The sequence below is a fragment of the Leishmania major genome, chromosome 34 (assembly GCF_000002725.2).
Source record: "Leishmania major strain Friedlin complete genome, chromosome 34".
NCBI lineage: Eukaryota > Euglenozoa > Kinetoplastea > Trypanosomatida > Trypanosomatidae > Leishmania > Leishmania major.
The window spans coordinates 398,507-466,685 of NC_007286.2; the positions used below are offsets into that span (position 1 = coordinate 398,507).

General features: G+C 57.4%; 14 protein-coding genes across 14 annotated transcripts in view; all 14 read left to right on the forward strand.

The window, feature by feature from the left end:
• The window catches only part of LMJF_34_0920 (conserved hypothetical protein), a gene marked incomplete at both ends in the record, with an annotated part of 2,079 nt that extends 168 nt beyond the window's left edge, over positions 1-1,911 (forward strand). The window contains one exon of the mRNA XM_001686133.1: positions 1-1,911. This exon is cut by the window's left edge and continues 168 nt beyond it. Coding sequence (XP_001686185.1) covers positions 1-1,911 — 1,911 coding nt within the window.
• A 1,045-nt stretch (positions 1,912-2,956) lies between these two features.
• Positions 2,957-3,280, forward strand: LMJF_34_0930 (conserved hypothetical protein; the record flags this gene model as incomplete). Its single annotated transcript, XM_001686134.1, has 1 exon — positions 2,957-3,280. One exon carries the CDS (start codon positions 2,957-2,959, stop codon positions 3,278-3,280), a length of 324 nt encoding a protein of 107 aa, XP_001686186.1.
• Positions 3,281-4,874: 1,594 nt separating this feature from the next.
• Positions 4,875-7,880, forward strand: LMJF_34_0940 (putative serine/threonine-protein kinase; the record flags this gene model as incomplete). Its single annotated transcript, XM_001686135.1, has 1 exon — positions 4,875-7,880. The coding sequence occupies one exon, from the start codon at positions 4,875-4,877 to the stop codon at positions 7,878-7,880; it is 3,006 nt and encodes a 1,001-aa protein (XP_001686187.1).
• A 2,401-nt stretch (positions 7,881-10,281) lies between these two features.
• On the forward strand, positions 10,282-12,987 carry LMJF_34_0950 (conserved hypothetical protein; the record flags this gene model as incomplete). Its single annotated transcript, XM_001686136.1, has 1 exon — positions 10,282-12,987. The coding sequence occupies one exon, from the start codon at positions 10,282-10,284 to the stop codon at positions 12,985-12,987; it is 2,706 nt and encodes a 901-aa protein (XP_001686188.1).
• Positions 12,988-16,917: 3,930 nt separating this feature from the next.
• LMJF_34_0960 (putative amastin-like surface protein) lies at positions 16,918-17,514 on the forward strand (the record flags this gene model as incomplete). Its single annotated transcript, XM_001686137.1, has 1 exon — positions 16,918-17,514. The coding sequence occupies one exon, from the start codon at positions 16,918-16,920 to the stop codon at positions 17,512-17,514; it is 597 nt and encodes a 198-aa protein (XP_001686189.1).
• A 4,137-nt stretch (positions 17,515-21,651) lies between these two features.
• LMJF_34_0970 (amastin-like protein) lies at positions 21,652-22,263 on the forward strand (the record flags this gene model as incomplete). The annotated part of the gene is made up of 1 exon (XM_001686138.1): positions 21,652-22,263. One exon carries the CDS (start codon positions 21,652-21,654, stop codon positions 22,261-22,263), a length of 612 nt encoding a protein of 203 aa, XP_001686190.1.
• A 6,509-nt stretch (positions 22,264-28,772) lies between these two features.
• LMJF_34_0980 (amastin-like protein) lies at positions 28,773-29,354 on the forward strand (the record flags this gene model as incomplete). Its single annotated transcript, XM_001686139.1, has 1 exon — positions 28,773-29,354. One exon carries the CDS (start codon positions 28,773-28,775, stop codon positions 29,352-29,354), a length of 582 nt encoding a protein of 193 aa, XP_001686191.1.
• Positions 29,355-38,785: 9,431 nt separating this feature from the next.
• On the forward strand, positions 38,786-42,811 carry MDR1 (p-glycoprotein; the record flags this gene model as incomplete). The annotated part of the gene is made up of 1 exon (XM_001686140.1): positions 38,786-42,811. One exon carries the CDS (start codon positions 38,786-38,788, stop codon positions 42,809-42,811), a length of 4,026 nt encoding a protein of 1,341 aa, XP_001686192.1.
• Positions 42,812-46,552: 3,741 nt separating this feature from the next.
• Positions 46,553-50,674, forward strand: LMJF_34_1000 (putative myosin IB heavy chain; the record flags this gene model as incomplete). Its single annotated transcript, XM_001686141.1, has 1 exon — positions 46,553-50,674. The coding sequence occupies one exon, from the start codon at positions 46,553-46,555 to the stop codon at positions 50,672-50,674; it is 4,122 nt and encodes a 1,373-aa protein (XP_001686193.1).
• An 815-nt stretch (positions 50,675-51,489) lies between these two features.
• On the forward strand, positions 51,490-53,256 carry LMJF_34_1010 (conserved hypothetical protein; the record flags this gene model as incomplete). Its single annotated transcript, XM_001686142.1, has 1 exon — positions 51,490-53,256. One exon carries the CDS (start codon positions 51,490-51,492, stop codon positions 53,254-53,256), a length of 1,767 nt encoding a protein of 588 aa, XP_001686194.1.
• Positions 53,257-54,149: 893 nt separating this feature from the next.
• Positions 54,150-55,520, forward strand: LMJF_34_1020 (conserved hypothetical protein; the record flags this gene model as incomplete). The annotated part of the gene is made up of 1 exon (XM_001686143.1): positions 54,150-55,520. The coding sequence occupies one exon, from the start codon at positions 54,150-54,152 to the stop codon at positions 55,518-55,520; it is 1,371 nt and encodes a 456-aa protein (XP_001686195.1).
• A 2,235-nt stretch (positions 55,521-57,755) lies between these two features.
• LMJF_34_1030 (conserved hypothetical protein) lies at positions 57,756-58,511 on the forward strand (the record flags this gene model as incomplete). The annotated part of the gene is made up of 1 exon (XM_001686144.1): positions 57,756-58,511. One exon carries the CDS (start codon positions 57,756-57,758, stop codon positions 58,509-58,511), a length of 756 nt encoding a protein of 251 aa, XP_001686196.1.
• A 1,484-nt stretch (positions 58,512-59,995) lies between these two features.
• LMJF_34_1040 (putative uracil phosphoribosyltransferase) lies at positions 59,996-60,724 on the forward strand (the record flags this gene model as incomplete). Its single annotated transcript, XM_001686145.1, has 1 exon — positions 59,996-60,724. The coding sequence occupies one exon, from the start codon at positions 59,996-59,998 to the stop codon at positions 60,722-60,724; it is 729 nt and encodes a 242-aa protein (XP_001686197.1).
• Positions 60,725-63,089: 2,365 nt separating this feature from the next.
• Positions 63,090-65,192, forward strand: LMJF_34_1050 (conserved hypothetical protein; the record flags this gene model as incomplete). Its single annotated transcript, XM_001686146.1, has 1 exon — positions 63,090-65,192. One exon carries the CDS (start codon positions 63,090-63,092, stop codon positions 65,190-65,192), a length of 2,103 nt encoding a protein of 700 aa, XP_001686198.1.
• Positions 65,193-68,179: the final 2,987 nt, after the last annotated feature.

Genomic DNA, 68,179 nt, shown 5'->3' on the forward strand with positions numbered 1-68,179 from the left:
GCGCAAGTGTACGCGGAACGAGTGCGGCAGCTGGAGGATGTTCTGCAGCGCCTTCAGCAGTACACGACGGTGCTCGTGCGAGATCGCGAGGTCAAGGAGGAGCGCTATCGCCTGGATGCCGCCGCGCACCGCGAAGAAGCAGACGAGTTGTGGAAGCGCCTGCTCCGTCTCGAGGCCCAACAACAGGAACCGTCGCTGCAGATCGATCAACGAGCGTCGGAGGCGTTCAAGGCAAGTTGCAAGGTAGCTGTGGAAGCTCGAGTAGCTCCGCTTCAGCAGGAGCTGCAGGGCCTCCGGCACCGGCTGAAGGCGTTGACGCTCTCACGCCCATACTCTTCCCACTACAACCGTCACGTGCGCTCGAGCAGCGTCGCCTCCAACTCTTCCGCCTTAACCATGAGGGATCACTATTACGCTGGCAGCGATGGCGTGGCCGCCTCACAGCACCACCACCACTCGGCCGCCTCGTCCTCTAGCACCTCCTCTTTGTTATCGCTCGCATCTTCGACAGCATCTTCGCTTGACCGGCACGAGCAGTACCCCCGAAGGGGTAGAATCGAGACGACAAGTGCGCCTGCATTCACCCCGCGTGCACTTGCGTCGGCGACTGCTGCCGCTTCTCCCAGCACGCAGAGGATGATGCGCGAGGTGCAGCGGCTGCGGCGACAGTGGCAGCATTTTCTGCAGTCTGTGCCGGCCGCATTGGCCCAGGGCAAGGGCTCTTGCCGTGCCGGCCTTCGCCGCCGCGACATCAGCGGCTCCCCCAGTCGCCGGCTGTCGCGCCTGACATCAAAAGGCGGCCGCCGTGACTTGACGGGCGGGCTCAGTGACGTGACGAGGGCGAACGGGGAGGGCATGGAGAGCATTCGTGGCAGTTCGCCGCAGCCGTTTTATGTCCCGGCGCATCATCCACCCTCTTCTTCACCGACGGATGCTGTGCTTCCTAAGTATTCGTCTGGCCCGACGCGTGCGCGGAGCGGCGCGAGAGCCACCGAGTCCTCTACTGCGCTGCCAGCCTCCGGTCGCCGGGTTCGGTGGTACTGGTTGGGGGATGCACATAGCCACTTCTCCACGGCCGTCCGCCGCGCAGAAAACGACTTTGCCGCCGCGAAACCGCTCAGCGAGCGACCGCAGCCGGCGCTGAGCGGGGTGAGTCCAGCGCTTCCGTGGACGGAGTGTCACGCCTTTGACGGCCGTACTGACTGCTGGTACAGTCTGGGGACGTGGCCGACCCACCGGCGCCACCTACGAGAGGTGGAGCGGGCAGTGGAGGAGGGTGCGAGCAGGAACAGCGGTGACGTTTCGCTGGGCTGGCTGAAATGGACGTTGTCTCTCGTCAGCTGGCCCGACACGTCAACGATGCTCGTGCATAGGGCCGGCATCTACATGGTGCGCGTGTGTCTCGTGCGTCACTGCGCATCGGCGAGCCTGTGCAGCGGGGCAGGACGCGCAGAGTCTGCCGGCCACGACTGCGGCAGCGGTGGTGCGCTGGCGCTCTGTATGAACGGTGTCGCGGTGGCCGGGTTGCGGGAGGTGGTCACGCACGCGCTTCTCTACACTCACCCCGCCACTTCTCCTGCCGATTCTGCCGCACCGTGGTGGGTCACGCGAGGCAGATCGCGCAGCACCTGTGCTTATGCAGGCAACTATTGCTCTGCCGTTGACGGTGCTGCGCACTCGCCCGCATGCGCATCCCCTGGCGGGTCACCCTCGCGGCGTCGCTTCCACAGGGACATCGCCGACGCGACTCAGCGCCAGCGGCCCTGCTGCGAACCAGCGCAGCTGCACACGAACACCCTCACTGCCTGTCTCTTCCTGCCGGCGGGTGCAACGCTGCAGGTGCGCTGCCGCGGGCTGCACAACACCAAAACGATTCACGAAGCCTTCTGTGAGCTCGAGTACGTGGTGTGAGGTGGCGATCGGCGCACAGACATATGCACAGAGTCAGCCATTTTCTTTTTCCGTCGTTGCCCTCTTCTCCCCAACTACATCTCGGTACCCCGGAGGCACGTGTCTGGGCGTGCCCGCGGGATGTGTGTGTGTGTGTGTGTGTATGCGTCTGTACTCGTGCGCGTCGCAGACAAGGATAGTAGTTTGGGACAGCGAGAGGGCAGATGATGGAGAAGCTCGACGCACTCGGGATGCACATGGGTGGGTGCACCACCGCGGTTGTCATAGACGTAAACAGCGATATACCCTGCAGAACCACATGAGACACGCAGAACTGTAGAAATCGACTCACAAGAGGAGTGCCATCCGTCTGCCTGGTGACAAATGCCTACGACGCAGCGCCCGCTCGCAAGAGCATCACTGTGCGGCTGCATTATGCGTTCTGCGCGCCTTGTTCGCGGTTTCTTTCGAGCCTTATGGTGCGGTGCGAGTCCTTTACCGCATTGGTTTCTGTGTGATTTGCATGACCCTTGGCGAAGCCATACAGGAACGCGATGCAGCGATGTTTCATTGCCCTCCCCCCCTCATTGTCTACCTTTCCACACCCCTGTGCTGGTGCGTCTCTTCGTACCTGTACTCGTCCCTCTCTCGTCTCTCTCTCTGAGTGTGTGTGTCTCTGGCGCATTGTGCATCAGTCTTGTCGGCTTGGCTGCTGTGTTTGTTGAGATTGTTGTCGATGCGCGTGTGCTCGTGTGCGGAGGTAGTCGCTTGTCCCTCGCCTGTTCTTTGCTTTTTATAAGGAGCATCCGTTTTTCACTTCCCTATCCACGCCACACACCGATCTCTCTCTCGTCTCTCACGACGGCCAAAGTGCGAGACGGATCGCCGGCATCCGACTCTCTGCCACGTCGCATTCGACTAGCCAAGCGACTTTGAGAGGAAGGCGAACAGCACGCAGGGGCCCAGACACGCATACACATAGGCGGAGACATCATCACGGCGAGTACAGAGCTTCATTGCCTCAAGCAAGCGTACGCGAGCCACAGCAAAGCAGAGAAAAGAAGAGATGGGCCAATCCAACGGCGCAGCGCTCGCCAAGGACACCATCGCGTCTGAGCAGTTCCTCAAGTACCAAGAGGCGCGCCACCGCATCGTGCACCGCGCCTTTGTGAAGTGTGTCGTGCCATCCTCGAAGGGCAAGGATGACGGGTACGACCTCACACCAGAAGAGCGCGTGTGTGTGGAGGAGTTCGCTATTCTCTACGCCGGATTCGCCAAGAAGGAGTTTCTGCACTTTAGTAGCCTGTATGAGCAGTACCAGCGCGACCAGTATGAGAAGATGCGGCTGGAGGTGATGCAGCAGCAGGCGCGCAAAGACATCCAGCATTGATGTGTGCGGCCTTGAGTGGCGCGGATGCAAGGTAGGGCCGGTGAGGGTAGAAGCGTTCACACTTCTTTCTTCATGCCTCTCAAATTCTTGGGCTTGCCGATGCGTGAGCTCGCGTGCGGGTGCACCATCTGCTCTTTAGTGCCGTTTTCCGGCAGCGCTTTGTTGGGTATGGGGAGGCTGCCTCCCCCCGCTGATGACCCACGCAGACGGACACGGGCGCAAAGTGCAGTGGATGTTTCGCTGCCGTCTCTCCGCGCCTTTCGCGCTTCATCAGCTGCGTCACAGTTTCTTCCCGTTGCTCCGTGGCGTTTTTCTTTTTTGTTGTGTGTGGCGTGGCCGTGTTTCACATCATCATCATCATGAGGCTCCTCTCGCCGGAGTTCACGTACTGTGTGCCGAGTTCATGTACGTATCGGACATATGAGGCGTTGAAAGGGCCCACATAAGAACCCCAAAAAGAGGGAAAACGAGAAATAAGCTGAAGCGAGGGGCAAGGCCGATGTGCCACGTAATACACGCGGACGCGGTGTGTGTCTGTGTGTGTGTGTGTGTACGCGTGTGTTTATGTGCACCGCATGCGGTTTTAGCCACACACACACACACACACACACACACACACACTGCAGGATGGAGAGGCGCTTGGTGGCAAACAGTTGCCAAGACGCGTTTCTCTTCCTCTCTGCTTGGAAGGTTGGCGTGCGCTCTCGCTCCTTGGCGCACGCGTTTGCATGCGTGCGTCCCCCCACTATCTGAGCGCAAGCTTCCGCGTCTTGCCCTCATTGAAAGACGAAAAAAAAGGGAGCCTACACGCTGCACAAGTGGTGGGTCATCTCTCCTGCCAACGAAGCAGACATCGACGTAGGGGGAGGGGACTGTGTGTACGCAACCTTACGTGTGCCGTCCTCTCACATCGAACTCGGCACCCTGCCTTTGCTTCGTCTCGTGTCTCTCTCTCTCTTCTTCATCTTTTTTCTTCTCTCCCCTCCCTGGTGTGCGGCGAACGCACCTTACCGCGATGACGACGACACCATCATGACCCCGGCTCGGGGTGCTGCAGCGCAGACTACATCATCTCGTCACCTGTTAGCGCACATTCACAGCGGAAACTTACAAAGCACTGTGCCGGCGCGGCTGTTAGACGACTGTAGTGTCCCCCAGTCAGATGCATTAGCCCCTCTCCCTCTTTTTTCCCCTTTTCCTGCTCGTCGCTCTGCAGCCTATTTGTGGCTGGACCGCCTCTCTCCGGGACCGCAGTCAGCCACACACAAGCACATACACACACACACACACACACACGCACATACACAGAGAAGTACGCCTCTTATTTCGCTTTCTGTTGGCGTGAATATGTGTGGCGTAAGCGATCTCTGACGTGCCTCTCTCTGCGTGTGTATATATATATATATATAGTATCCCACGATCTTTCCTGCTTCAGCTGCTTTTCGCACTCTCTGCCTCTCTTTGCGCGTCTACATCGATACTGCTTGGGAGGAGGGGGGAGGTGAGGCGTCCACCACAGGGTCCGCGAGACACGCAAGGGTAGGACAGGCGAGTGGCGAATACAGAAAACCTTCACTAGAGAAGATTCCCATACATGCGAGCAAAGATAGACGACGAGAACTCGTCCGTGGCCGTCACGCTTCTGCCTTCAGCACAGGTGGAGCTTCTGGCCAGCTCTCAGCCTCCCACACGCACCGGCGCCGTGGGCACCATGGTGAACACTGATGTCGCCGATGCGTCAGGCAATGATCCAGGCAGCTCTGGTGGCGGGAGCGCGCCGTCTTCGATGGCTACGACGACCACAACCAACACAGTCTTCTACAACCCTTCCGCGCAGCTGCCGGCCCCGCCACCACTGCATCGGAACTCGTCGTCGCCGGCACCAATGCAGCATCCGCAGCACGAGGAGCCGCAGCGACTTCGAGCCGTGCCCTACTTTCCTGCGTCCTGCGAGTCCGACAGCAACGAGGAGCCTCTCTTCCAGCATCCTCCGCCTGCAACGCCCAGAGCACCCCTTCGACAGGTCCCGCTGTCGGGCCGTCTGTGGGGCGCTGCGAGTGCGACGCCGTCGTCCGCCGGCTTCGTTAGCGGCGGAACCGCTCCATACGCTTCCCTTCTCCACACCTCAGTCACCCCGACCGTGCCGGACACAGAGACGTCGAGCACAACGACGGGGCATGGCTTAGTTGTCGGCTGTGAAACCTCGAATCGCTGCCTTCCGGCTTCCATCAAGGCGCACCCCCCTGCGTCCGCCACTAGCCCTGCAAGCATACACGGAGGCTACTCGGACAGTGGCAGTGACTCTATGGCAATGACGACGGTTGGAAATCATAGCAGTGGCGGCCGCGGGCTGCGACGGCTTCCGTTGATGACGGGGCCCAACGGCGCGGCAGTGCCATTGGCGTCACCGATGCTCAGTGGGCCGCAGGGTCGGTGGGTAAGGTCGTCGGGCGAGGAGAGAAGTAGCGGCTTTGCAACCCCGGCTGTGCCTGCGGCGTCCGCCAACTTGGGGGACACGGTACTCGTCGCCGAGCCGCCGACACCAACGAAGCAGCGTCGCACGATCCACACAGGAATGGGCAGCACGGGAAGTCTCCCGCGCGGAGGCATCGGCGCCGCTCCTCGGCTGTCCACCTCCGCCGCCGCCAGCACCGGAACCTGCGCCTCGGCTGCTGCCGCAACGTCTGCCGCCGCCGTTGTCGGAGGTGTGTCACCAAAGCCGTCTCTGCGCATTGCCGCGCCACTTCGAGGACTCGGCCACAGCCCAGCGGCTAGCAGCGCATCAGTGTCTGCCTCGCGTGCCACCACGTCGAGCATGAGCACCGTTCCTCCGCCGCAGTCCTTCAAGTGCTACCGCCGCGAGGGCAGCCGGAAGCGGTCCGCCGACGTTCTGTCGCAGTTCAGCGCACTTGACCTTGACGAAACACCAGCAACGCCTTTCGCGCAGACGGGCACCGGTCGCTTTACCAGCATCATCCACAACGGCAACGGGCACAACGCGTTCCCATCCCAGCCGTCACCGTCGACGGCTGTCTACCGAGGCGCCGGCGGCGGCAGCAATGCGATCGGCATCGTCTCCCCTCTTGTCATAGACTACGCCACACCTGTGGCTCTGTCTCAGCAGATTGGTGGCTCGAATACCTTCTCGCAGGTGCTGCTGCATCCATCTCAGGACGTTCTGGACATGTCGCAGGCCGAAACGGAGTGCTCGAACTTTTTGGCGCGGCGCATCTTAAACGAGTACAACGAAGTACGACTTCTCGGCAGCGGCTCCTTCGGCACGGTCTCCTTGTTTAAGGAGATCAGCTCAGGCGAGTATGTCGCAGTGAAGATGTCGCCGCCGCTGCGGACGCCGGAGATGGAGCGGCGCTACCGCCGCGAGCGGTCCGTGATGGGCATGGTGCGGGGGCTGCCGCACGTTGTGCAGCTCTCTGCCGCCTGGGAGGAAGGTCGGGTGCCGCGCATGTATCTGCAGCTGGAGTACTGCCCTGGCGGCTCCGTCGCGTCTGTCGCGAGCGCGAGGCAGAGCCGGAACGAGCCCTGGGCGGAGGCGGAGGTGAAGGTATTCCTAGCTCACATGAGCATCGCACTCGATGCGCTGCACCGCGCCAACATTGCGCACGTCGACTTCAAGCCGGACAACGTCCTCGTCGATAAGGACGGAGCGTACAAGCTGTCTGATTTCGGCTGCAGCGTGCTACTGGATGAGAGAGGCCGACCGAGACCGGAGACGCGGAACGGCTACGGATCTCCGGTGCGAGGCCAACGAGCTGGCGGGGTCGGAGGTATCCCGTGCGGGAACCCGAACGGCGGACCTGTCGTTCACACCGGTGCTGGCGCTGGCGGGCTAGGCACCTCCCTGGACTTCAACAGCTGGAATGAAGGGAACGAGCTGAGCACGATGAGCATTGACGAGGGCGACTGCCGGTACCTGTGCGCCGACATGCTGAATGAAAAACAGCACTTCAAGGCTGGTGACATGTTCTCGCTGGGGATGTCGCTTTTCGAACTTATGTCAGGCCAACCACTCCCCCGCAATGGCGATCAGTTCCTAGCGCTCCGCCGCCGCGTGCCGGTGGAGGTGCTGCGCCGCCGCGGATACTCGGCCGACCTGGTGGAGCTTGTCGTGGCGCTCCTGCGTAGCGATCCCCCACAGCGACCCACTGCGCGACAGGTTCTGCAGTACCTCCGGCCCTCTTCCGAAGAGCTCCAGCTGCTATCGAGCGCCTCGGCGATGCAGCGGTGGACAGAGAGCGCTGAAAGCTTTTGCCAACTGCAGGAGGAGGAGCGGCAACAGCCACCGCTCGGCAAGGATGGTGTCTTGGCTGCCACCGTGGACGCGCTGCGATGTGTGAGTGCACTCATGGAGGCATCGATGTGGCTCTTCACGACAACTCAGCAAGATGTGCACCGACTCGCTGGCCCAGCAAACGCTGGCAAGGGGGAGGAGGAGGACGAGGATGAGCGGCGCCGTCAGCAAACTCAGCAGCCACAGCCGCAGCCTTTGCTCCAGCTCCCTCGCGGGCAACAATTAGAAGACCTACCGCTGTCTCTGATCCAGCGCGATGAGGCGTGCACGCCGACAGCATTGAATTACTAGTGTCCACGGGTATCGCTGCTGCTGCGCGACACTGCGAACAACCCGTTCATGTAGCTCTTTGTCCCTGGAGCTCCTGTGGACTCCACACTCATGTACACCCCGTCTCGGTGCTTGTGTGCACCCCTCCTCCTCCCTCCCCCTCCCAGGGGGTGGGGTGGAGTGCTGACTCTGTGGCCAGCATGTTGGCGGACGGTGCCCTTCACAAGCATCTTTAGCTTCTGTTTTTGTGCGGATTCGCTCTTTGCTATTATTAGTTTTCGTTCTTGCGACCTCCCCCCTCCCTGCACCATTTGCTGCTCAGTGATTCTGGTTTCTTCCAGCCATGTCGACGGTCGAGTGTGAACGTGTGTGTGTGTGTGGGGGGGGGTGAGTGCGTCTACGCATGTGCTGTGCTTTTCTGTACGGCGTCGGCGCCTCTCATGCGCCCTTTCTCATACCCTCCCTGCGTCTTCCTTCCCGCGGCGGAGGAGGAAGGAAGGCCATACGGAGCAACAGAGCGAGAAAGGGAAGGGAGGGGGAGGGGGACGACGAGGACGCGAGCGGCTCTACGCACTCCCCGGCACCTACGTATTCGCTTCACAAAGCTTGCCACCTTTTCCTTTGGCCTTTTCGGCTCTTTTTTTTTGCTTTGCTCGGCTTCATAGATCGTTTGGGCACACGGAGGATGTTTCTTCCTGCGCCCCTCCATCGACTTTCCCCACCCCCTCTCTGTCTTACTCTCTTGGGCGCGGTGCTTTTCGTTTCCTAGAACCCTCGTGACACGAAAGGGGGAGGGGGAGTGCACCTCTCAGGGCGTGGTGGTGTCACAGGGCCCAGCACATCCCCTCCCACTCTCTCTCTCTCTGAGTGTGTGCGTGGTGAAGCCGAGCAGCTCCCCTCCGCCTCCTGTGCTTGCCAAATGCCGAGCCGCTTCTGGTGGTGACAGGGTCCCGTGCCCACGACGTGGGGAGGTCCGAGCGACGCATTGCTACTGATGTCGGCAGTGAGGTCGTGGACGGCGCTGCGTCGGAGCGACCCGCGACGCTGAACACGTCGGCGCCATCGACGTGATGGGCGAAGTGCCAGCGTGACTGGAAGGCGTCGCATCCGGCCGTCGCACTGCCCGCTGGTGTGTGTGGTGGGGGGGCCTGGGGCACCGCGCGAGGGGGTGCACGAGGTGGTGGCCTGCGTGATGGGTGTGGCTGCGAGGCGACCTGCGAGGCCGGGGCGGCGCTGAGGTGACTGAGTGTGCGCGTTGCTGTAAGGCATGTGTCTATGGCTGGATTGCACCACGCGAGGTGGGCCTGTGGCAGGGCCGGGGAGGGCTGGAGCGTGGGGCTCGACTCCTGTTGTATGACCGGGAGGATGGACTCGCGGTGATGAAAACATCTTCTGGTGTGCTTGTGTGCCTGTTGTACTGTCTGCGTGTCTCACTACTAGTTTCGTTGAAGGATGACGTCCGTCGATGCTGTTGTCTTTGTGTGCCTTTCATGCCACTCCATCCTATTTTCTTTTTTTGTTCGTTGGGGCCGTCGTTCCCCGCTTCCTCAAAGTGGGCTTTGCCGGTGGCCAGCAAACAACGCTCCATGGCCATCTAACATCGACTCTGCACCAAAAAGATGCGCGCTGTACAACATGCCTGTATGTATGTATGTGTGCCTTCCTGTCTGAGCGCTCTCAAAGCACCCATAGATCGAATCTCGCGCTTGCGTCGCTCCGTCTTTTTTTTTTCCCTCACCCATGCACTGCTCTCGTTCTCTTGCCATCGACAGGCACGTTCATGAGGGGAGCGTGTAGTGGGGAAAGCAGCTAGAGGGGAAAGGCAGCTGATGTCCGGCGAGACAGAGCGAGCCGTCTACACCTCATCGAATATCATTCTCCGGGATGTGCCGCTAGACTTTCTTCATGGCGAAGCCCCGCGACGCGTGTCATGTGGAACATGATGAACGCTTTCCTCTCTTGTGCCTTGCTATGCCTCGCAATGGGCACCGCCATCTTTCCGCTGCCGCTGCTGCTTCTCTCACTTTCTCTGTTGCTCTCTCTCTTGATAGGCTCACCGCTGTGATGTATCGCAGCATGCATATGTGCGTGTGCAAGCTGATCTGTGTGCGTTGAGCCCGAGGTGTTGCAACCACGACTCCTTGGACCTTCTCGGAAAGGAGCGCAGGAGAGGGGTCGGCGGTGAGTTGCCACCACTGCGGCTCTCACATATACGGATGCACAAGCGCCTCTTCGTAACTGCGTGCACGTTTTCTGCTCCCTTCTGGGAGTCCCGCTCAAACTGAGAGCAGAGAGAGAGAGAGTGAGCTCTTGGGTGGCTAGCTGCCTTCAAATTGCGTGCGTGACAGGGGACAGGAGAGCCAACGCACTCGCTTTCTCTCTGTCTGTTCCCGCCCCCTTGTAGAGACTTTCTTCACCAGCAATGCTCGACTCGCCACCGGCGTTGTATGCCAGCCAGGCGCCAGTTTCTGCTGGTCTCCAGGCGGAGGCGGCGGAGACTATGGGGTCAACACCCGCTCGCCATGCGATGCCATTCTACCCGGTGCTCATCGAGGTTGCCGGGAGCATGGACGACGCAATTGTGCGCGATGTGACGCAGCGCCTGCGTCGCTACCGAAACCGCTATCAGCCGCTGCTGCGGTGCATGTTCACATTAGTCGCCACCACCGTTCCAGAGGCGCGGCTGTTTGGCGACGACAGTGCCGCTGCCTTAGAGGCTCAGCCCCACCCAACCACCGCAGCTGCGGGCCAGCTGTTCACTGCGCCCAAGAACGCGGTGACCGTCAACAAGACCTACCCGCTCGTGTCGCGCTTCTATCCACGTCAGCCCGTATGCGCGCAACAGAAGAGTTGCAGTGACAACACTGCTGGTGTGGAGCCAGCCATGCTGCCCGGTGCGTCCACCGGTGCCCTCCAGCCATGCTGGGTGGATGACCCAGCGACGGCGGTGCTCTCTGGTGTCACCACCGCTGCCGGCTATCATGATCGTGCCGTTCGGAGGCTGGAGGACTTCATGGCGTATCATTTCCTGCCGTTCGCCATGACGCACAACTGCTCCCCAGTGGAGGCGATCTCTGCATCAGCCAAGGCGTTCGTGTTACGACACTACGTGAACGAGGCAAGCCGCACGTCCTCGTTCCTGCTTGCGGATCCCTTCTACACCTCTGCGAGTGTCCCGGCAGACGCGGTTGCAGGAGCGGCCATCATCGACCCGCGGGCAGAGCAGCTAGAGGCTTATGCCGCGGACCTGAGTCGTTTTGGTGTCACCCTCAGCTGTATCATTTTCACGCACTGCTACGTCGACGGCGCCTCCGGGCTGGCCGAGCTCATCGACAGCTTCCCGGCTGCCCGCGTCGTCTCCGGAATCCCTCTCGAGCCCGCCGGCACCACAGAGGACGTGCAGCTGAGCCCTCGCCTACGACTCCGAACCGTGCGGGTGCCCGCCTTCTCACCAGAGTGTTTGCTCGCAGAGATTTACTTTTGTGGAGTGCTCAAGGGTCTGTGCACGGGCGTTCTGTGGAGCACCGATGCTGCCCCTCGCTGTGACCTGCTGCAGTGGTCTGCTTTTCCCCGCGAGACGGGACACGTACCTACGCCGCCTTCCTTCTCCATCAACGGCGGCAGTGGTGACCGCGACGCGGCCCTGGCGCACACTCACGAGATGCTCAAGAAGTACTTGTTCGATGCCTACTTTTCACCGCTCTGCGCAAGTGTTCGCGGGCCGAGTTGGCCAAGCGGGAGAGCTGCCAAATCGGCCCGCACCGATGAGGCTCTGGCGAACCAGGAGGAACAGATGGAGGAGGCGACTCCTGAAAGCGAAGCTTTGGTGCAGGTTGTGCTGCTCCCCACACACGGCGGGTACAACAACGTGACGAGTCAGCTGGACCTCTACTGGGCGGCGCATCTCGGCGACCTGACTCGTATGAAGCACTCCCGCTCCGTTATCGACGCGCTCGAGACGACAGCAGAGGCGTTCGCCAGGTACAACAGACGCTTACTACCGCTGCCGCACCCGCCGTCCTTCGATACCAGCCGTGTGGTACATCTTCGCCAACTACTTGCGCTACTACGGCCTGAGCAGCGGGCAACATGCTTGGCGCAGCTTTCTGCCGACATGCAGCACGCACTGCGGTACTCCTTCGACCCTTCAGCCGCGCACAGTGCATTCGGCGACCCGTCGAATGCGTCTCGCCGGCAGTTTGCTTCTTTTTCTTCGTACGTGAACCTCGTCGACGTGCGCGATGCCAACGACTATCACGCACTGCACCTCTGCGGTGCCGTCAACGTACCAATGAGCTTCCCGAGTGTGGCCTATGGTGCCCGGAGAGCGGAGTTGTGGCTTCAATGCGTAATCGTTCCGTTTCAGCCTATTGTGGCCCTCTGTGCAACCGAGGAACAGCGAGTCGAGGTGTCGCGACGCCTCTCAGCGCTGTCCCCAGAGAGTCGCGTGCATGTCTTCACGCTGGCCGACTTGTCAGACGCGTTGGAATTCCCGGCGGAGCACTCGACGCGAGGCGGGCAGGCAGCTACAACGGAGCTGCCGTGGCGCGAGGTGTCGTGCGACGTGCCTACAAGTGTGTCTGTCGACGTGCCCCTTCCTCGCAACCTGCTTTGGATCCAACGCGACGACGCGCTCGCTAACTTGACATCGTACGAAGACCTCAAGGCAGCTGAACCCACCGATACGCGCGTCGTGCTCGATGTGCGCACGCCGTACGAGTTTAAAAACGGCTCACACCAGCACAGTGTGCACGTGGGGCTGGCTCAGCTGTGCGCCATGATGGTCGAAGACGCCGTCGAGGCATCGCGGTCGCTGTCGCAGTGGCACTGCAGTTGCTCACGAAGGCTGGCGGACGCCTATGTGAAGAGCATACACACAGCGGCGCTCATGGCGCGCCTCCCTGTCGTGCGGCAGGAAGCGTCTCTCTCCGACGTCGTCATCTACTGTGCTGGTGGGTATCGCTCACTAATTGCGTTGTCGCTTCTGCAGCGCGCCATCGAAGCTTCTGCCACCCCTGCGTGGCGCACGTTGCATATCTCCAACGTCTCGGGTGGCGCCTTTCAAATCATGACGCAACGGCCGGACCTGTGGCAGGTCAAGGACCGCTCCGTTGTGTGTATTAGCTGACCCAGGTAAGAGGGGGAAGGGGGACATGACGAAAACGAAAACAACAAAAAACAGAAAAGTGACAACAGCACCAACGCACGCTCCCCTTCCTCCCCAATCCTTTCGGTGTCCCTCGGAAGTCGAACCTGCTTGAGACGCCGCCCTCAGCTTCTTCACCCTCTCCGCATACGCGTTTTATGTTTGTGTATGCATGTGCGTCGTCTCTCTTGCTCTCTCTCTCTCTCCGGTAGCGCATGCCACTCGTCCAAAATAGACGCGCATTGAGGAATGCAAGTAAAATAGGGAGCAAGAAGAGAGGGACCGCAAAGAAGTGCGGCTTGACTGTCGACCCGGGGAGGAGGCGCGAAGTGCGCCACCCCTGGATTTCCCGATGGAGGCATGGACGTGCGTTCCTTCGTGTGTATGACTTATTCCATTTTTGTATGACGCTGTTTGGAACAAACCACCCCCAAACAACAACGGAAACAGAGCGCCCACCTCGCACGTTCGTTCCCTCCCCTTTCTTTCCCGAACGACAGAACGAAATAGAACGCTGTGTGTTGTGGGCTCCCCATCCCCTTCCCCCACTTCTCGACCCTTTCCTTTCTCTGCCTTCTCGTTCTCTCGAAAGCCTGCGTGCCTCGTGCGCTCACGTTAGCGACTGCCGGGCCTCATTATTGCAAGGAAGAAAAAGGGGAGCGGGGCAGGAGGGGAGAGAGGAAGGGAGGGAGGGGGAGAAGCTCATGCGAAAGACGTGTGCGTATGGGTGCCACCTTTCCGCGGTATCCAAGGGCTGATTTTTTGTACTGGATTCATACACAGGGACGCTGGGCGCAGCTTTATGAGCGTGTCACGTACGCAGGCGCTGAGCCTGCACATCGAGACCGCAAACATAACAAGGCATGCGACCCCCTTTTCTTTTTCTGCAATGTTTCGTCATCTCTCTCTTCTCGGGTGGTGTTTTGCCTCCAAGCTAGTGTGCTTGTCTGCATGCTTGCATGCTTGCATGCTTGCATGCGCATGCAGATGCGCCTGTGCATTGTGGCAGGACACTTGTCCAACCGCGCATCACACACCTCTCGCATAAGTCGCTCATTTTCTTCGATAACCTTTAAATGGTAAGAAAAGGGGTATGCAGTGCTGGTATTGTATCATTCAGCAGAGGCTTGTGCTTGATGAGAGGATTTGGATCTGCTTCTCTGTTGTTGTCCAATACCTCTCTGGCTCTTTGGGTGTATTTCGTTCATGCCGCCGCCATGGGCGGCGCTCGCACGTATGTGGATGGCATGGAGGAGGAGGAGGAGGAGGAGGAGGGCGGTTGCATTGCACCTTTCTCCACCCCCCTCCTCCTCCCCCCTTTTTCAGCGCGCGAGCCATCTAAGGTAAGAAAAAGGACATGCACACACAGAGCAGGCTCGTGTGTTCTCTTTGTTCCGCAAGTGATGGCGGAGAGGCGCGTAGAGTTGAGCATCAGCTGGCCACATACACAGGCGGGTGGGGGACGAGGGCGTGAAGGTCAGCGGGCAGACCGAGAGCACGGAAGAGGGCAGCGAAATAACCGCTTTTTCGCTCCTTTGGTGTTTACGCGAGAACCCCACCACGCATCCTTGCGGACACTCAGATCAAGCGTGTGCGCTCTCTCTTTCGCTGTTGCGCTTGTTCTCCTTCTTGAGGCCAACCGAGACACCTTTGCCGAACAACGGCACCCCTTAGGAAGAACGCAGGCCTTCTGTCCCTCTACTTGTACTCCGTTTTCGCATGCATCTAAAAATGTACTCTTTCTCGTCGTCGATGGACAGGCTCTCAGGACGTTCACCTCCTTTACCTTGCGTTTTTCACTCCAAACCTCAAACCATTCCTCCCTCCAGCTCTATCCCTCTCGGGCACTTTGTCTCTACTTTAATTGCCACTCCATTTCCCCCAGATTGTGTTCACCCTTACTGCCCTCCTCACCTATCGCGCACCTTGCACACTGTGCATGCACGCACTCCATCTGCTTCTCTCCGCAAACTGGAAATTTCTCCTCCCCTCCTCGCTCGCAACCGCACATCTTTCAATCCTCAACGCGTGTCAACATTCAAGCCGACACATGCGCACACAAAGGCATTCCTTCTGCTATACTGGCGAACCGCAGCGCTGAGAGGCGTTGCCGGCAGCCGTCTGCGCGCTGTGGGCGGCACGGGTGGTGCTGCTGCGTCGGCATCGCCTGGGGTGACTTGACATTGCGGTTGCTGGCCCGCGTGGAGCGCTGGTGGCGGCGACGCGCGTTTTGCGTTGTTGCGCCCCGGGCAGCGCGGTGACTGTGCCTGCAGGACGGCCCGCCCGCCGTCGTCGACGGAGGAGCGGCGGGAGACGGCCCGGGGGGGCCTGGTGGCTTGTGTGCGCCGCACGCGCCCGGCGAGCGTTCTCGGGGACGGCCCCGACGCGCTCGGGCGCCTCGTCGCCAGGGTGTCGGGGACGGTGCGCCGCTTGGGGATGCCCCGGGCCGGTAAAAGAGGGGCGGCGCCGGTGTGCTCCGTCATGGCGCCGCCGCAGCGGTGCCGTCGGGCGTGTGGATGATGGGCAGCGGTTTGCGGGGTGTGCGCAAGGGCGCTGTGGCGCTGGAGGGCATTGTGTGGTGCGGCCCCGCAAAGGATGTGCGGCTGTTCGGCAGCACACATTTCCATGCGGCATCTCGGTGCTGGTGGCGGTGGACGCGCGGTGAGGTGAGGGTGCGGGCAGCGATGGAGCGGCGCCCTCACGTGCTCCGACCCGCGCCGCCGCCCTCCTCGGCGAGCCGCGCACACACGCGGCCGCTGCGGCCGATACCTGCTGCTCTTCATTTCGATTCCGTTTTGTGGCGCAGAGCTGCTGCGGTGCAGTCTCTGTGTGCTTGCGTTGTATGCGTATCTGCCGTGTCTATCCCTGCCGCCTGCACTGGACGTGGTGAGCCGTGAGGGCGCGGCGCAGGTGGTGTCGACGGTGGTGTGCCGCGCGTGAGGGCCGCTGTGCCCTCTCCCGCTACCGTCATCGATGCGCCTTCTGCTCTATGGACTTTTTGGTGGGGGGATGTGCGAGCGGCGGCGGCTGTGCAGAGTGGGCGGTGCTGCTGCCCTCCTGCACACACGTACACAGCGGCCCCTCGGCCCCCCTCCACTGCACACGCCGCTCGAAAGGCCTCACACAGGTGCACCTACGACAACGCGGAAGGGGGAGAGCGGTGCCGAGAATCAGCGGTCGGCAGGCCCTGCAGCTGCGGCTCTCTGCACACTCGCTTCCTCGCACGTCGACCTCGCTGTGTGCGGCGCGGTTGCTTGGCTGCCGCGGCCACACGAAGGAGGCGGCGCAAGGCCGAGGGCAGAGGTGTGCGGTGGCTGTGCGCGGGCTGTGTGCGGCGCGAGATGCCTGCGCAGTACAGCAGAGGCGACGCAGGACGGGAAGGGCGTGGGAGAGAGGGGGGCAAGGCTTGCCAGGAGGGTGGCAGGCAGTGCCCTCCGTCCTCTCCGCTTGGACGCCTTCATCGGTGCTTCCGTCTCGCCCTCGCTGCCGTTGCGGCGCGTCTCGCGTCCGCCGGCCGCTTCACCGTATGTGTGTGCCTTGCGTGCATGCCGGCAGGTGGCCCATGTGCTCCCCCTGTGCGCGCCTCGCAGCGCCACGTGCCCGTGTCCTCGCCACTCTCCCCCGCATTTCTCTCTCTGTCCCTCCCTCTCTCCTCCCCCGCTTTCACTCCTGCCCACACCCCACATCTCTCCCCCTCTCACAACACACACACGTGCACACATGAACGGCACCGTGTGCGTGCACGTACAACAACAACGACAACAGACATCTCCTTGCCAAGCCTTGACTCACTTCCGCTCTCGCCTCACTCCTCGTCAGCTCTGTCGCGCAGTCTCGACCGCCCTGCCGCTCTTTCTCCCGTGCACCTCCGCGTTGCCCTTGCCCGCTGTCGGCGTTGTGGATTTGCCGAAAATGGCGTTGAGGATCAGCATAATAGTATATGTAGTCCTCCAGTTCATCGCGTTCTTTTTCGTGCTGGTGGGTACGCCGCTCGACATGTTTCGCGCCGCGGTTGAGGAGTTTAACTTCTCCCATGTCTGCGTGACGTTGTGGGGTGCGAAGTTGGGTTGTTATAACAGCTCGTACCTCGTCACGTCGGACGAGTTGTGGGTGAATTGCACGGCGCGCCGCGACCGCTTCCGCGCTGCTCAGGCGTTGGCTGTCATCTCCATCTTCGTGTACGGCGCGGCGTTCGTCTTGGGCGTCCTTCTGCTGTGCTGCTGCTCGATCCTCCGCTGGGTGTGCCTGGCTGTCAACATCGTGGGCGTCTTCACGTTGGTCGTCGTCTGGGTGGCCATGGTGGTGACCTACTACGCAAGTGAGAATACATATTGCCCGAATCTCAATCTTTTCTTCAACTATGGAGCCGGGTTCGCTCTCTTCTTGGTGGCCTGGTGCCTGGACATCATCAACATCTTCTTATTGGTGATCCGGGGGGAAGATGAGAAGGCTTGTGCAAACGAGAATCCGGAGTTCTATACAAGGGGCGGGCAGGAGGAAATGAAGTGAAGGAGGTGGCGGGCAAGCTACTTCGGCTCCGCCGGCTTCTCGGCACAGCCGCCATCGTGGAGGGGCCGGCGGAGCTGATGCCTGCGCGAGAGAGGGGAGGGGAGTAAAGACGCGGACTCTCGTCGCTGCCGTCTCTCGCGTGTGTGCGTCCTCCCACGCGCGTATGCTCGGGGGGCTTTTCGGCTTCCTCGCGTGCTCTTCCCCCTTCTCACGTGCGGGGCAACCTGCGCTGTGTGGTGGGCAGCGCACGCGTGGCCCCGACAGGCCCTCCATGCCCCGCCCCCCCCTGAGCCCCTCGCCCTCGCTGCCGTCTCGGAGCTGCTTTTCTGACGCTCGCCCGGCGCACCGTTGGCGAGGTGAGGGAGCGAAGGAGAGGCGGGTGCCCGAGGTGGACACGGAGGGCAAACGCGGCGGTGCGGAGAAACGGACGCCCTCGCACGGAGGACGGGAGGCGCCACGCCACGCCGCATCGGTCGCCCGCCCCCGAACCCCTCCAGTCGCGATGGCGCGTCTTCCTGGTGTCTCTCCCTCGCGCCCCGTTTGGACCTCGTCACTGCCGCTTCCCCTCGTACACGCCTTACGGACTACCTGAGCGGCGAAGGGCGAGGAGGAGGAGAGGGAGGGAGGGGGCGAGGTGCCACAGGAGAGGGGGTGGCGGGGAGGTGTGGGAATGAGGCGGGCTGATAGGCAGGCGCTCCGGGCAGGGAGAGGACGGCGTCTGTGCGCAGGCACACCCACGCGCGTGCAGGCACATGCGCCGCCGCGGCCCTCCTCCCCCGTCCTCCGTGGATCTCCCCGCCACTTCGCCCTTCTGCTGCTGCGACTCTTCCGCGCCCCTGGCACTCCGGCGAATGGAAGAGGCACCACAGCGGCGCGAAGCCGCAGGCCGAGCACAGTCTCCCCTGCACCCCTCCACACACACACACACACACGTATGCTGCCGGTGTTTTCGTTTCTCTTTTCGTGTTATCGCTTGATTTGACGCTAGCGTGTTTCGAGTTCTCTCGTTCTCGTCTCTCCCCCTACACAGAGAAGAGTCGCATGGACGTACGCGTTTGCGTGCCCCTCTGCCCTCTGCCCGTTGTACCTCTGTGCCGCTGCCCTGCTCTTCTTCTTCCCCTGCCTGTGCGCGTGCGTGTGCGGGCGAGGGCGGCTGATCGAGGAGACGACGGGGTGGAGAGCAGCCACAGCTCCGCAGCGCTGGGGATACATGGGGAGTGCGCAGAAGGAGCGGGAGAGGCACGCACACGCGCTGTGGCAAGGGAGTAGTGGTGCGGAGGCGCAGGGGGGGGAATACGCAGCGGAGCGAGTGGGTACGGGAGCGGAGCGGAGGCGAGGCAGCGCTGCTTCTCTGTTCGCCCCGCTTGCGTTCGACTCGAGTGTGTCTGCGTGTGCGCCCCCTGCGGCCTTCGGCCCCCTCGCCCCTCTTGCGCGTCTCGCTTTGTTTTCGTTGCTGTGGCTGTCTAACTACACCATCGAGTCGTCCAGAGTCCCCTGCGCGGGGGAGTACTTACACGGTGCTGCGCCATACCGCGGCTTGAAGCGACTGAGGGGAGGGGCACGGCGTGCAGGCAGAGCGCAGGGTCTCAGACGGCCCCGGCCTGCGGCTGGCCAACCTCCCCTCTGCGTTGGGCCGGCATGCAGCTAGGCCGCCCCCCGTTACCCACACGGCTGACGTCGCCGCTTCCGCCCTCGAGCAGGAGCCTGGACGCGTGCCGCCTGCACCGAGGCATGTTGCCCACTCGGGTCTCCGTCTGGCGCCGCTAGCGCCGCACGTGCCCGAAGAAGGGTAACATGAGCCTGTAAGACGCATGGCCCGCTGGAACAGCAGGCAGTGCGCCCTTGGAGACGCCGATGTAGCCGTGGTGCAACAGAGGTGCGTGTGAGCTGTACGTGAATGCGTACACGTGTCGACTTGTTCGGTGTAGAGTAAGATTTTTATGCTCGAACGGTTTGCTTTCCCTAGGAAGCACGCGTAGCAGAAAGTAATAAGTGCGACGGCACAGCGACGAGTATATATATATATATCTATATATATATATATAGATATATACTAATATATATCTGGATCTAGAGCGGTGCCCAAGCAACCCATCAAAACACCCCACACTTTGCTTTTCCCCGCCGACGGCCGCCCCTTGGCCTCGCCCGAGCGGGCAGGGCGCGTGCGTCCTTCTCTCCTCGTGCTTCTCCTTTTCTTGCTTTGCCTTTTCTGTCTTTCATTATGGTCTCCGTTCCTCGACTGACTCACCCCAGCAGTGCCACCGCCGCCATTGCTGTCGCCCTCCTCTGCGAGAGGGGAGGGGCAGGAGGAGCACCGAGCTCTTTTTTTTCGTGCATGTCTGTATGTTGAGAAAGGATTGGATCTTCGATGGTGTGTGTGCGTGTGTGCAAGTACGTCACCGCGTTGCCTTTGGTGAGTAGTGAAAAGGGGTTGAAAGGCTCAGGTTTTCGCAGAGGCTGAATGGAAGGTCAACAACAGCAACAACAGCATGAAAAAGAAAAAGAATGCAGGAAGAGAGCCGAATGAACCAGGGGACCATGAGAAGCGAATGTAGGGAGAAAGGACGGTAAGGGAGAGGTGAGGGGGTGGTGGTGGTGGTGGCGGAATCGCCCCCTCTTGTCCCCAGAATTGGTGAAAAAAAATGTTAAACAGATTGCGACAGGAGGCGCTGCAAAAAAAAAAACGAGCGAAAGCCGTTGGCAAGTTGTAGCACCTGCGGCTGCGCATTTTGTTCTCTCTCTCTCTCTGTTTGGTTTTCTCTTTTTTTTTGGCTTGCGCGTGCTCAAAGTATATGCATCTATACGTATATATATAGAGAGAGAGAGAGCGATAGCGAGCGTTTCGTAACACGGTTTTCATTGTCCGCATTCGTGTGGCGTTTCGGGGTCTTTCTCTTCTCTTTTCTTTTTGCGGTGCTCTTGCTTGTGGGTGGATGTTGTCCGCCTAGTCAGGACCGTGGCCAGAGGTGGGACAACGAAGATGAAAAGCACTGATGAAGCGAGGAGCGACGCGGGCCAAGGGGGGCGCGCGCGCGGAGAGAAGAGAAGATCACGTAACGAAGCGATCGAATGGACAAACGTATGATCGTTTTACCCCATCCCCACCTCCTCAACGAAACGAAACATAAACTGTTCCTCCGCACAAGGGAGCCGGCTAAGTTAGAGATGATGCCGCTGCAGGCGAGTGCGCCGGTCGCGGATGGAGAGAAAAGGCTAGTGGAAGCTAGGAAGGGTGGGAGCGAAATCATCCAGCGAAGGGAGACGAAGGTGATCGGGCGGGTGGAGGATTTTTGCATGTGTGCATGGGGAGGGGGAGAAAGCCGAGGAAATAGGCGAGGAGCAGGGGAGAGGGAGAGGGACGGAAAAGGAGCGGCCATCATGCTGCTCCATTTTCCTGCCTGTCTGCTTCTTCTGTCTTCCTGTTTCTTTTCTCCTTGTGCACTTTGCCCCCAACACCTCTTCACGTCTGCTTTCGCTCCCGCCGCAGTGTTTGAGACCCCTCTTTTCACCTAACCTTGGCTCCCATGTACTCTTTTTCTTTCCTTATCTCTCTATGCAGTGTCGCATTTTCATTCGAAGATGTGGAACACATGCTCACGCCTCTCTGCACGGCTTTGAAGCCCCTGCTTCTCTCTCTCTCTTTTCGCATCTTCTTTCTTCTCTTTCTCCACACGTACGTATGTTTCGCGATCGCACGCTTTCACACGAATCTTTCTCTATCGTCACACCCTGAACGTGCACGCACTTCCTTCCTCCCCCTTGCCACGCACTCATTCAATGCACCATCCTACACCTACGCATTGGGCGTCTCCCAGCTCTCTCCTTCGCTCTCCCTCCTTGGCACTTGCCCTCTAACGTCAGATTCCTTCTATATTTCTTCTTATTTGTTCTCCCCTCTCATTCACGACTTTAAGCTTCTTTTCTTCTCTGTGCATGTGTGTCTTTGGTTTGTCTTACTTATCACACACACACACGCACACCGATTTAAGCACCTGCGTCTGCCCCCTCCCTCCTCCCCTCCCCTCCTCTGCCTCCCCACGTTGATTCCGCCATTTCACATTCGTTCTGGGCAGAGCCGCTGACTCTTCCTCTGCACCAACAAACGTGCCACCCGCTTGCGTGTGTACTCGAAAAATGAGCCACTCTTTTTGCCGCGTCGGCATTGCCATCTACTGCCTTCTACAGCTCATTGCCTTCATCTTCATTTTGGTTGGAACCCTGATTGACCAATTCCGCGTACAGAACGTGGATGCACTCAGCAACGACCCGTGCCTAACGATATGGGGCTTCAAGGACAAGTGCATCTCGCTCAAGTGGAGTGTCCGGACCAAGGATTTATGGAAGGGCTGCCCTCAGCGCCTGCAGCGCTTCAACGCGGCTGAGGCTCTGAGCATTGCTGCCGTCCTCATCAGTGCTCTGGCGTGCCTCATCGGGTTTGTCATGCTGTGCTGCTGCCGCTGCTTGCGCTGGCTTTGCCTAATTCTGAACATTCTGGCCACCTTCTGTGGCTGTGCCGTCACTGCGCTCATGACTGACGCCTTCTACAACAACCATGAGGAAGGCCTTCAGCAGTACAACAACTCCTGCTACGCGCTCCGCCAGAACGGCTCCGTCATTCATCCTTCGGCCATCGCAGATGGCAATCCAGTGGCCACCCATTACAAATACGGTGCCGGCTTTGCCATTTACATTGTCGGCTGGGGCCTCTGCTTCATCAACATATTTTTTCTCATGCTGCCGTGTTAAAGGGACGTGCCTCTCAGCTTCTCCTCTCCGGTTCCTCCCTCCCGTCGGCCAAATGAGGTATGATTGTGCCCTTGCGCCACGATGATTTCGCACACAGCTGTTGTCTTGTCCCATGCGCGAGTGCGCCGCCTTGCAGGCACGCGAATCGGGCAAAAACAGAGGTTTCGAAGACCAAGTAAAAAAAGGCGTCTGAGGTGGCCAGCGCGATAGAGGAAATAGCACAGAGACATCAGAGCGCGCCGGGCCTGCATGTGTGTACGTCTATGCTTGTGCATCATCACTGCAAACTTACACGCGCAGACACACTCATACGGCGCATTCGCATGGAATCAAGTATATACAAATGCATGTTCATCTTTCGCTGTTGCGTTCGTGTTAGCTCTTCGCCCATTTTCCCGATTTCCCGATTTTTTGCGCGCTCGAATCCCAGTGATGGTGCTCGAGGCCTTTTCTTCCTTGAAACGTCTCTTCCTCACCTTCTTACTCTTTTTTTGCTCTCGTAGCAGTAGTCTGGCCATGTGTTGTCCTCGCACCTGCATTGTCCATCTCCTTGCGTATGCGGGGGCTGGCTCCTTTCATGTCTCATTTTTTTTCTTGTCTCTCGTCGTTGTGTATAGCAGGTAGACAGCAATGCTCGATTGATGGAGACGAGGCGGTGGAGAGAACATGTGTGCAAAGCATGTCGCAGGCGGCGCGCGTCAGTGTTCGAGCATCGGGCGGAACGCGGGAGCGCGAAAATGGACCGGCGGCCATATAGGAAAACTGCGAAAAGTGGGACGAGGTCGATGAGGGATGAGGAGTGAGGCGAGCAAGGAAGGAAGAGGACATGCCGCTGAGGATAATGTTGGACGCTGATGTAACAACAGAGCACTTAAATGAAGCTGCTTCTGCAATGCAAAACGTCCTCCATCCCCTCTCTCGCCACACATGCGGGCACGATCAGATAGGAACCCGACGCGTCTCTGTAGTTTACGACCTCGCTGCCTTTTTATCTTTCACGCCGCTTTCCTTCCAGTCCTCCAACTTTTGCCCCCCCCCCCCAACGACCCTCCTCCCGTTTCCAGCACGCGAGTCCGTCAAGCATGTCTGCATCATACCTCTCCCCTCGCGCACGTGATCATCTCCATACAAGACCCTTCGAATGCATCTGTTTCTCTCTTTTTTTTATTTAGTTTGTTCTCCTTTTCTCTCTGTCTGTCGTGTCCCGCTGCCTTTCTTGATCTCGGGATGTGCTTTTAGAAAACTCGCACACGGCGCCTGTGCCACGTCACGTGGTAACGCAACGGCGCACGTCCCTTTGTTTTCCGCGTGTCTCCCTTTGCCACTGATATATGTACATATATATATATATAATATGTGGTGGTGCTCTCTCTCTTCGTTTTCATTGTCTTGACATCCGCGCTGGCGACGACGCTCTTATGTGAGGCCACTCCCCCTCCCCTCCCCCACTCTTTTTTTGCGGTCGCCACAGCTCTTTGTTCTTTGTTTATCTATATATTTTATCTCGGTACACATTTCGCTTTTTGTTTTGTTTCTGCCGACGTCCTTTTCTGGTTTTGGTTGTTTAGTTCGTTGATGGGCTCTCCCTCTCTCTTTGCGCGTGCTTGCATGTGTGTCTGTCTGCGGCCCATGCCATCTCGCCTCTTCTTTTTTTTGATTTCCGAAGCTCTCCTGCGTCGGCATCCTGGATTCTTCTCGAAGACAAGTCATCCTCTTCCTCTGGTTCTTTCCCCCTTTTTTTGCCGTTGCCTCTTTAGTGATGATCACGTTTCCACGGCTGCTGCCTGTTTCTGCATCAGCTTGTCGTCTATGTTCCTCACATGACTATATCGTGTGCGTGTGCTCAAGTCGTCTGCCGTTTCCATCTCGTCTGTGTGACTTTGTACCGCGCAGCAACCCCCTCGCCAACGGTGCCGTGAGCCTTCACGCTCTTTGCCTTGCCTCCACCTGTCCCCTCTCTGTCACTCCGACTTTTTAGCGTTCTACAGTGTGTCGCAGGTCTTTTCGTTTCCATGTCTGTTGTTGGTGATGTTATCGGACCTCATCATGTTGCCACACTCGCATGCACATTATCTGTCCACGCACATGTGTGCACCTGCTACTTGTTGCTTGTGCGCGCGTGTGTGTCTGTGTGTGTACACCGCCCAAAACGCACAAGGGGGAGGGAGGGGGAGGGGCCGCTGTAGCGTGGATAAAAAGAGGGTGGAGGTGAAGAGGACGATGAGTGGAAGGTGTGGTGGGTCGGCGCTTTGAGATGAAAAGGGAGACATATCCGAAAACACACGTCCAGCGAGACGCAGGCACCCACGCATACAAAAGGAAAGGACACGTCAGATGACGGGGCCGCCTTTAGTGCGCAGCAGATCCCCACCAGCGAGGCTGTGCGCGTTCCGTTTTTTTTTGGTTTTACATGTCTTTTCTGTCCTCTCGTCGATTTTATTTCGTTTTATGGTATTTGCGTGTATTGCTTCTCTCTCGTTTAGTTGCGTGGATGCTCTCCGGCCTTCCACGCCCTTCTCTTTCCCACACTGCCTTTGTTTTCACATTTTTATCGTTGTTGCTCGCTTCTTCAGCTTTCACAACTGACCGCAACCACGCCACACCACGATGATACCCGCTTATGCACAGTTCCACCTGTGGCCCATCGACTTTTTGCGCACCTCATCGCCCTCCGTGACCGTATCTGTATTCCCCCTCTTCTGCGTGTTGCACCACAGACGATGCGCGTGAGCGGGATTCGACGCGTTTGTGCACATGCTTGTGCGCACCTCTCTCTCTGTCTGTCTTTAGGTGCGTGTGCGTGTGCAAGCGCATCTTTCTTTGTTTCTCTTCTTGGATTTCCCATTCACTACCACGTTCCCTCCTCACTCGTAGAGATGATGACAGCGTAGACGTTTGAAAGCCTTCACACACCGTTCCAGAGCCCAGGGAGCAACGAGAAGAACAGCAAAAAAAAAGTACATACACACACAGCTGACGCGAAATCAGCCGAATTTCTTTTCCTCTTCGTGTTGTCTGTTCTATCAATATGCCCCTCCTCCTTCCCTCCTCTTCCCCTGCACTTCTTCCAGAAGACACGCACACACACACACACACACACACACACACACACACATCAAGCAAAGGAGAAAGGTGAACCAAGGCAGACGATGAGAAGAGCGAAGAGATCAACGAGAAAGTATGCGTAGCTTCGTGTGACTGTGTGACTGTAGTGGAGCTTGAAAGGACGAGAACCACTGTGTGTGTGTGTGTGTGTGTGTGTGTGTGTGTGTATGTGTGTGAAGAGGGGCGCAGAAGAAAAATGAAACAAAAGAGGAACAACAGTCAAGAGCAAGGGTACTACTGGACGTCCACGCAGAGAACATGTCGAATGCCTAGCGCCTTTTTTGCTCTTTGTGTTGTTTCTGCCTTCCTGATGCTCTCCCCTCGCGTCTTTCTCTTGTCTGTGCCGCCGCCCCCGCCTCGCCCCTTTCCTCGATTCGTTTCAGTTAGCAGTACTCTCGCGCTTCTCTCACTTTTTATCTTGTACTCGTTTGTTTTTCTTCATTCTGCTGCATGCCTCTCCACGGCTGCGCTTGCCTCCCTGCTCCTTCCTCTCTTCGCGTTGTTTTGGTGTTTGCTTCTATTGTACATTGTGGGCGTGTTCACCGTGTGGGCTCCGGCCCCTCGTTTTCCTCCTCCCTTTTGGTCGTCGAACGAGGAATACTTATATACCTCATCGTCTGCCGCCTACTGAGCGTGCGACGACCTTTTCCGACCTCATTGCCAGGCCAAGGAGTGCACGAAAAAAGAAACAAGAAGGGGTGAGGGAGGGGCGAAATTGCTGACAGGCAATCATCACCGCAGCAGCTGAGACGAGCGTGAATGTGGTTTGGCCTGTGAAATCGGAGAGGATTCTGTTCTTACCTGTCTCTATTTCTATATTTTTTTCCATATTTCTTTCCTCGAATTCGCCAGTGATGAGTGGTTGGCGTGCATGCGCGCACACACGACAGTGATCATCTTGTGTGTGCATGCGCGCCCCCAGTGAGAGAGCTAGCAGATGCCTTCCAGTTTTTGCGTTTTTTTCGTTGCCTCCTTTCTCATTTCGTTCGCACGCGCGTTTATAAGGGTGATTGTGAGATTTTCTTTGCCTTGGCATCTGTGATACGTTCTTGCTTCATGGGTTCCTCCCGTTTTTTTTTTGTTCTTTTCTGTCGTTCTCTCTCGGTCTCTGACGCTTCATTGCACACCCTTCCACCGCCCTCTCCTCCCTCCCCTCTCTCCACATCGGCCGTGTGCGAGGTTGCGCCTTGTTTCTTGTGTTTTCCGAAGCCGGCGCTCTTCCTTATATTCTGTGAGTTTCTTCTTGTGTTCCCTCTGTTTTCCGGCTTGATCCGTTCCCTTGTGACTCCTCCTTCGCTTCCCCCCTCTCTCTTGCTGTGTTGGCGGCTACTCGTGTCACAGCGAAACAAGTCAAGGGCATGCTTCACAAGGATCGATAGCAGCAACAGCAGGCAAGAAGCGAAAAGGGGCATTCCTCTGCGAAAAAGGCAACAAGCAAAAACGTGAAATTGGAGTTGTCAACTATGCGTGCCTGGGTATAAGCGCACCTATCTGCACCCCTCCCTGCGCCACTGCCCCTCTCCCCTTCCCTCCGAACACACACACCCACACCCACACCAGGCGCGGGCTCAAGGCGACCAACATCCTCGACGCGCGATGGACAGGGATAGAGAGGAGTGATGCGGCGCGTCCACGAGCGCGAGCGAAAAGCGGGCATCCGAGACTGGGCAAAGAAAAAAAAAAGATACTCGGCTCTTCCCTCTTCTAACGGCTCTTAAACGAAGCGTGCGTTCACCCGCACGTGCACAGGGATAGGCAGACACACAGGCACACAAACGGATGAGGTGTACATCATAATGCATGGAGGCGTCGTTCGTTGTGACCGTATCATGCGAAGGAAACTGTGCTGCCGCTTGCCGGTACTAACCGTGGTGTGTTGCAGGCTCGTGAGTTTTAGATGCATGTGCAAAGCATGTGTGAACGGCATAGTATAATCGAATCTCATTCCGTAAGCCTCCACCAAATACCAAAACAAAATGGCAGGCACGAGGGACAGAAGGCTACCAGTATCGGAGTTTTGCAATCCTAGTAGATTGTGTCCCTCTCTTCTTCCTTCGCACCCCTCCTTTGACCTGCACCCGCGAATCCAACCACTGAGGAGCGAGTGGCCAGCTCATGCATCCATGTTCCTTAGCTTCCGCCACCTCGAGCTGACTACTTATCCAGCTTCTCATGCCGATACACAGCCAAGCGCTAGCTTCTCGCTTTTATTTTCTGCGCCCTCTCTCCGCTCCGCTCCTCCGATGACCTGCATTACCCTGGCTATCAAAACTCAACCATGAAATGTAACACTTATACTTGTATGCACGCCTTTTTATTTTGACATCGTTTTCGTTGCTGCTCCGAACGCGCTTTGGGATTACGGAAACATGCACGCACACATGCATGCATGCATGCCTATACACACGCCCACAAAGCACTCTTGAACAGATTTCTCGGTGCTCTACTTTCTATTCTCCACGTCGAACACGACTGCCAAACATATTATGTGTCTCAGCTTCGTTCTCTCTTTAGCTTTTTCGCATTGCCCTCTTCCTTTTACTTTCCTTTCTTTTTCGCTGTTTTGCCGCTTCATTTCGCAGACATCCCCCCTTTTTTTTTACTTTCGTGGGTGCGCAGCTCCCACAAACCCCTCTCTTCTCCCACTCTTCTGAGCCTTCCTCCTTTCTCCTCTCGTTGCCTCCTGGTATCTTCTTTTCCTTTCTCATCACGGTCTAAAATAGGAATTGAAGGTGCTATTAAGCACATTGCATCCACATCCTTCTCTTGTCTGTGTGCGTGTGTGTGTGCGTGCGTTGGTGTGTTTCTCTTTCCTTCTGTGTCGTCGTTCTCTTTCTCCATTCGTTCTCATCTTCGCTGTTGACAGCTGACGCGCCAACTCACACCGTGCCTACACTCCTAAGGTTATACGCTCACAGACACAGGCATTGCTCACTTGCTCCTTTCTCTTCCAAGCTCCGCCCCTCACTACAACACCACCACCAAAGAAAACAAACTCAGGAAGGGCAAACAAATAAACGCCCGCCCGCACGCGATCAGGCGCGCATCCCTCCTCCTCCTCCTCCTCTTCTTTTTTGTTTCTCTCGTATAGTTTCCGTTTTCGCGCATCTTTTGTTCTCTTTCCGTCCACGTTCGTTCTGCGGCCCTTTTACACCGGCCTCTCCTGCCCCTCCCTCCCTGCCCCAACGCACACACGCGCTTACACCGCCTTCCGCCCTCTCTCTCTCTCTCTCTCGCATAGTTTTGTCTTTCGGTTCTTCCGTCTGTATTCTCTGTGAGCAGCTACTGATTCCCACGTACGCAACGGCGGAAACGAAAGAAGCAGCACGGGCACCTAAGCGTACACCTACACCCCCAAACAGAGGACGACCCCTCCTCCCCTTCCCGCTCCAACAGCAACAAAAATGGGCTGCATTTCCGGGATAGTATTCGGCGTCCTCCAGTTTGTGGCGATACTCTTCGTCGCTGTTGGCACTCCGCTGGCGATGTACATGCCGCTGAACGACAGTGTTCTCCATGTCTACAACGGCTACTGCGTCTCGCTGTGGGGGATTCGCGATAGATGCTTGATATTGCTGTACTCGGTTAGTCCTAACGATGTCTGGTCTGAGTGCCACGGCCGCGTGGGTCGCTTCAAAATAGCGCAGGTGTGCGCCATTGCGGGTGCCGTCATCCTCGCCGCTTCGCTGCTGGGAAGCTTTCTGGATGCGTGCTGCTGCTGCTGCATCAAGTGGGTGTGCATTTTGCTGAACTTATTGGCCGCGGCTCTGCTTGCAATCAGCTGGGGCTGCATGCTGGATTGCTATCTGCATAATCAAGGTAGCCATATTGTCAACAACGTAGACGTGTGCACTCAAATGCGCAACTTCACCGGAGTTGATAACGCACACCCCGAGGGAATGCAGCTGGGCGTTGGTTTTGGTCTTCTCGTTACCGCGTGCATTGTCAGCTTCGTGAACATATTTGTCATGCTTATACCGTGCTGAAGTCGAGCTTGCAGGGACCCACCTCCTCTGCAAAAACACAGAAGCACAGGGTACTGAACATTGCCCCCCCCCCCTTCCCCTCCCCTTCCTCCCGAAGAAACAAACAACTAAAAGAAAAGTATATAGTGAGGGGTGAGTCGGCTGAGACACCAGAGAGAAGTGTTCGCCATGCGGTGAAAGAGAGAGAGAGAGAGGTGAACACAAGTGCCAAGGTGAAATGTAGGCGTACTGCGCGCACACTTGTTTGTCACGCCACGAAAAAGAAAAGGAGAAAAGCCCCGAGCATAACCAGCGGGAGGCCTGCGGCGCCAGATAAACAAGCACTTCGATGAAGATGCCAAAGACTGCATGAAAAATCTTGTGCGCCGCACCCCCAAGAGGATTCTGCAGCCCCCCTCCTCTTTTTCTGTCAGCACCTTGCGCTTGCCGGTGACTGTTTTGCGGCCATTCATTCTGGTGTCTGTGCTTCGGTGCCTCAAATAGGTGTGCTTTTCGAACGAGCCAGCAGCATGTTGGCCCAGCAAGGGGGCGCTTATGAATCCACTGCAGTGGGACGAGTTCGCGGACCAGCAAGACAGACAAGGACCACGGAACAAGGCGAAAGGGCAAGGTAAGAAGCGCAGAGTACAAGAGATCGAAACGACAGCATCTTTTTCGTTCATTTCGAACTCTTCTATGCGCCGCAAGCCGTGGTAACAGGGGAGGACAGCACACCTCTCAGTGCGTGGTGGTGTCACAGGGCCCAGCACCCCTCCCCCTCTCTGTGTGTGTGTGTGTAGGGAAGCCAAGCAGCCCCTCACCCCCCCCCCCCCCACTGCGCCTGCTAATGCGGGACCACCTCTGGCGGTGACAGGGTCCAGTACCCACGACGTGGGGAGGTCAGAGTGATTTGCCGCCACTGGCGTCGGGAGACCAGGCCTGGATGGCGTTGCGCCGAAGCGACCGGCGACAGTGAACACGCCTGCGCTAATCTATATGATGGGCGCAGTGGCAGCGTGACTCGAGCATACCCCACCCCGGCCCTCGCACCGCCGACTGATGGTGGTGGTGCGTGGGGGGCCTGAGCCACCCAGAGAGGGACTCACCACCTGACGACTGGCACGGTGGGAGCGGCTGTGAGGCGACCTGCAGCGCGGAGGGTCGGTAGAGCTTGAGGCCGAGGCGGTGCTCCGATGACTGAGTCGGCGCATGGTTGCAGCGCGTGTGTCTACGGCTGCCTTGCACCACGTGAGGTGGGCGCCTGTGGGGCCGGCCAGAGGGGTGGAGTGGTGCTTGGCTCCTGTTGCATGGCACAGTAGGGACACGCGTCGGGTGGTGGTGGTGGTGGGGAGTCTTTGGCGCTGCAACTATGTTGATGTCCGCCTTGAATGTGTTGTGCGCTTCATGCGTAACAGCACAGTTGCCGCGAAAGTGTTTTACGTGGTCTTGTAGGGCCTGCCTCTTTCTTGTCTCTCCGACTCGTATTCAGTTGCTGTGGGTGCCTCAGTTTCACTTTCACATCCGCCTTCGCGTTTTTTCTTTCCCTTTTTCGTCGAGTGCTTTGTTATATCGCGTGTTGTGGCTATTCTATATGCGTGCTTCTCCTGTGCAAGTCTTCACGAATTCCCTTCGTGTTGTTTCCCAACGCAGAGGGGCAAACCACACACGCACACACACATGTATATGTATATATATATATATACATGCATACATCGATATATTATATATGCTTATTTACACGCAGAGAAACATAAGAGACAGCTCGAAACGGATGTCGATTTTCTTGTTCGTGCTTGCCTCTTTTGTTGTGTCCCCTCTCTACTTGGCGTGTTTTCTCACTGTCTGCGATAACGCGTCAGCCCTTCCACCAGCGGCTTCGGGCTCGCCTCTTTCTTTTTCCCCTTTTGTTCGTTGGTGTTATCTATGTAAACGCGTCCGTTCGGCTTGTTGCGACACACAGCAACCACAACTAAGGGGAAGAAACACGCAAGTACAGCCACATCTGGAAGCATTGATCGTCGACTAAGATCAGCTCTTTTTCCTTGTGCCCTCCTCCCTATCTGTTTGTTGCTCTTGTCTTCGCCTTTCTCTCTCTCTCTCTCTCGACCTGCACGACTATGCGTGTTTCTGCCCCTGATGTCTGTCGAAAGGGTTCCTAGAGGGGGGGGGGAGGGAGGGAGGGAGGGAGGGAGGGAGGGAGGGAAGCTCCGCGTCTCTCAATGCTGGTGATCTTTCTCTGGGCGTGTGCCCGTGTGCTCGTTCTGTTGTCTTTTATGCACTCCTCATCGAAAAGAGACGAGCCTTTGTCCCTTTCCCGCCCCCCCTCCAAAAAAAAAAACCATCATGCAAATGCAACGATGTGCTAGGACAACACACTTAGAGAGACATATATAGTGCAGTGTGCCCCCTTCCCCCCGGATTCTCTCATCGCTGATGCTGGGGACAGCATGCCGTTTGTTGGTTTATTTATAATTTCGTTGCTTCTTGTGTGCAAGCGACAGAGTAGGCACGAAGGAGAGGGCGCCTGCGGGTTCCCGTCTTCGTGCCCTCTCTTTTTCTTGGGTGGGGGGTTTCAACCACTGAACGCCAAACAAAATTGTGTCTCTGTCTGTGTGTGTCTCCCTCTCCCCTTTGCTTTTGGCTTGTACTCGATCTCTTGTTTCAGGCTCTTCCTTTTTCCCTCGTGCGTCCCTGTTGTCATCGATTCTCCTCGGTGCTGCTTCTCTCGTGTTTCTCGACCCCCGCTTGTTTTGTGTTTCTCTGCTGTTTTTTAAACTTCTAAAATTTCGTTCTTGGCATGCTTTTCGTGTATTTCCCCCGCCCCGCCCCGCCCCCATTTTTTTTTCTGGCCCTCAACCTCTGTGCTGTATTTTATTTTAATTTTTTTTTTGGTTTTCGAATTCGGGTCGGTGTGGTTTCTGCGCATCGTCCTCCCTCTTTTTCTCTTCTCGTGCTTTTTTCCTCCACTTTTCCTACGCATGCGGGCGAGTCATCCATACACGCCCGCCTTCCATGGCATCGACGGACGATGAAGAGAACACGCTCTCCCCCTCCACTCCCCAGACAACACTATTGTCCTGAGGCAAACCCCAGAATGCAAAAAAAAAACAAATGTGGATGCTGTGCTCACGGGCTGTCAAGCATATCGACGATGATATATATCATCCGAGCGAGGCATGCAGAGATCAGCAGAGAAGAAGTGATGGGCGAAAAAGTCGCACAGAGAGGCACACTGATCAGTCCCAAAGCGCATGCGTGCGAAAGGTGCGGCATCTCCTGCGTCCCACGCGGTTGGCTGATGAGGTGCCAATACCCGAAGCATGGCGAGAGCTCCCCTGAATGGCACCATCGAGCCGTCCAGAGTCCTGTATGGAGAGTATTCACACCATATTACCGCATGAGGCGGCTTGAAGCGACAGAGGGAGGGGCATGGCGTGCAGGCAGAGCGCAGGGTGTCAGAGGGCCCTGACCTGCGGCTGGCCCACCTCCCTGTACTGGTTCGACATGCACCCAGACCACCAGCCCCTGCTGCCTGCACGCCGCACCACCGCCTCCACCCTTGAGCTGGACTCTGAAGGTGGCCCTGTGGGATGATGGCATGCAGTGCACCCTGGCCCATGTGGCGCCGATCGCGCAGCACGTGTGCGTGGAATGGGCGAGGAAGGACAAGGTGGCGGGCCCGCTAGCGGCATGGCCCGATGCAACGGCGGCCAGCTCATCCTCGCCGGCCCGGATGTCGCCGCGGTGCGACAGGGGTGGGTAGGCCGCGGCTGTATGCGTACACGTGTCGACGCGCTCTTGGTGGAACGGCGACGTTGACTAAAGAAAAGGTAGACCGCTTCGATCCTTCGCCTCTATTGGGTTCTCTTGCTCACTCCATGACGCCTTCGTGCACTTTCTTTGGCAGACTTGCGTGCGTGTTCACCACAACGGAGGAAGCGCACAGCTTCCAATACGCGAATGTGTGCATCTTGTCTCGTTCTGCGACTGTCTCGCTCGACCCGCCCTCCTGTGGCACAAAATCATAAGCAGAAGAAGAAACATATGCGGACCGCTCAGCAGGCGAGTGCGGGCGTGGGCTTGTTTGTATGTGGGGAGGGGGATCGGAAAGAACGGAGTTGCGACCAGGATAGCAACGACAGGAGGACAGCGGTTCAAAGAAGAGGGATAGCAATTCGCCGGCCTCGTTGCATTGATGTCTTTTATTTGTCTGTGTTTGCATGCGCGCGTGTGCAGGTGTGTGGTGTGTGGACGTCGTTTCGTGCTCCTCTCACCTGCGATAATCAAACGGGCTTCTCTTTTTCCGTGCCTTGTAATATATATATATATATATGTATGTGTTTTCGCTTGTTTTGTTGCGCCTTATTGGGAGAATAAGGGTCTCCTTTCTCCGCTTGGCCAACTTTCAAGGGGGGGGGGCTGTCGCGTCTTCTCTTTTACCGGATGATTCCCTCCCAGTGTGTGTCTGCAGCGCGTGCTGGACTACGGGAAGGGAAGGAGGCGCAAAGCGAAAGGAGATATGTACGGGTCATCTCCTCACCCCGCTCCCACAGCGAAATCCCTTCGACTTTTTGTCTGCGCTCTCTGTTCTCGAGTTGACATTGTCGAGAGCAGCAGCTGCAACACTTTAGATTAGGTGTGGTTTGTTCTCTTTTCTTTTCCCCCATGACCCTTTCACCGGCACTGTATCAGCATATCTCTGTGCATCTACATGCGGGCGGCCCACAGACACACGCCAACGCACAAAGACAGACTGACTCACCGACGCGCAGCAGCGGTTGAGAGGGCTGCACGACTTGTCTTAGACAGATGACGGAGGAAGAGAGGGAAACAGGGGCGGTAGAGGCATGACAGAGGCAGCAGGAAGAGAGTGATAGCTATAAAACCCCCTCCCCCTCCTCCATGCACCCACGCACTACCGTCTCCCAATCCTCGTCTACTTCAGACCTCCTCCTCTTTCCCTCATCTGCCTTCTCTTTTTCTTCTGTGACGGACCCCTATGCCCACATGACGTGCTCAACACAGTCAACAAAGAAGGGCGGGTTGGGTGGGTGGGAGGGAGGGAGGAATATCGCACGTTTAAGTGGACTCTTTCACACAAAAGAAGGATGGGTATTGGGCACACACACAAACACACACACACACATACACCCACAGTTGCATATATATATATATATATATATATATATATACATATACATGCATGCACACACTCATATGCGTTTGAGTATACATGTGCGCATGCATGCGTGCTTGTGCATGCCTCCTCCTCTGGTCCCTCCCCTCCCGCTTCTGCCATTTTTTTTCTTGTCTCCTTTTTTTGTCATGTCTTCGCTTAGCCATTATGTCGACTGATTTCTTCTTCCTTTTCTTCGCCTTTGCTTGTGTTCTCTTCCCCCCTCTCTCTGTGTATGTGTGCGTGTGTTGACTATCACTCTTCTGCCGAGTGTAGATGGTCGACGACTGCGGCAACTGCGAGCCGAACAGCGTACAGGCGAACCCGTGAGAAAGAACGATATGAAAAAAAGCAAAGGTGGGGTGGTGGTGGTGGGGGGCACTAACGCTCCATCTTTCCTTTCATAAGTGTTGCAGAATAGCGTTGAACAACAACAAAGAAAAGAGGTGATGATGAGTCCAGGCACAAGCAAACACATGGATCGCAGTCCTGACACGCTCGCCGTGTTGCCCTGCACCCTCCCTACCCCCTCCCAATTTCTTTGAAAAGCGAAGAAGCTGAGGTCTGGTTAGCAACGACGTGTTGTTCATCGGCTTTCTTTGGCTTCTCCTTCCGTGGCTGTGGGCACTTTATCGTCCCGTCTTCGTCTACCGCCTTCCGTTTTCCACTGTTACACCACCCCGCTCTTCTTTATCTCTCTCCCTCTTCACGCACACTTGCTTTCGTCTTTCTTATCAACCATCACCTCCGCGCTGCATGTCCATATGAACCGCCGCTCCCCCACCTCTCGGCTCCTTTTTGCTCGCCTTTCTTCGCGCGCCAGCTGCGCACCAGCTCCCTTAGCACCAACTGAGGCAGCTGAGAAACCGCCCCCCTCCCCTCTCTGTCTGTCTCTCTCTCTCTCTCTCTTACACACGCACACACGAGCATCACATCTTCACAAAGCCATTGGATCTAGCGACGATCGAGTTCCCCTTACCCCTTCTCGTCTTGTTGGTACGTACTAGTGCTGCCATGATTGCTGGCGCGTAGGTGATCATCTCGTTATCTTATGCTGCTGCTGCTGCTTCTTGTTTGTGTGTGTGTGTGTGCTTGCTGTGAATACTCCTAGCTGCGTGCGTATTCATCTGCCTCTTGTGCTGCACAGTTGCTCGACCGTCAACCGTCTTCGACTGTTTCGCTCTCTCTCTCTCTCTCTGCGCCTTCTTTCATTCGATCTTCGCCTTGGTGATCACTTCAGCGAAAGACACCAACAACAAGCGTGCCACCTCTCCCGTGACACGTGGCACTGCTCTTTTCCATCTCATCTTTGGATCTCCAGCCTGGTGCAGTCGCTTCACAGGCGTGGGTACAGCCAAAACTTTCTTCATCGGGCCCCTCCGTCTCTCTCTCTCTCTTGTGCGCTTCCCTTCCCTTCCCTTCCCCTTGTCGCACCCTTCCGTTTTCCAGCATTCTTCTACCTTCCATATTCGTTTCTTCCCCCCCCTCTGTCATCTTACACCAAACACATATTTTTTTGCTTTCGCATTTCTTTACATTTTTGTGTCTCTCTCTCTCTCTGTGTGTGAGTGTGTGAGTGTGCGACAGGTTTACGGCTTCTGAAGGTGTCTTGTTTCCACTGTAACGAAAAAAAACACGATCGTAGCCCAAGCCCTCCTCCTTCCACCCGCGACGCACGTATAGGACGCATCAGAACAACAAGACGCAAAACTGCCACAGATTGAGTTCAGAGGTGTACTATTAAGAGTCAGGACAAACAGATAAGCACTTTGAAAAGTATCGGCACGACGGAGAAACGAAGAGCGTTGTGTGCATCGTTTTTCTGTGTGTTAGCGAGGTGCTTCTCGTTTTGTTTCGCCTTTCTGCAAGCATTGCAATTTTGCATCTCTCCCCCCCCTTTCTCTCCGCCCACACACCCAGCTACACAGACATAAACACGCTTGGCCGACTCAACAGGTCATAGTGTTGCTCTAGTATCCGCATCTCTTCCCCACCCGGCGAGTGGAGTCTCTCTCTTCTTTCTGTGGTTTTCCCTTTTTATTTTCTGTAACAGACCAACCCCCCCCCCCCTCTCCCCCCTTCATCTACATCTCGGTGCATCTGTCTGTGGATTCCTTGCGTCTGCTTTTTGTGCCATACACGCTCCCTCCACCCCCTCTCCCATCTTTCGCTGTCTCCATTCCTTCCTAACATACGCTTCCCCTATTTATAGAAGCCGTTGATATCATCACGCTTTATTTTTTTTGTCGTTGTTTTGTAACGACTGGTAGACGAGAGGCCTTTACCCAACACCCACCCACCCACCCACACCCCCCCCCCACACACACACACACATACGCGCTGTATTTGTGCATGTATATATATATATTCCGTTTTGGTTGCCCTTCCTTGTAGCCTTTCCCTCTTCCTTGTGCCGTACCTCGCCTCTCCTCTTCTCTTCTTTTTTCCGTTTTTTTTTTCAGTATCTTTTTTGCTCGTGTCTTCGCTCGCCTGCTGGTGTACGATCGCAAGGTTCCCGCCTGCTGAGCTTCGCCTTGACTCATCACTTCTGTGCACTTGTATTGCTTGTGTATCAAGGCTTTTCTACCGTTTTTTTTTTCTCTGTCACCTTTACTTCTCTTCTCCTGCGCGCACTACCAGCCGTTCTTCTCAGCGGTGTTGGTGGGGTCGATTCCATTTTTTTCTCTGTGTGTCGAAGAGGGCCGTGTGACGCTCCTTCTTTGCTTCCTGTTTTGTCGTCCGACCCCTTCTCTCTCCCCCTCTCCATATCGTGCCCTCCTTCTCTTTTTCATCTCTCGCGTGTCGCCATCACATTCCTCTGCGGCTTTAACGTGGGGCATTCGTTTTGCGTGCAGCTGTGCACATTATACATGTGTATATATATATATATATATGCGTGTGTGCTTATGTGTAGTGGTTGTCCCTAGTCGAGTTGTATTGGGTTTCTCTCATCGTCACCATCTTGGCTCTCTCCCGCTTTTTTCGTTGCCCTCTTTCCCCTTTTTTTGTGGTTTGTTGTGGCGCACTGCACTGGCGACTCTCTTCGCTGATTACTGCGACTGCTCTTGTTGTTGTTCGTCCCCCCCCCCCCCACCTCCTTCGGCCCTTTGTTCTTCTCTCTCGATAAAAGTACGTACATTCTATCGAATATTATATATATATATATATGTATATATATATATATATCTTACATGGTATATCTATACGTGATGCATAGGATATACTACGTGTAGCATACAGTTGTGTTTACCTTTTTTGTTCGCGTTTCATAGAATTTATGCGTTGCTGAAGGCTGATTTCACACCGACACACACAGAGACACCAGCAATCAAACAGTAACAAGGAGCGACCAACCGGAAGCTGCTTCAGTTGTCTTTTTCTTTCGTCCTTTTTGCTTGCGCGTACGCAGGGGGTGCTACGTCGCCGCCAGCCGCGCACTGATCCTTCTGCCCACCTTTCTCTCACCTTCGGCCAATTTCGACGATCTTGCATACAGGAACACAAACAGGATCAATCCACGCAGAGAGGCAAGCACGGAAACCAACTTGGCACACATTTAGGGACGAGTGTGCGTGTTTTGAGTGCGTCACCGTCTCTGTCTCTTCACTTGTTGGCTCTCCTTCCTCTGCGATCTTCCTTCTTTTTTTTATTATTGTGTGTGCACCCAAAGCGTTACTTCTCTCGTCTTGTGAGGACATCTGTTGTGTCTAGGCGGTTTACGCTACCTTACTATCCAAACCATCGCTTGCCTCCTCTTTTACGGACCCCTAAAACAACCGCCGACCTTCAGCTGCACAGAGGTGCGGCAGATAAGATCCTCCTTCGACTCACCACGAGACGACGACCAGACAAGAGGTGTGACGCTCCTTCTCTTCCTCTTGGCACGATACCGCCTCTTCGACGCAGCTCTTGTTGTTGCTGTTACGTTATTTTTTCTTCTTTTATTGTCGCTCCCTCTCTCTGTGGGGAGGGGCACGCGTGCATTACCTCTCAATTTCGACCCGATTCGGCTCTTTGGTGTGTGTGTGTGTGAGTGGGGGGTGAGGGTACCGTTGTAGGTTTGCTTGTCGCCTTCCTCTGTGTCCAGCGCGTCCAGCGGCAGCGCGTCGCCCGCACGTCGACTACCCTGCAGACGAAAGTAACAGGCCCAAAGCTCATCGCACCCGGGCCAGCGTCTTTCCCCTTTTTATCTCCTCTGCTGACTGGGGCGCACGGAGGAAAAGTACCGACTTCCCGCTTGAGACTCCACTTTTGCAGCTTGCACGCTGTATACGCCATGCCCGAGGGCTCTGAAAGGGGTGCGAGCGCCAAGGGCGGCTCCGTCTTTGAATGGGAGGATAGACAGGGGTCATTTTCTCCCCACCAACCCATTGCGGAGGGGCTGGTCGAACGCGGCGACTGTTGCGAACACAATGACTATAGATACGGTCCGGCACCGCAGTCGAGGGAGTTGATCGATATGTCGCACACGTATGACGTGTATGTGGACGAGGGAAAGCTGGCACTGGTGAATAAGCCTGCCGATCAGAGTGACAGCACGCACGGCGGCAGTGGCTACGACAGCCGCAATCCTCTGTTCAGTGCCGAGGAGGAGGTTAAGAGGGCGGCGGTGAACGAAAGTGTGAGCCCTATAGCGATTTTTCGCTACGCCGACACGACTGACCGTGCTCTCATGATTATTGGCACCATCTTTGCAATCTGCAGCGGTGCCGGCATGCCCTTCTTCTCTTTTATATTTGGCCGTATCGCAATGGATCTCATGTCTGGCGTGGGCAGTGTCGAGCTCAGCGCGGCGAAGATGTCGTTGATCATGGTGTACGTCGGTATCGGCATGTTCGTGACCTGTGGTGGCCACGTGCTATGCTGGACGGTGACAGCGTCTCGTCAGGAAGGGCGCATCCGTCTGAACTTCTTTCGCGCTGTGCTGCGCCAGGACATTGGGTGGCACGACGAGCACAGCCCTGGCGAGCTGACCGCTCGCATGACGGGCGACACACATGTGATCCAGAATGGCATTAACGATAAGTTGTCGCAGGGTATCATGAACGGCGCCATGGGTATCATCGGCTACATCGCCGGCTTCGCGTTTTCGTGGGAGTTGACGCTTGTGATGGTCGGCATGATGCCCTTCATTATTGTTATGACTGCCATAATCGGCAACATCGTGTCCAAGATGACAGAGTCGTCGCTCAAGCACTTTGCGAAGGCCGGCTCTCTGGCGACGGAGGTGATGGAGAACATCCGCACGGTGCAGGTGTTTGGCCGCGAGGACTACGAGTTGCAGCGGTTCGCTGAAGCGGTCCTGCACGCCCAGGACCGTGGTATCCGCAAAGAGTTTGCGGGCAACCTTTCTGCAGCGGTGATCATGGCCCTCGTATATCTCAGCTACACTATCGCCTTTTTCTTCGGCTCCTACCTAGTCGAATGGGGTCGCCGTGACATGGCGGATATCATTTCTACCTTTCTGGCCGTGCTGATGGGTAGCCTTGGCCTCGGGTTCGTGGCACCCAGCGTGACTGCATTCACCGAGTCCCGTGCTGCCGCGTACGCGATCTTCAAGGCGATCGACCGTGTACCACCGGTGGACATCGACGCTGACGGCGTACCTGTAACGGGCTTTGAGCAGAGCATCGAGTTTCGCAACGTGCGGTTCTCGTACCCGACTCGCCCGGACATGATACTGTTCCGCGACCTGAACCTGACGATCAGGTGCGGGCAGAAGATTGCGTTCTCCGGGTCGTCTGGGTGCGGCAAGTCGTCGATGCTCGGGCTGATCCAGCGCTTCTACGACCCTGCTGGCGGCACCGTGCTGTGCGACGGCGTGGACATGCGCGAGCTATGCCTGCGCGACTGGCGCGACCAGATCGGGATCGTGTCGCAGGAGCCCAACCTGTTCGCGGGGACGATGATGGAGAACGTGCGCGTGGGGAAACCCAACGCGACGGAGGAGGAGGTGATCGAGGCCTGCAGACAGGCGAACGTCCACGACACCATCATGAGCCTGCCGGACCAGTACAACACGCCCGTGGGTGCTGTGGGCTCTCAGCTGTCGGGCGGGCAGAAGCAGCGAATCGCGATTGCGCGCGCACTCGTCAAGCGGCCGCCGATCCTGCTGCTGGACGAGGCGACGAGTGCGCTGGACCGGAAGTCTGAGATGGAGGTACAGCGTTCGTTGGACCGGCTGATGGAGAAGGGCGGGATGACCGTGATCGTGATTGCGCACCGGCTCGCGACAATCCGCAACGTGGATTGCATCTACTACGTGAAGTACGACGGCGCGGAGGGGAGCAAGATCACGGAGAGCGGGACGTTCGACGAGCTGATGGAGCTCGGTGGAGAGTTTGCTGCCATGGCGAGGATCCAGGGCGTGTCTACTGGTGACGTGAGGAGCGGCGCAAGGGGGCAGGACTGCGGCAAGGCAAATGACTTCCTGAACGTGATTCTGGACGAGGCGGCTCTTGCGCACCTGGACGAGGAGGCGCCGCGCACGGCGCGTCAGAAGGTGCCAATCGAGGAGCTCGCCAAGTGGGAAGTGAATGATGTGAACGTTGGCTTCCGACGGTTGATGGGAATGAATAAGGACAAATCGTGGGCTGTGGCTCTGGGTATTCTCGGCTCGGCGGTCGGTGGCGCCGCCCGACCTACGAGCTCCATCTTGATGGGCTACATGCTGCGCGTGCTTGGCGAGTATAGTGTTAACAAGAATGTTGAACAACTGCGCAGTGGAACCAACCTGTACGCTCCGCTGTTTATTCTCTTTTCGTTTGCAACCTTCTTGGGTTGGGTTCTGCACGGCTTTTACGGATACGCAGGTGAGCACTTGACAACGAAGATCCGCGTGTTGCTGTTCCGTCAGATCATGCGCCAGGACATGAACTTCTTTGACATTCCCGGACGTGATGCTGGCACCCTGGCCGGGATGCTATCCGGCGACTGCGAGGCCGTGCATCAGCTGTGGGGCCCGTCGATTGGCCTGAAAGTGCAGACGGTATGCATTGTTGCTTCTGGGGTTGTGGTGAGCTTCATCTACCAGTGGAAGCTTGCGCTTGTAGCGCTGGCTTGCATGCCGTTGCTCATTGGCTGCAGCCTTGCTGAGCGTACGATGATGAACGGGTATACAAAGAGCAAGGAGGGTGACACAAGCGACACGATTGTGACGGAGGCGCTGTCGAGTGTGCGCACAGTGACATCGTTCAACATGAAGGCGGATCGCGTTGAGGCCTTCGAGGCAACACTGCGAGTAGAGACGCCGCGCAGTGTAAAAAAGGGCATCATTGCCGGCAGCATCTATGGCGCCACACAGTTTATTTATTACAGCGCCTACGCCCTGTGCTTCTGGTATGGTAGCAAACTGATTGACCGGGGCGAGGCGCAATTCACGGATGTCATGATCGCGAGCATGTCGATCCTGCTCGGTGCGCAGAACGCCGGTGAAGCTGGTGCATTCGCGACGAAGCTGGCAGACGCGGAGCGCTCTGCGAAACGTGTGTTCAGCGTGATCGACCGCGTGCCTGACGTGGACATCGAGCAGCCCGGCGACAAGGATCTGGGCAAGGGCTGTGACGTTGACTTCCGAAAGGTGCAGTTCATCTATTCTGCGCGACCGAAGCAGGTTGTGCTTGCGTCCGTGAACCTGCGGTTCGGCGACGGAACGGCCAACGGGCTGATGGGGCAGACGGGGTGCGGAAAGTCGACGATCATTCAGATGCTTGCCCGCTTCTACGATCGGCGCTCTGGGCTGATCTGCGTGAATGGGAAGGACCTGTCGTCACTGGACATCGCGGAGTGGCGGCGCAACATCAGTGTTGTGCTCCAGGAGCCGAATCTGTTCAGCGGGACTGTGCGGGAAAACATCCGCTACGCGCGCGAGGACGCGACGGACGATGAAGTCGAGGAGGCCGCGCGGCTTGCACAAATCCACTGGGAGATCGTGAAGTGGCCAGATGGCTACAACACGGAAGTGGGGTACAAAGGCAGCGCGCTGTCTGGCGGTCAGAAGCAGCGCGTTGCGATCGCGCGCGGGCTGCTGCGGCGACCGAAACTGCTGCTGCTGGACGAGGCGACGAGCGCGCTCGACAATGTGACGGAGGCGAAGGTGCAAGAGGGCATCAACGCGTACCAGGCGAAATACGGGGTCACGTCGGTAAGCATTGCGCACCGGTTGACAACGATCCGCCACTGCGACCAGATCATCCTGCTAGACTCTGGGCACATCATCGAGCAGGGCAGCCACGAGGAGCTGATGGCGCTTGGCGGGGAGTACATGATGCGCTATGACCTGTACACGGGCGCGAGCTCGTGAGGAGGGCTGGGTGCCGCGCGACGGCACTTACCCGCGACCGGGTTTTGCTCGTTACCGATTTTTCGTGGCTTGCTTCTACCACGGAGGGATCGTGGTTGCTTTGGGGCGACGCTTTCGTGCAGTTCGATTCGGTGGCGCAGCTCTTGCATGGCACCTCTCGCTTACCATACGTACCGTCGATGTATTGGGAGGCATTAGGGGCCGCTTGTGTTCCTGCGATTGGTGACGTCGTGCTTTTCTTTTCTGTCGGATTTCACCACCAGTCACGCGCTCCACTTGACACTGCCAGCTTGCTTCTCTATAAGTTTTTTTTTTGCTTCGGCGCACTCGTGGGGCTGCGTGCGGCTACTACACTTCCTCTTGTACTGGCCGTGCTGGCTTCGGGAGAGTTGTTTCGCATAGCGCTGCCGCCCTCGGCTTGTGCTGGTGTTGTGGGCAACAAATGGAAAGAAGCTGTGCGAGGCCTGCGTCTGCCTCGGACGGTTTTGCTTTCTCTCTTTTTTTCCTTGTCTGCCGGTCCCCTCCCCACCCCCCTCCTCCTCCTTCCACTGGTGTACATGTCTTTGGAAGTTCGCTCTCTCCCCTTCCAGCGGGCCCCTCTGCTTTGCTGACGTATCCGCTCGTCTCCTTCTTTCCTTGTCCCCTCTTCCGTTGCACGAACCTCCACTGGCGAGCGAAGAAAAGAGAAGGGGCACCGCAGAGTAGCGTGGTGGAAAGGACGAAGCGATAAGAATCGTACACGCGCGCACAAAGGCTAGAGACAAGCTCGATTCCAGTGCTTGAGAAACGGATGCTGTATAAAGGAGGCACTCGCGGGTGCTCAACGCCACTCTTCCTCCCTCCCACACGGTGATCAATGGCCTTCCCATCTGTTTCGCCTCTGTTTCTCTCTGTTTTTTTTTCTGGGTTCTTTCGCTGTTTATGCCATCTGATGCCTCAGCAAGGCACTGGGTGAAGGAGAAATAGCTCCTTTGTTTCCTGCTTTCCTCTGGTCCCTCATCTTGCTGGGGGGACGTTGCATACGCAACGGGGCAAGGGCGTTGACCTGAGGCTGCAGGGAATGTAGAAGTCCACTGCCCTGCTACCACGCTTCACCCCCCTCCGCTGCTGCTTTCTCTGCCCTTGATACCGGGGAAATGCCTGCACCGCTGCTGGACTGTGCTGCGTGTGTGTGTGTGTGTGTGTCGGCCTCTGCCTGTGTATGTGTATGCGGTTGTGTCTGATGTCATTTGCAGGACAAGGCGTTTCCTTTTTCCCTCCCCCTTTCTGGCGTGTCCCTAGGCTGCTTCCGTTTTGCTCTCTCTTCCGGCCCCGCATCTCTCCTGTCTTCCTTTTTATTTTCACTGTGCATATCCGCTGATTCTAGTGTCAGAGGCGATTAAAAGAAGTGGTGGTGGTGGGGAGGGTAGGGTTTGGATGTCGAGGTGAGAGGTCGAGAAGGAAAAGACATACAAGAATCGGTGAAAGGGGCTTATGTGCGTGTCCATATCCTCATGAGGAGGTCACGGTACAGAGAGCGCAGGCAGCTCTGCCGTTGGCGCGCATCTCGGCAGATACGGTTGCCTCCAATATAGTGAAGCTGTTCCTTTCCTCCCCTCCTCCTTCGTCCCTCACCCCTCTCTCTCTACACACCGACACACGCACACTTTCGACTGAATTCGTTTTCCTTTCCCCGCCTCTTCTAGTTCACGCAGAAGATGCATAGTGTTGTATGCTCTCTCTCTCTCTCTCGCTCTTGAACGACTATGAGCCCCGAACTATCTCTCTTTCTATCCTTCGCGTGTCTTTTAGGCCTTTGATGCTTTCGTTTTGCTCCCTTTTTTTCGTCTCGGATGGTTTCTGCGTGTTTCGACGTCTCACGCTCTCCCTCGCTTCTCCCCCCCGCACTTCCCACTGCATCTCCCTACTTTTGCTTGGACTTTATTTGAGTTGCGCCGTCTTCTGCTCACTCCCCAGTGTTCTCTTCCTCTTTCCACTTCTTTCATGTGTTTTGCTGGGACGCGCCAGTTGCGTCATGCAGAACAGATAGGAAGATGGCAAGTCAGGGAGGAGGGGGAGGGGGAGGCAGAGCCCGAGAAGGGGCGCAGAAATGCAACCGCGCATGTGCGCACTTGCGCCTGTGGGACAGGATACAGGAGGAGCGAGGGGGGATCGTGGTAGACCAGGTCCGGACGTCTCAACTTCGGAAATGGGCTTGCTCGATGCTAAAGCAGTGCCGTTGAGAGAGAACAAAAATTTGAGCCCCCTCAAGAAAGGAACAGATCAAGGGTCGAGGGTGGCTGGCAGAGGGAGGGTGGAGAAGGTGGAGCTGTCTGTGAAGGTAGAGACAGGGGGTTGAGGATGGGAGGATGTCACGCGAAAGAGAAAAAAGTAGAGGGATCGCGTGGGCGGAGCGGGGGGGGGGAAGGGAATACTAGGTGTGCTTGCGTGCATTGAGCTGTCAGATGAGCTTGCTGCCTTTTTCATCTTACGTTGTTCGTTTGTGCGCTTCACGGCTTCTTTGCCTTACTTTATTGTTCCGCACTGCTGCCGGCCCTTCCTATGTCCACTGCCCACTCAGTCGCCCGTCGCCACCGGATGGACCGTCATCTAAGCCTTGGCTCCGTCAGCCGCCACGAATGCGTTTCTATTCTCTTTCTAGCGTATTTTCTTCGCTCCTTGTTCGCGTCGTTTCCTCGGGCCTTCTTTGCCCCTGTGCGCCCATAGATTTACCTGTCCGTGTACATGCGCATGATATATCCATATATGTGCATGTCTAAACATATATACATATGTATATATATATGCGTGTGCGTGTATGCGTGTGAGCAGCATGCCGGAAGGTGAGCCGTATGAGCTCGCAATCGGGGCAGTAGCGCTTGCCTTCACGAGTTTCAAGCGCAACCCCAACGAGGAGCAGAAGGGCAAGAGACGACACGTTCAAATAACAAAAAAGAGCGAACACGAACAACGTGTCGCGTACTTGTTACAGTTTTTGCTTCTACTCGTCAACGCACGCGTTTCCGGTGAAGCCTGCCATGTGGGCGGTGTTCGTTCGTGGCGGTGGAGTGGAGTATCCGATTTGTGGCAAGGCGCTGGAGAGTGCGGCGCCATCGCTTCCAATATCGCGGTCACTGACCACCTGCCGCAGGCACCGCGCGCCTTTTTTCGCTTGTCTTTCTCTCTCGATGCCCACACACTCTCTCATGAGCTTCTTTATTGGACCAACATCACCCTCGCCTTCGCTGTTTCTCTCTCCTCGCGCTGAGGTTCGAGACACACTGCTGAAGGCTCGAGCTCGAGCAGCGGCGGTCATAAGTGAGTGCGAGGGAGATCGAAAGACATAGCTTTACTCACAACAATCGCGTGCAGCTCTTGCTTGCGGCGTGCCATTTCAGTCGCATTTTCTGCTGTATTCTTCCTCTTCGAAGGTGAGTAACGGAACAGTTAGGTCGACCACACAGACACACACACACACACAGAGACACACAGAGACACACACACGATACCTCCACGATCAGATGCTCAACAAGCGCATTCGGCGCGCATCTCAACATTCTAGTGCAGAGGCTGTCGCTATCGCAACTCCCATAGGCCTCCGCAACGGTGGTCCATCGACCCCATCATTCTATCTGCATCTCTCTCTCTCTCTATATATATATATATTGCGCGGTTTGGTGCTCTAGTTCTGGCTGCTCTTGAAAGGGAGAAAAGAGACACTGGGATCTCGAACAATCACTTTTTAAAATAGGTCATATTGCGATGGCGTCTGACTACAAGCAGCGCGAGACGGTTGGCGTCGAGGATCTTGTTCTCCTCCCGCAGATCAGCGAGAAGGCCATCACTGATAACCTTTCTGTGCGCCATCGCGAGGATTTGATCTACACAAACATCGGCTCTGTGCTGCTCGTGGTGAACCCTTTCAAGGAGATCCAGGGCCTGTACAATGATGCGCACATGCAGTTCTACAGGCACAGTGGCCGGCTGAGCGGCGCGCGATACGCGCTGCTTGAGGGACAGGAGCCCGGCGACGCCGCTCTTGGCGGGCCGCACATCTTCGCCTTGGCCGAGGAGACGTACCGCAGCATGGTATCAGAGGAGGAGAACCAGTGCGTCATCATCTCCGGTGAATCGGGCGCCGGCAAGACGGAGGCATCGAAGCACATTATGCAGTACATCTCCGCAGTCTCTGGCAACACGAAAGACATGCAGCGGGTCAAGCGCATCATTCTCGAGTCCAACCCTCTACTGGAAGCGTTCGGCAATGCCAAGACGCTGCGCAACGACAACAGCTCGCGCTTTGGAAAGTTCCTCGAGATTTACTTCGACATCCGCGGCGGCCCGGTTGGTGGGCACCTCTCGCACTTTTTGCTCGAGAAGTCCCGTGTGTCAAGTCAGCAGGCGGGGGAGTGTAACTTCCACATCTTCTACCAGGTATGCGCTGGCGCAGCTGCTGAGCTGCACGGTGGCGGCAGCGGGCTCCAGCCCTTGAGAGAGGGCAAGGGCGGCAACCGGAAGGGCGCTGCTGCTGCGTGGGACGACTATGACAACGATGGCGGTGGCCATGCCCCTATTGCGTGGCGTGAGGTGTTTGAGGAGATGCGCATGCATAGGGGAGGCAGTAGCACCAACATTGGCCAGTCGCAGTCCTTCGCCTCTTCCTCTCCGTCTTCAGCGCATTATCCGTGGAAGTTTCTGCGCCCGTCATTGGGGCCTGGTCAACACGCGGAGGAGTTCACGTCTCGCGTCGGCATCGATGACTTGCGCGGCTGGCGTGAGACGCTCATTGCGATGGATGCGATGGGGATGGTGGCGCAGGATCAGGTGTCCGTCGTCAAGGTTCTGTGCCTGGTGCTGCACCTCGGCGAGCTTGAATTTGTGGCACCGGAGGAGGGCGGGGCGCTGGCGGCGGGGCAGAACCCATGCACCGTTGCCAATCCAAAGGAGCTCGCGTTTGTCGCGCAGCAGCTCGGCGTTGATGCTTCAGCGCTGCTGAAGGCTCTGACGTGGCGAAAGCTGCAGATGGGCGCGACGGAGGTGGTCTTCTCCCCTCTCGATGTGCAGCAGTGCCGCAGCACTCGCGACGCCGTGGCGAAGGTTCTCTACGAGGGTGTCTTTGAGTTCATCGTCAGCTCCGTGAACACCGCCTTCGGCGACGCTCCTCACGCTCTCATGCTCGGCGTGCTTGACATTTACGGCTTCGAAATTTTTGCCAAGAACGGGTTTGAGCAGTTCTGCATCAACTACGTGAACGAGAAGCTGCAGCAGATCTTCATTGAGCTGACGCTGCGAGTGGAGCAGGAGGAGTACGTGCGGGAGCACATACCGTGGGAGGACATCAAGTACTTTGACAACCAAGTCGTCTGTGACCTGATCGAGAACGACCGTCCGCCAGGCCTGTTCGCGCTCATGGACGACGTGTGCATCACCATGGCAAAGGAGGAGGAGTCTGTAGCGGACCGCAAGCTGCTGGACAAGTTGGGCATGACATACAGCAGCCACCCGAACTTTTTGCGCAGCGAGCGCGGCTTCATTGTCAAGCACTACGCTGGCGACGTCGAGTACAGCACGGACGGCTTCGTTGGCCGCAACAAGGATCGACTTGGCGCGGACGTGGTCGATGTGCTGTCAAAAAGTCAGGCACGCTTCTTGCTGGAAATTCTGACGGAGGTGCTGGCGGACGGCTTGACGGCGGCGGCGTCATCGCCTACCGGGGCCGGCGGAGCTCGTCGCGCCTACACCACAGCCGGCTTCAAGATCCGCCAGCAGGCCGCCGATCTTGTGCGCACGCTGAAGCAGTGCACACCCCACTACGTGCGTACCATCAAATCGAACGACGTGAAGCGGGCCAACTTCTTCGACGAGGCGCGGGTGCTGCACCAGGTGAAGTATCTCGGCCTCCTGGAGAACGTGCGGGTGCGGCGAGCGGGCTACAGCTACCGGCAATACTTTGACAAGTTCCTTAACCGCTTCAAATACACGTGTCCGAGCACCTATCCACGGCCCTTTCGAGGCACCGACAGGGCGGCGTGCGAGGCCATCCTCGCCTGCCTGCAGGAAGAGCAAGGGGTGCTGCCACCCGACTCCTTTGCGATTGGCACCAGTAAGGTATTTATTCGACAGCCGGAGCATCTCCTGGCACTTGAGCAGAGCCGCGAAGCCGCCTTTCATGCCCTATCTGTCACCATTCAACGTGCGTGGCGGCGCTACACGCAGTGCAAGCAGCTCCTCTGCCTCAAGGCGAAGCTGGACCGCACGTACACGCGGCACCGCAAGACGCGCCGTGCCGACAGTGTCTTTCGAGCCTACGAGGGCATCTACGTGGAGACTGACGCCGTGGTGGCCGTGCCAAGCCCTGCCGCAGTCGGCGGCACTAGCGCAGTCCCACGTGCGCTCTCCAACCGACTCACCGTGGCCCTCGATGCCATCCTGCAATTTGACCCCATCGCCAGTGCGTGGCACTCCTTCTGGACTCCGGGCGAGGCAGGCCGACCCCGCAAGAAGTTCTTCTTCAATGCTCTCACACGCGAGATGGTTTGGGAGCGACCCCGTGAGCTGGACCCTCCGCGTGTTGTCTTCTCCTGCGCCGTCGATCGCGTTGTCAACTGGGCCACCGCGAAAACCGTCAAGGAGTTCATTTTCCTCACGACGCACGACGTGCTGTACATGGTGCGCGAGACACCGACGTCCACAGAAGCGTTGCCGCCGTCCTCGCAGCCGCCGAGTAGTAGCGCAAAGCATTCCAACCGTGCGGCCGCAGCAGTGAAAGAGAAGCAATCGGTCGCCATGACACTGACGCCGTGCTTCACTCTGCAGAAGCGCATAGACCTGCGTCTTCTCACGCAGGTGGCGGTCACCACGATGGCCGACACGGTGCTGGTGGTGCGCGTGCTGCCGGTGCAGGCGCCATACCGCACAGTCACCGATACGGTCAAGACGAAAGCGGGACCTTCAAAATGCGAGACGTGCAACCGAGCTGCCACACCGGCGCTGCGCCGCGCCAACTGCCCGAGTTGCGGCCGGCTGTGCTGCGTCCGGCACTGTCTGACGTATGCGCGCCCGCTGCCCACCATCACTGGGCAAGCAGCCCCGGTGCGAGTCTGTCCCGCCTGCGTGGTAGGGGAGCCTTTGGAACCGGTCGAGGACATGGTGCTGCTGACGAGTTACAGGACGGAGCTTGCCGGCACGCTCTGTGCGCGTTACCAGGAGCGCATGGGCAACCCGCTGCCGCTCTTTGTGTCGGACAGCATTCCGTTCTCCAAGTGGACGCCTGCTCCGTCGCCACCGAAGGTGAAGCGCACGCGCCGCCCCGCCAAGCCCTCGGCAGGCCGAGGTGGCGAAGCCGGTGAGGAAGCTCAGCCGTTGGTGATTGGCGGATCGTACGAGGTGAAGCTGACGAGCACCGTCACCGATGACCCACTGGCGAACGACACTGTGCTCGTTGGTGCCGCCCCTCCAGCCCCGATGACGGCTGCCGCTTCCGCAGATGGCCGTGCAGGCGCAAAGGGCAAGAAGAAAGGCAAGGAGGCCTTCGACGACGAGGTAGCATACACCGTACCACCTGGCACGCCGCCTGTGCTGAGGGTGGTTGCGCCGCGTGGCATCACGGGAGAGCAGATCCGACGCATGGAGGCCGTTCGCGAGGAGCGCCGAAAAGCAGCTGCGGCACGAAGGCGTTGGGAGGAGGAGGAGGAGCGGGAGCGCGAAGCACAGCGGGAGCGCGAGCGTGAGGCTGAGCACCGGCGAGTTGTGCAGGAGCGGAAGAAGGCGAAGGCAGCCGAGGCGGCTCGCATGGAGGCGGAGCGTGCTACTCGTGAAAGGGCCGCCGCGGAGCGTCGTGAGGAGGCCGCTCGCGTGGTGGCGGAGCGCGCACGGCGCTGGTAGAAGAACACACAGCTCTGTTGCAAGTTGATTTTGTGTGCTGTCTGACCTGGGCGTGTGCGCGTGCTTTCGGTGTCCTTCGTCCTTTCTGCCTCAACCCTTCTCCTCTTCTTTATTATCCTGTCGTGTGCATTATGGCCACACACCCACCCACCCACCCACCCACACACACACACACACACACGAAACGAAAAACGAACACTCACTGCTCACGCTGTCCCTCCCCCCTCTGCACTTGTCGATGCCATTCACACACAGGCACTCACGTATCTATGATGATGGGACGTTGTGCAAGCATGCCGTTCACTTAGATGACACCAATTGTGCCCATGAAAGCCGCATGTGGAAACAACACACTGAGGGTGGTGAGAGGCGGCAGCCAGGGAGCTGAAGGAGCCGAAGAAACAAATGGCAGCTTCTTTTCCCCAGCTCGCCCTTCCCGCTCCATCTCCTCCCCAGCTGGTGGTGCGCAAGGTGATGCCGCGGTCCGTGGCCATCCTCTTCGATGCTTACCCTCTTCGCCCTCCTCCGCTTAGCATGCGCACCGTCACACCTTCTGTTGCCTCTCTTGTTCACTTCCTCCCACTTCTCCTCCGCTGCACGGAAACGGCCTTTTGCTTTCTTTCTCGACGGCTGCGGCGGACGTACGCAGTGGCGCAGCAGCTGAAAAGGTGAGGAATATTTGAACCATCTCACATCTGGCAAGCGTGACCCCTCACCCTCCCCTCCCCTTCATGGCGTCCTCATCCTTGTCCTTGTCGTCAGCGCCGTGTTCGTCGTGCGTGGTGGGCACACTGCCTGACTTACTGAAGCGGGCCATGACGCAGGGCAGACGCGGTGGCGTCACCGCCTATCTCGCCACTGAGCTGCCTCACAATCAACAGAGCTCAAAGGACGATTGTCAGGTGCGAACCGGCCATGCCTGTGCCTCTGTTGAGCCGCCGGGAATGTATGCGGTTTTCGAAGATGCAAGAAGTTGCTGTCGATGGACGGTTGAGCTAGTCATGGCGAAGGCGATAGGCGACGGCGACACGGGGGATGCCTGGTGGGCGAATCCGGAGCACCTTGCCGCTATTGACGCGACAGCAGCCGCCGAAGCGGTGGTGAGCGTTCCGCATCAGCCGGAAAAGAACACAGGAACTGGGTGCTCATCGCGCATTACCGCGATGCGCTACTACATGAAGCCTGACACGTGGACGCAAACGCTTCTGTCAGACGAAGGCGAGACGGCAAGGGAAAACCGCACCGATGGCGAGGTACCACACTCCGGCTCAGCATCCACTGGCGCGGTCACGAGTTCGGACCCCAGGGGGTGCAACAGCGATGCCCACGTACATCACCAGGCGACGTCTTCCTTACTCAGCACCGCATCCTCCGTGGTGACCACGACAGCCACGGAGGAGGCATCTTCGTTACCCGCAGCGTCTTCGCCTCTACATGGTCTTCCTCTCCACCAGTTGATAGAGCAGCACGCCGCGCTTGTACGACGCTTGGTGCAGGTGCTGGCCCCGCAGCGGCAAACCATCCCTCATGTTATCCGCGAGCTGTGCACAACAAGAGTCACCTCCCCCTCGTCCGCCGTTGCCAGCCGCGTCTGCGTACTTCCGTCGATGGATGCGTCGAATGCGGAGCCGATGCAGTACACTGAGCGCGACGTTGCCGCGGCTGTCGAGCAGCTCACCTCTTCCCACCCGCGCCAACCAAGGCTGCGTGAACTTAAGAGCGACGGCTACCTGCTCATGAATTTGGAAGGGTTCGCCGACGGCAAGACGCGGCACAAGGCGGTGAACCGTGCCTACCCAGCTCTAGCGCTGCACTGGCCTGCATCAGTGCAGCAGATGGACGCGATGGAGCGCTACGTCGACCGTGATGTCGTGCTTGACACCCGCAAGCGGCACCCCGAGTTGAGTGGAGAGGGATCAGATAAGAAGCAGGGACAGAAGCGGGACCGATCGCGGTCGAGCACTTCGTCGAATGCGTCAGGCGCGGACGAAGACGGGGCGCACAAAGCAAGAGCCCCTGGCTACACCAGCTCTCCGCCGTCTCCACCGTTGGGCATGGCAGCATCGCCGAAAAGGACGGCGCCGACGACGTCGTCTCGCCGCTTCTTTCAATCGTTGCGCGAGTATCCACGGTCTCTGGAGCACGGTGACTTGCATGCGTGGGCTCGCGGCACCGCAGCTCAGCAAGCGCGCGATTGTCTGCAGGCTGCTACGACGTTGACCCAGAGCTCGACGTCCACTGTCGACGGGTCTTCTGATGCAGCCACGCTCGGTCCGTTGCCAATCACGAACGAAGAGGACGTGGCAGTGCTGCGCTGCCAATACGATGCTCTTGCCGCCGCCGAAAGCGTCGTGGAGAAGCAGCTGCGTGCCTACAGTGACACAGTCCAAGAGCTACGCGGCTGGTACCGTGGGGAGCTGTGCACGCAGCAGTTCCGCTACGAGTTGGAGGCGTGGCTGCGCACCCAAGAGGAAAGCCGAGCCGTGCTGACAGACCTGTATGCTCAAATGCATGCTATGCGTTACAGCCTACAGCGCGACCTCTCCAACTACCTGCATCTGCACGCGCTGGGCGTGTTGTGACGTCTACCTGGCCCACAGACGCCCTTTTACACCCGCGCGCATGAATGCTGACAGTTGTGTAGTCGAGCGGCGCAGCTTGAAGTGAGGAGCGCATAATTGTGTGTGTATGCAGGTGTGTGGATGTGTGTGCCAGTCTGTCACGCTGCTGAGCTTGTCGCCCGAGCACAACAGATCAGCCAAAAAAGGAGCACACACACACACACACATACACACACGCAATGATGGTTGAAGGACACACAGCACGTTTGGCAAGTACGAAACAAAGCCAACCAAGTCCCCCCCCCCAAACAACGGAAAAAAAACAACAATGCAAAACTTGCCACGTCCATCACCACGGTTTTGCTTTCTCTCTTTCGTTAGTCACCATTTCCCGCAGTGTCACGGCCGATTCGAAGTGCAGGTGTGGAAGAGGAACCGCAGCATGCAACCGGCGTGCATGGAACAGAGGCCTGCAAACGTGCCTGTGCATGTCTGCGCGTGTGTGTCGCTGTCTGCGCCTCTGACTTTTTCTGTGTGTACTCTTGACTTTCCTCGAGTCGCATGAAACCGTTGGACGTGAGCCCCCTCGGGGATGCCCACAGTTCCCACCCCCACCCCTCCCTCCCCGCCAATGACCCCTTCTCTGTCGCATGTGTTTGTGCGTTCCTTGTGCTGCTCTACCTCTTCCTTCTACACATACGATATGCATAGCTGAGTACGCGTGCGTGACACTCACGAAGAAACATATTCATCGTAGCCGAAGGGTTTTTGAATAAAGGAACCAAGAAGGAGAGAGAGAGGAGCTCAGTGCTAGGTGACTCACCGTCTCGCCCTTGTGCGCAGAAGTACATCTACCTTACATAGTTGCATCATCCCATTCTCTCCTCTCGCACGCACGCGCGTGTGCATCGAGGATGTCGGCCGACCAGCGAGTAGCGGGGTGCGATGGAAGCAGCGGTGCCTCGACAGCACTACCACCGCTCACACCGCACACGATTGGCGGCAAGTCTAACGAGGCTCCGTACGATGAGCACCAAGACGCGGCCCCACCTCAGTACTCCATGGAGAGCGCGATTGGCTTGTCGGTACCCCTATATCAGCCGCACGCCCCAGCGCCTGGTGCGGTCATTGATCCGGACATGGTCGAGGACCACGTTAGCTTTCTGCGCACCGTGCGCGCCTTCCACGATTACAAGCGCCAGGCGCTGGCTGCCCGCGAGATGCGGTGCACCAACTTCCGCAAGCTGCAGGATCAGCACCGTCATTTGCTGTGTATAGACTTGGACAAGATCCTCGAGAAGTACCTAGAGTGCATTAAGGTGAACAGCGCCTTCTTCGACGCCATCTGCGAGGCAAGCGAGGAGCTCTTCGACAGCTACTGGCCCGAGGGTACGACGGTGTTCATGAAGGAGGTTCCTCCGCCGACGCCATTGGACATGAACAAGGTTTTCTCGACACTGCGCCAGTTCGTGCGCGACTGGTCCGCCGAAGGTGTGGCGGAGCGGGACTGTGTGTACAAGCCTATTCTGGATACGCTGGATCGCTGCTTCCCCAATCGCAGCGAGCGTGAGAACGTGCGCGTGTTGATCCCTGGTGCTGGACTCTGCCGGCTCTCTGTAGAACTTGCCCTCCACGGCTTCTTTGCCCAGGCAAACGAGTTTAGCTACCATATGCTGATCGCCGGCCACTATATTCAGAATCACGTGTTCGAATCATGTCAACACAAGATTTATCCCTACAGTGACAGCACATGCAATCTAGTCAACCGCGCTGACCAGTTTGCCGAGGTGCAGATCCCCGACTTGTGCGCGTCCGAGGCGATTGATGCGCTGCGTGACAAGGGCCTCTCCTTTGGCCAGCTTTCCATGGTCGCCGGCGACTTTACAGAGGTGTACGCAAAGCCACACCAGCACAAGACGTGGTCGGTCGTGGCCACGTGCTTTTTCATCGACACTGCCCACAACATCATCGAGTACCTCGTGATCATTTACAACCTTCTTGTCCCTGGCGGATACTGGGTGAATGTCGGGCCGCTACTTTACCACTTTGCCGACAGCGCGGACGACATGTCGATTGAGTTGTCGCTGGGCGAGGTCCTCACAGTTGCGCAGCGGATCGGGTTCGTGCTGAATGGGCCGCCGTCTTTTATCGACACGACCTACACGAATAATCAACGCAGCATGAAGCAGCTGGTGTACCGATGTGCGTTCTTTGTCCTGCAGCGTCCCTTGGCCGATAGGCAGACGGAACAGATGGATCGGAACGTGGAGGCGAAAGTAACGTAGGAAGTTGTGGCACAAATATGGCGTAAAGGGAAGCGGCGGTGTGAGGGGCACGTGCGAAGAGAGAGGGCTTACCCCGACAAGAAACATTGAATGGCTAGGTGGGGAAAGGGCGGGCCAGAGACGCGGCCGACTCGTTCTCGCGCATCGCAGATGGCGCACACTGCGTGCCCAAGTGGAGGTGGTGCTACCCCATTCGGTTGTGCATGCCTTTTCCTTTTGTAACTGTTGCCTCCACTGCGTCGGCTTACGAAATGTGGCGATCAGTGCCTCCAGCTTCTTCTCCCCCGCCCGGTCCCCACCTGTGTGGCTACCTTTTCTGCTACTTCACCGTGGTGCACACGCCGTGGAAGGGGCGGGGGGAGTTGTGGGATATGGGCCGCATCGCTACCACCATCACCTCTGCTTTGTGCCACCAAGAGTGAAGTTACTCGAATCGGCGCTGCTGCTGCAGTGGCTCACGCGACCACGAACTCCTTTGCGTGCGCCTTCCTTCTGCGTTGCCACCTTGCGTTGGCAGTCCGTGTGCATGTCAGCGCATGATTCGCAAAAGTAAAGCAAAAGCAAATGGATAGTGCACGCCGTGGTGGAGGGGGAGGGGGGGAGGGGTAGGTGATGAGTATGCTCTGAGGACAGGCACTGATTCTTTTAATCACCACGCAGTGCGGCAGGTCACTGTGCGGATGCGCTTCAGGCATTGTGAGCTAGCGCTGATGCGGGTGCTTGCCTCCCCCTCTTCAACTTCCTGTACAGTGCTTCCATTTGTCTTCTTCAAGAAGCGTGCTCACCGTCGTTGGCATGACAGGCTGAACTCTTTTGTTTTCTCTCGTTGACTCGGAGTAGAAGACAAAGCAGAGCTACTCGGTGTGGTGACACACAAGCAGATGCATCCACGCGCATGCAGACATCGCTTCCTCTCTCAAATCCACAGGAGGAAGGTGTGTGCGTGTGTGTGTGTGGGGGGGGGTCGAGGCTGTCTTATCACACAGTAAAGTGCTTCTTCTTACCCATTTGACAGGTGTCGGTTGCTGTGTCCTCAAGGCTTCTGCACTGCACGGCAACTGTGTGCCACCCTCTCTTCCCTGTTTAAGTCCTGGGGTGCATAGATTGTCGCCGTCGTAGCAAACATCAAGGATATATATGTAAGCAAGCGAAGTTGTTATGAAGCGCTCATGAGTGCTCTGCTCGTTCCTTTATGGGCTGCCGTTACACAGCGTGCTTCAATGCGCGTGTATTTGCAGCGAAGTGTAGGCTGCCTCTTAACCACCTTTACGTCGCCTACCGAGACTCCCTCGGCACACGCATGCGCTTCTCATGCTTGCCCCATTCCAACAGTCACTATCATGTCTGCTGCTTTTCTTTCGCCTTTCTCGGAATGTGTCTGCAGCTTTGCAGCCGCACGCGCCACCACCAACTGCGTGCGTGTACACAAACCAAACCCCGCACCAAAGACAAGCGCGCAGGCAAGCAGCAGAAGAAAACGAAACAGAGAAAAAAAACGCTCAGCAGCTTTCGACACGAACCCTGGCGTGAGGCGAGGCGTGCTGCAGAATCTTTTCGGCGTGGCTGTGTGCGTCTATATGTGTGATTGTCACAAAGTGTTTCGCCTCCGTCCATTTCTGTGTGGCAGCAAACAGAGAGTAGAGCGCGTCGGACTTCTTTTTTTCTCGTCGTCTGTTGTTGTTGTTGTGTGTTCGGGAGGACGTTCAAGCACAGACACACACGCGTCTGCCCGATCTCTCGTCACACCTGCTGAATGCGAGTGAGGCTCCATTTCTTTTCCTCTTCTTCCCCTCTTTTTGTGTTCGCAGTCTTCTCCCATTTTCTTTCCCACCTTCTTCAGAGGTGATGGACCCGTTGTGCTCACCATCCGCCGTTAGCATTAACGGAACGCCTCAGACCTCGGTGGTAAACACCTCCTCGACGACGTCCGTCGTCGCTTCACCAGCACGGCCGAAGTTGAACCGCAGCGTGAAGTTTGATCCCACTATCGGCGGTCCGCTGCACAGCGGTGATCTGAGCCTTGACACGTCGTTTGTTCATGGTGCAGGAGGTGATGCTGATGCTCGTGAGCACTATGGCAGGCGCGGTAGAGCTGATGAGGCAGCGACTGACTCTCCGTTGTATTCGGGTGATGTTTTGCACGAACACGAGGAGCTGCTACCCTTTCAACTCACCCGTGAAGACGTAGCGGCCGCCTTTGAGTTTCTCGACGTGAACGGCAGCGGTCTGCTCACCATGGGAAACCTCAAGCACCGCCTCTCCGCCTTCTACCCACACCTGACAAGCAAAGAATATAAGTTTCTTGTCGAAGACCCCAGCGGCTCTACAGGCGGCGGCGGTACTGCATCCAGTGCAGCGAGGTCTGCCGTAGCAGCGCGGCATGGTGGCGCTGCTGACGGTTGCGGTGGTAGCACCGGCGGGCCCACAACCTCGTCACTTGCCCAGGCCGCCTCATCGGCGCGTCCCTCGAACTTATCCTTCGACGACGGCGGAGATGCGGTTCATGCCAATGGTGCTTTGTCAGGCGAAGGAGTTGCCAGTGGTGTGGGAGGGTCGAACGCAACCAGCGCGCGCGCCGGTCTCGACGTTGATCAGCTGTGGGACCTCATCAACTCATTTCAGCAGCTCCAGCGAACCTTTGGCGCCGCTCAAGCCGGCCAGGCAGAAGGGCAAAATGCACAAAACACGCGCTCAGCGTTCAACTCTAGCTTCGACGCGTACCTCGTCGGCACGCACGGAACCCAAGGCATCCGGAGCGCAGACATCGGCTTCGACGCCGTCGGCGAAGCCTTCCGCATCTACGACCCTCACAACACGCACTACGTGGAGGAGGAAGTCCTGTCCTGCATCATGGCGCGCGTCGGCTTCGGCGAGCTGACCGAAGAGGAGCTTGCGGTTCTGGTGAGCACGGCTGACTTTGACGGCGACGGCCGCATCAGCCTCGAGGACTTCCGCCGCTTGGTCAGCATGAAAGGTCGCTTCGAAAAGTGAAGGTATGGTTTTACGGGGTGGTGGTGGTGGTGGTGCTGCAGAACACAAGCGATGCGCAGGTGCCAAGCGGTGTGTGTGTGTGGGGGTGGGGGGGGGAAGGTTGGAAGGCATTCACCCGCGCAACGTAACGTCTGAGTCCCTCAATAGGCGATCCCCTTCCCCACGGCCCTGCTCTATTCTCTGCTCTCTTCTTCTGCAACCTCCGGGGCGGATATCGATGTTCTTTTGCTTTCGCAGGCGAAGGTGCATGTTGTGTGGATGTGTTTGCCCCTCTCCTCACTGTCGCTCTCTCCCCTTCCTTTCCCATTTCTCGTCTGGCACGTCTTTGGCGGAGCTCCGAGAGCTGGGGGGAGGGCAAGAGGCTCGAGGAGGGCATCGCCAAGCGTTTCCTTTTTCTCGTTTCGTTAGGTTTTCGATGTACAGGGAGCGTCTAGCTTCTTGGAGCTTTCATTGCCATTCCAGCCTCGGCTTGCTGTCTGGTCCGGTGCCCCCCCCCCCCCCCCCCTCCCTCCCTGTCTTGCTCTTACACCGTCATCATTTTCTTGACGCGTATCAAGATGCAAAACGGGGAAATAAACGATGAAAGTGAGCTGGAGACGAGGACCTTGGATGAGGACCGTGCGGGGTGCGCAAGTGCGTGCGCGTGTGCGGGGCCGATGTATTCGAGCATCGACAGTTGCCCTGCTGTTTCCTCTATTTTGAAAGGCGAACTCGAGCTATAATGGACGTACTAGCCCTCCTGCACGTGTGCGTGTAACGGCAGACACCATCCTCGCTGCATTCACGCTCCCTGGATCTCCGTGCCTTCTGATGCTCTTTCCTTTCTAACCCTCTTTCCTCATGTGTCCCGCGTGGCCGCCTCCCTTTCCGTTTCCGTTTGCTACGCGCCATGTCTCGCTCTCACTTTCTCTCTCGCTCTCGCTCCCCCTCGTTTGGCTTCTTTGGCGCTCCCCGTATGTATGTTGCCGTTTGCCGGTGGATCGCTGTCGCCCTCTCTTCGCCTCCTGCTCCTTTCGCCCTTTCCCCTTCCCCCCTCCACTATAATTCCTTCGCTTCTCTTCATGCTCTTATCTTTTTGTTTTTCGTGTACTTCGACCACGCGCACTGGTGACGAGTTGAGAAGTGAACGAAAAACAAACAAACAAAAGACACCAACAACGGATCTCCCCTCCCCCTCCCTCCCCTCTTGCTGTTTCGTCGCTGCCTCGCTCCCTCCTTCTTCTCTGCTTGAGACGCTGACGTGCAGGACCTGCAACGTTCGCGCCATCAAGCTTGCACAGACACGCATACACTCACATAGACACGATAGGGTTTGTAAACGGGCAACCGAAGCAAACAGCAGCATCAAAGTTGGGCCTCAAGAGAAAGTACACACACACACACACACACACACACACGTATACGCAGAGAATCTGGTTTCAGCTTCTCTGCTTTCTCATTTGCTATTCTCTCTTCGTTAACGCTTTCGAGGTCAAAAACACAAGATGTCTCAACAGGAAGGCACCTCGCCAACGGATCGCGAGAGCACCATGCAGATTCTGAACATGTTCCCCGGACACCTCCACTTGCTGCCACAGACGCCGCAGCTTCATTTCCTCTTCACTGTCATCCGCGACGTGGAGACTCAGCGCACGGACTTCATCTTCTACTCAGAGCGCATCATACGCCTCATCTTTGAGGCGGCGCTGTGCTTGATCCCTGTGAAGCCGTTTAATGTCATCACACCAGTAGGTGCTGTGTACAGGGGTGTTCGGCCGGACGACCGCGGCATCATCGGCGTCTCCATCATGCGTGCTGGCGAGTCGATGGAGCGCGTGCTGCGTGAGATGTGCCCCGGTGTCCGCATCGGCAAGATCCTCGTTCAACGCGACGAGACGAGCACCGACAAGACTCCCGATGCACGCTTCACATATAGCAAGCTGCCCACAGATGTAGCCTCGCGCCGCGTGCTGCTGCTGGACCCAATGTGCGCGACCGGTGGGAGCGTCATCAAGGCGACGGAGATCCTGATCAACGAGTACGGCGTGCTCGAGGAGGACATCATCTTCTTGAACCTTATCTCCGCCCCCGCAGGAATCAGGAAGTATCTCGGTCGGTTCCCCAAAATCCAGATTGTGACCGCCGCCATCGACGACGACTTGGATGAGAACAGGTACATCGTGCCCGGCCTCGGTGACTTTGGCGACCGCTATTTCGGCACGATATCGGAGTGAGCGCAAACAAACCGTTGTGCTAACAACAAGGGAAAATAGAAGAAAACGTGGATGCACAGTGAGGACGGCAGGATCTGTGGAAAGGGGAGGCATACACGGATGAGGAGGAGGGGGGGGGAGGAGGTGCCGAGTCACAGCGGTTGTGCCGTCCGTCGCCTCTTCCTTTTTTTTCATTCTCTTCATTCGTTCTCCGCTCTCCTTCGCTCGTGCAGCGGTCGCAGCTCTTTCCCCCTATTTCCGCTGCGCGTGGCTTACTATATGCAAGCAGAACGTATACAACATCGACAGGCGCGTTGCAGTTTTCTCATTTTCCCTCGATCATCGTGTACGACAGCTCTCCTCTTCCCCGAATCTTGGTGTCAGTCGTGATAGCAGCCAGCGACTACACGGCTGGCATCCGCACTAGCAACATCATCTCTAATGACAAAGGAAAAGAAAATGAGAAACAGTCATAAGGTAATTCACGCATATCCGCACACCACACACGCACACACACACAGAGAGAGAGAGAGAGAAGAGTGAACGAGGATATCGCCATGGCTTTGTTTCACGGTCACCTTGTGTTTTTCCCTTCTTCGCCTCTAATAATAGAGCTGCGTGCTCCATCGAAATTTTTGCTTTCGCATGTGCATGCACCCTGTTTAGAACGTGTCGTTACTGTGGTGACGATGTCAACGTGCATATATGTGCATGTAAGCGTGTCTACATGTGCGACTGAGCGCGTCTGTGTTCGAAGTGTGCGTGCTTGGTCTTCGAATTCGATCCGCCGAAGGACGGAGCGGAATTCGTGTGGGCTGGGAAAAAGGTGTATCAGGAGCCGTGTAACGGCGTGAGCTGGCGTATTCTAGTGTCTGCGAGAGAGTCTCCCTCTGTCTGCACAACACTGTGCTCCTGTGGGGCACTCCTTTAGCCACACTGCCCCGAACTCTTTCCCTCTCCCATCACGCGTCTTCCTCCTGTCATTTTCCGTGTCATCGGGACTTAAGAGACCGTCGGAACTGCATGCGCATGCGAGCAGAGCATAGTACGCACGCACGTGCCCACAAGCGCTCGTACTAAAATCTGCTGATACACGTGGTCTTTCAACGTTAACACGGCAGCTCTTAAAACGAAACTGAGTGTTCGCGCGGTCCGTTTCACGCTTCACTGATCATTCTTCTGTCCTGGGAGTGCGTCGCTGTGCGGCCCATACTCCACCTCCTTGTTTTGTTCAAGATCATGAGGCACTCGGGGAAGAGTAGGAGAAGGGGGGGGGGGAGGAATGTGGGAAAGAGAAAGCGAGGTTGCTGCAAACAACGCAGCCCGAAATGACTGACGCTGAGATACACCGTTTACATCACCCTGCGAAGTTAGGAACCACCGGAAACGCTCTGCGAAGACGCCACATCTAACCCTGAAGTGATTCAGCCCTCTGCGCGCTCTACTCTGAATAGCACCACCAGCCCATTCTTCCGATTTTCTCTATGCTCTAATAGGCTCCTTCATTTTTTTCTTTGATCTCCAACCTCTCTGTTGTCTTGGTGTTTCTTATCATATGGCATCTCACTGCTCCCCCCCCTCCGCACCTCCATCCACTACGCGGGTGCCTGCCAGAGGTCCACGCAGAAAACAACAACGAAGGAACTCGACACGCACGCGTACGCGCGCTGTGATACGCACAAAGGTGACGGAAAAATAAGCAAAGCTGAACTCATTGATCAGCAGCACGGGAACAAGTGGCCCTCGACTAGTTTGCGACGCCCCTCCCCCCAGCAAAAATCGGGTTTGCTTTGCTTTGTATTTCCCGCAACACTGCGTCCCCATTCCGCTGCGTGTGGTCTGCCTGTCTCGATTTTGTTGTGCATCTGTGTGCCACATCGCACCCCTCCCTCCCTCCCTCCCTCTTTTCAATCCTCCTCTCTGCTACGGGTCGCTCGTTTTCTTTCTCCGTGGTGGGTTCGGGCTTTGGCGCGCTCTGTAGATCCAAAGCCCCGTGTGCATTCATCTGTGTACGTTCTTCTTGTGCGTGCACAGGCGGACAGAGACCTCAGGCGCCTTCGTGCTGTCTCTCTCTCTCTCTCCCTCTGTTTCGTGCCTTTTCGCCCTTTCTGTACTTTTTCCCTTGCCTGTGCGCTGCCATCGTACCCCCGGCTTCCCTTTCCCCTTCCCTCTCTACTCGTACCATATCCCCTCTCTTCTTGTCTTCTTCCGACTTTCGTCAGCCTTCTACCTCCAGCGAGCTTCTCTCTCCTCCCCCTCATAAGCGGAGATCCAACAGCTGAGCAACGCACACGCAGACAAGAACGATACAGACGACAAACAGAGCCACCGCTGTCATCACAGCTCTTCCTCCTCAACTTGGAACACATAGCATCGACGCGTCTACATGTCGTCCTCGAGCGCACTCACCGCTGCGCCGGTCAGTGGCACGGACGGAGCCGAGTCGAAAAAGCCGATGACAGATCAAAATTCGGGTGACCTGTACCCTTTTCTGCAGGAGTTGCAGGAGGATTTCCCAGCCAATGGCGGCGAGCTTCCCATAGGGGAACTTCTCATGCTGCTGAACGCCAAAAAGCCCGATGTGTTTGCACGCCTTGACAGATTCTTCGAGACAGCGAGACGAGTCTCTGGCCTTGACGAGACGATGGCGCTCAAGTGGAAGGAGAAGGGTAACGCCGAGTATAAGAGGCGGCTGCATCAGCAGGCGGTTCTTTCTTACACAAACGGGCTCCTGTGCGCCGAGGCGCCAGAGACGCTGGCGGTGCTGCTCAATAACCGTAGCACCGTTTATTTCGACGAGCATCGCTACGCCGACGCCTGCGTCGACGCGGACCGCGCGGTGGAATACCAGCCGACTTATTGGAAGGCGTTGCAGCGCCGTGGCCGCTCCCTCGTGGAGCTTGGCTTCACAGAGCTGGGCCAGAAGGATATCGAGGCCTCGAAGCAGGAGTCGATCGATGCCGCCAACTCGCCAGCAACTATGGCGAAGGTGTTTGGCGAGGCCACGAGCGGTATGTCGGCAGCGTGCCTGCCTCCGCGCGCGCATGTGAACGGAGAGGTGCGGATAGAGCGATCTGCGAAGGGACGCGGTCTTGTAGCGGCCAGTCGGCTGACGGAGGGACCGGTGCTAGAAGAAGCCCCGTATGCCATTGTGGCTCGCACCGAGGCACTGCTGTCCGTATGCTCGTACTGCCTGCAGCACAGCGCCTGTCTCTACCACGGTGACGAGTACCGGCAGCGCCACCTCAAGTCCCGCGGCTTCTTCTGCAGCCCGGCATGTGCGAAGGCCGCGTGGGAGCACTACGGCCAACACGAGAGTCATCACCCTTTCTTTCTCTGCTGCCCCAATGATGCGCTGCTGGCGTATCGCATGGTTCTCGGCATGCGCGCATACCCGGACCTCGCGGAGCTCTCCGCTTCCCCAGAGCTCGATCCTGTGACGGAGAACGACTTTGGTGCTCATCACATTCGCACCCTGGAAGGCAGCTTCAGCCGCGAGCTACAGTCGAACGCGGCCGTCGGCGGCTGCGAGTCGATCGTCGCCACGATCGGCTTCTATGTGGGTGCGCTGACAGAGCCTGAGGCGGAGCAGTTACGCAAGGCGCAACGACAGATTCTTCTCAACGCGGTGGATGTGACGTGCATGATGCGGACCACCGCTGCGCCTTCAGAAGCCAACAGCTCTACGCTTCTGCAGACAAACACGGTGGTGGCGCGCCTTGGCAAGGCGGTATACGCAATCGGCGCACTCTTCAACCACGCCTGCGACCCCAACTGCTACGTATCGTTTGAGGGCAACCCGCAGGGCTCGTGTGCCCGGCTCATCGTTCGTGCCATTCGCCCTATCATGGAGGGCGAGGAACTGACGGTGTCGTACGGCGGCATATCATGCTTCTCTTTCCACAGCATGCGCCATCGACTGCAGACCCTGCGCGACCGCTACGGCTTTTTCTGCGGCTGTCGGTCATGTCGCAACCAGGTCGATGAGCCGGTGCCGACGGCGGAGAAGGATAAGTACATCCAGGCGTCCGACTACTATCAGAAAGGGCGCCGCCTAGTGCGAGAGCGCAACTACGCCGCGGCCGTCACAGTGCTACTGCAAAGCTACGAGATTGTCATGCGGCACATTTGCCCGCCGCCACACCCACCGCAGTGGATGCTCATTAAGACGCACGACGCCCTCGCCCAGGCCTACTTCCACCTCGAGCAGCGAGACAAGTGTGTGGAACACTTGCAGGAGGCCCTGCGACTGAACATAGAAATTCACAAGAATGACAACAGGGCGGAACTCATCAACGAGCACACCCGTCTCGCTTTCCTCGCCGTTAGTCCTGCTGAAAAGAAGGTGCACGTGGACAAGGCGGTGGAGCTGCTGCGCCGCTTCTACGCACCGTCGAGCATGTTGGACCTTCAGATAGCGTACGTGGAGTCCAGCCTCAAGGCGGAACCGAACACACCCGAAGCTGTAGCGGCTGCGACGAAGACGTGACGATGAAACCACCACGGCTTCTCTTTTCGCCCGGTGCACCGGACCTCTCGTCGAGATGCAGACGGAAAGGTGTGGGCAAAGCAGTCGCAACAAACAAACAAACGAGAGGAAAAAGGCGAAGCGCTATGACAGGGAGACATCGGCAACGGAGAGGGAAAGCTTGGCTCGGGGATGTGCCACTGTGATGGCGAGAAAAGAGGAGGCGGGAGGCAACGAGCTTCCTTTTCCTCGTTGCATGAAGCAGCTACCAGCTCTCGTTCTCTGTGCAATTCAAGGCCAAAGGCGAGAGGGAGGATGAGCCTCGATGAAACGCGACGGTTCGCTGCTTGTGTGTGTGTGTACCCACCCCTGTTCGATCCTCATTGTTTCCTTTTCTGATGCGTTTCTTTCCAAACGCTGTCGCGCTTGTGAGTGCGGTGTTGCGTTACCTGTGGTCGCGTTCTACACCCCTCCACTGCCATTCCTCTTTACCTGCGTCGCACTGTTCTTCGACACGTGGACGCACTCCGCGAGGAGCTGTAAGGAGGGTGGAAGTACACTGGAAGCTAAGGCAGCACGAACATCAGCACCGTTGTGCTGCGCTCCCCACTCGCCCCATTCCACCCTGTGAAGGAAAGCTCTCTTTACATTTTCCGCATAAGTCGAGGATGCAAGCACAGGTACGTCTGCGCCGAGAGTTAGGTGTGTGCATCCCCATGACAACAACAAAAAACAAGTAAACAAACGAGAGAGAGAGAGAGCAAAACAGAGCTCGCACCGTATTCCTCCTCCTCTGGTGGCATGGAGGCGGCTTTCTCATGCCCCCATGCTCTTCATCTTGCCAATGTACTCCCTCCCCCACACTGTACCTCCGCTGAGCTTCTCATGAAATCATGCACCTTCCGTGCAGCTCCCTCTCTGTGCACGAACGGTGTCCTCCCTATTCTCTTGCTTCTCGTTGTACCGTTTCCTTTTTCTCTCGTCTGGTTGTGACTAGCCCTTCTCGACCTTCAAAGATGCGACCTTCGTAGTGCTGCTGAAGGTGCTGCGCGTGTTGCTTTCTCGCTCATCTTTTCTTTCCGCTTTACATATGAGGGCGCGTGTGTGTGAACGCGGCGCTGCCCATCGGTGCGGCAAATGACTCCATGCAGACCAATGGAAGCGCGTTCTCACCAGCAGAGGCACACAGCTCTGCACCTCCCTCCCCCCACGGTACATTGTAAACAAATACCAGCACATGTCAGCCTACCCTGGAGTCCACAGGCTTACGCGGAAGATGTGCACCTCTTGGTCTCCCCGTTTTACAGTCCATGTCCACCACAAGGGTAAGCAGCTGGCTGCTGCTGCTGTGGCTAAGCACGATCTCTTATCCTCCGTGTTTCTTCATTTTGAACCGCAGCTCTTTGTGGTAAAGGACAACGCCATTCGGGTGGTCGTCGGGCGCGCTTCAGCAGGGCTGCTTCACGGATGCTGTTGACGGACTGTTCTTGCCAGTGGGGTATCGTGTGACGTTACGGGATCAGGGACCTTATTGGTACGTGCGACGGCTCCATGACCCACGCCACCCATCTGCGGTATACCGTTAGAAGCCACTGCAGGCCACTGTAAAAGTGTCTGCTAGACCGTGCTTCTTTTGAGCTAGCGGCGCCCAACCCGGATGGGGCGATGGTGGGCCCATTCACTTGTAGAGCTCGCTAAGGCGACGCCGTCTCGCGCGGTGCAGTGCTTGTGCGTTGCAGCGTTCGTGAGCTTTGTCGTGGTTGTGGTGCTGAAATGGACCGCTCGTGCATGCAGGCGAGCGCTTTTTGCTGTGCGCAGTGCGTGCAGCAAAATGTGGAGAGCTGTGGTCACTCGTGTCATCCGAATGGCATCGCTGCTTGCAGTGCCCTATGAGATGAGCGCGCGCGAGCGCGCTGGGCGTAGCACCGACTCCGCGCCAGCGCGAGATCCAAGGACTCTTTCTGTCCGTGTGTGCAGATGTGGGCAGTGCGACTACTGCCGACTGGACACTTTGTTGCCCCCCAACGCGTGTCCCTACTGTGCCATGCAACAGGAGCCAAGCACCACTCCACCCCTCTGGCCGGCCCCACAGGCGCCCACTTCACGTGGTGCAAGGCAGCCGTAGACACACGCGCTGCAACCATGCGCCGACTCAGTCATCGGAGCACCGCCTCGGCCTCAAGCTCTACCGACCCTCCGCGCTGCAGGTCGCCTCACAGCCGCTCCCACCGTGCCAGTCGTCAGGTGGTGAGTCCCTCTCTGGGTGGCTCAGGCCCCCCACGCACCACCACCATCAGTCGGCGGTGCGAGGGCCGGGGTGGGGTATGCTCGAGTCACGCTGCCACTGCGCCCATCATATAGATTAGCGCAGGCGTGTTCACTGTCGCCGGTCGCTTCGGCGCAACGCCATCCAGGCCTGGTCTCCCGACGCCAGTGGCGGCAAATCACTCTGACCTCCCCACGTCGTGGGTACTGGACCCTGTCACCGCCAGAGGTGGTCCCGCATTAGCAGGCGCAGTGGGGGGGGGGTGAGGGGCTGCTTGGCTTCCCTACACACACACACACAGAGAGGGGGAGGGGTGCTGGGCCCTGTGACACCACCACGCACTGAGAGGTGTGCCTCCCTCCCCCCAGTCGTGATCATCAGGGGCGAGGAGGGGCGGCCAAACGAAAAAAAAAGACTCGACACATCGCAAGAAAGACGGTGAGTGTACTGGCATCCCTTTTCATACCTGTTTGCGGTTTGGGCTCCTAACGGCCTCTACGTGTCTCTGTGTTTCCGTATTTGTTCATCGCATGACAGTGGCTTGCACAACAAGCAGGGACACCGAGGGACAGGGACGCGTGTACACCCTTGGCTACATGTATTGGAGGGATGTGTCATTGATGCAGCTATTCGCTGCTATATTCGCATATGCCAACGCAAAGAGAAACATAATCTGTGAACATTGACGATCCCCTAGCGTCGTTTACGGGGTCAGACAGGCGACGTTACTGTTGAGTGACAC